The following is a 71,442-nucleotide window of genomic DNA, read 5'->3' on the forward strand; positions in this document are numbered from 1 at the left end:
TTGTGCATACATGGGCAAATGAATGCATGAGTTCAATAATTGATTATTTAATATATTAAATGATACGTTAACCCATCTGAATGAAGTATTAATTGTTGGAAGTTTGATAAAGTGGAGGAAGGCTTGAAATAAAATGTTCAAATTATTCGGTTGCTGGGCAGATTACTACATTCTCAACTCATAAATTGGCCTGTATAAAAACATTTGTTAACCTACTATCTTTATTTAAAACTATAATGTTTTCTGGCGGTAAAGCTAAAAATGAATGGAAGTTTCCCCTTGTCGCTTCTCTGTCACGTGATCTCCTCTGGGCGTCACGCGGGTCAGCTGATGATCGCAGGAAGAAGATGTCGCTGAGGAGCTCTGTAAGGATGGAAGCCATTCTCGCCGTAACGCTTATCCTCGTCACCGCTGGTAAAAATACAAATCCATTAAAGGATCTCGTATCTTAATGTGACATTGTGGTTGTAGGAGTGTGGCCCCACGAAGCGGAACTATGATGAAGGGGCGGAAATAAGTCGAGGGACTCATTGCTAGCATAGCAAGTTTAGCTTCTGGGAAGGTTCATTTCATCATCTTCCACAGGCTTAAAACATTCAGTCAGTATTATTGTCGTGTTTTAGTGTTGGATAATTTTTGGTTAACCACCGGGTTCATCATAAATGAAGCCTTTTGTCACCACACCAGAGCGTTATCGTTTAGCTAACGCTAAAGATGCTAGAACGAGACACAACACTGTACTTCAAAATTCCTAGAATGGTTTCGTCCGAAAAGTATAAACAGTTGAGACGTTTGGGTTTTTCTGGATTTCTCATTTTAACAAGCTGTCATGTGACAAACTCCGAGTTCCTCTTCATTCATCCTGCATGTCACGAGTGGAGTGGACCAGTGACCTCTGCTGAGTTATTGGGACAACATTCATAGATTTAAGGAGAAAAGTCACCGTTTATGTCCCTGCTGTAGCTGTGGATACCGTAGAATCAGTTACAGTTTAATAGCCTTACCATATGTTGTCTTAATCTTTTCTATTTGGTATATTTTTTATTCTATCTCTGTTTTTAAATCCTTGTTTGTTTGCTTTTTAAAATAGTTTTGTTCATTTGTCAATTGTTGTTGTGTCTAACGGTTTCTGCCCAGCCTTAAGAGTCAGTTTCTGATTTAAATAGAATAAAATAACATAAAAAAATAAATCTAGAGTTCAGTAACTGTGTTATCTTTGCCTTTCCTCTATCCAGTCAGGCTGTGTTAGTTGAAAAAAATCGGTTTGATTTAATAATGATTTAGCAAATCTAAAGATTCATTTTCTTTTACCATTACGCTTGAATTTATTTCCAGCTATGATAAATATTCAACTGTTTTTGCTATTAAGTAAATGTTAAATATAAGTACTTTTGGAGCCAAAGTGATTTGATTTGCATCAATAGACGTCAAGTGGTTGAGGAATTAATTTTTTTCTAGGAACAGGCTTTGGGTTAGTTTTTAGGTAGACATTTTAATCAAAGTTTCAATTTGGTATAGTAAAAATCATTTGTTTAGGACAACTGTTTTTTTTTTTTTTTCCTATGAAATTCATTTTGGAAAGAGATAGAAGGAGAAATAACTAGAGGAACCACTTTTAGTACTATTAGAACAGTGTGCTTAAATCCAAAATCAAATTATTTCCGTTTGGTGACACAGACCAAGTTCTGCTATTCAGGGGAGAAACCCCCCCCGCTTAGATCAGAGTATTCACTTTGATTCAGTCCTCAGTACACAGAACATTTGTCTTTCGGCTTCTCCTTTTTGGAGTCGCCACGGTGAATCATCCGCCTCCGTCTAACCCTCTGGATCCTCATCGAATGCTTCTAGATGGCTTTGGCAGCATTATTGAACAAAGTAAAGAGTGGTAGATACCTAGTTGGTATGCTCGACCAGGAAGAACGAAAACTTTTTTTTTTTGGAACAAAATTTCAGCCAGGAAAGAATGAATTTGACCGTTTTTGTAAGAAAAAACCAACAGTCGGTGTTCTGTGCAGCACCAACGGTTTCCAGGATATTCTAGGGATAAATATACTTCCAGCACACTTCTGAGAAATGCAGTCAGAACAATAATCAGAGGCTAGAAAAGTCATGCATCAATTCTCAGGAGATTTTAAAAACAGAGAAGAAAACCAAAAGGACTTCAGTTGTAAAATACATCCGATTTGAAAACCAGAGCTCTCAGGGATTTATTTAGCAGAGAATGGGTTCTGAACTGCTGATAGAAACGGTTCACAGTCTGTTTAAAGAACCAAATGTGTTTGTTTTTTTAGGCCAGTGTTTCTCGGAATCACACCTCCTCTTGTTTCCTTCAGGTGTCCAGGGGGACAGCTTGACAGTGCTGCAGGCTCCAGAGTTTTTGTCTTTTCAGAAAGGAGACTGGCCACTTTCTGGAGAGAAGATCCCAGACTTGGTGGCTCTAACCATGGGTTTCTCTGTGGAAGAGGCAATTGACAGTTTATAATCTTTCCCTGATATTTTTGCATTCATATTTGCCACAGCTGAGCTGCTTTTTCTGACAGAATGTTTTCTCTGCGCAGGATCTGTCCTGGCCGGGCCTCCAGGCTGGTCCGTTGTTCCAGCGACCTCGGGCTAACGTCCTGGTGGTCGTGAGAGGAGTTGACAGCCTGGATTTGCCTCAGAGTGTCGCTTCTTACCCCTTGGAGAACGTGAGCCAGACTGTTTTCTACATTGGAGTTTTGTCTACCAAAAAAATGTGGTATTTCATGGGAATTACTGAGGCTTTTTGTTTTGTTTCACACAGCCCGTGGCCTTCACTCTGGACAGTGTTGCAGAGATGGTACACTCCACGTTCGCTGAGTACACTCCTGTGGTGCTGCAGCTGGCTCCCAGCGAGGAGGTAGCCTCATGTCATAACAGATTTGGAAACCCCAGGAGGTCGTGCTTCCCTCCCATTGTTTGTTTTTCTTTTTTCTCAGAGACTTTACATGCTTGGCAAAGCCAATGCCGTGTTTGAAGACCTACCAGTCACCCTGCAGCAGATCCGGGCTCGTCTGTCTCAGGATGGCTCAGTGCTCACTTCTTTCCCCCTCAACTCCCTCAGCAGAAATGCAGAGGTCTGTTTCTAAAAGTCACATCACCGTGTCTTCTTAAAGACCCACTCCGATGAAAATCACGTTTTTGGCATCTTTAACATGTTTTTGTGGCGTTTTTCTCATGATAGAGGAAATATATAAAGAAAATGAAGCTTAAAATTGCTTTTCTGAGTGTTTCTTTATTCAGATTGTTGTGAATCGGTAGCAGACGAAAAAATGCTGTTTGAAGAAGCTTGTGGATGTGACACAGAAGCTACAGTTGGCGGGGCATAACCTCCCTGCTCTGCTCCATTTTGATGCATCAAATAGCAGACAAATAGATCCATGTTTGTCTGTGTTTTCCTAGTCTGAGCTGGTTTCTGGATCAAAACTGTGCAGCTGGATAGCTCCCATCTTGTTTGCCATGTTTGTTGCACTTGTAATGTTCGGTTTGGGGTGTGAGGGGCCGTAAGCTAGCAGGAGAGCGTGTAAACAAATGGATATCGGGATGGGGAGGGGGGCTTACTCTTCACCAACAGTCCCGCCCACAACTCAGAGGCAACATTTTTAATGAACCTTTGCCGCTTTGCAGAAATGATGTCCTAGAAAACAACACAGGTTTTGGATTTTAGTTAAATAATCATAATAAAAAGACCACTGTAGTACACAGTAGATCTAATGATGATCGGGGTGGGACTTTTACAATCTCATCTAACCAAAATCCTGCTGGGTGGAAAAGAAACCTTATCTTCTTTGATGATGCTTTTATTTTCTTAGGCAGATTTGCTCTTCCTGTCTGAGGTCCAAGTGCTGCATGATATCACAGCTCTGGTAAGAGGCTGGTCAGTCTTTTCTTCAGTCATGGAGAAAGTATTTCATTAGCTTTGAGTCAAATGTATTTTATCTCATCTTGCTGCAGCTGCAGAGACACCGACATTTGGCCAAGGACAACTCTCCTGACCTGTACTCACTGGAGCTGTCTGGGCTGGAGGAGCTGAGCCGCGTCTATGGCAAAGACTCTCCTCAGTACCGGGACGCCACATCCATCCTTGCTTCTGTCCTTCAGAAGGTACCGAGGAGGACCGGAGGGTAATGCAGAAGCCTTCAACAGGACCACATTTTAACCTCCTACGTTCTTTTCATTCTAGTTTGGAGAGGACATGTATCGTCTCTATGGCAACAGTGCTGCTGTGGAGGTTGTCACGGTGAAAACATTTGAAGCTCCTTTGACCAGGAAGTCTCGTTCAATCCTGGAATCTAAGCAGATTGTAAGTCTTGCGGGAAGAAAGGTGTCCAGAGAACTCAACAGCATTTCATTTAACAATGGATTAACACAGGGGCCTGCAACCTTCAACACTTAAAGACCCTTTCAGGTTGATTTCACACTGTCTCCAACCCAGTAGGAGCTTATATTTATGTTATTGTTACTTTTATGATAAATATGAATGAATTCTTGCCATGAAAAAAAAACGTAAAGAGAAAATTACATTTCTTATTCTTAATATGAAATCGTTTATAACTATTGGCAGTTTCCCAAGACTTCCTTTCAAAATAAAATAGACCCTGTATCACAAGGGATCCTTTCAATGCAGTAAATGTAGTAGGTTGTCTAATGTCAATTGGGATTAAAAAAAAATAAACCCTACACAATTACTTGAACTGTTTTTGCTATAAATTTGTAAACCTGACTAACTCAAATTAAATCAGAGCTAATTTAGTGACCCAGAAGGCGCTTAAAATCTTTTCATTTTCTCAAATATCAACAGTGCACCCTGAAACAGGCCTTTTGTGACACACGGTGCTCAAAAATGTGTTTTAGTACAACTTTGATAAGTTATGAAGCCGCAAAGATGAGTGAGTTGTACTGTACTTTCACTGTTTGTAAATGGATTGAATAAAGTTAAACTTATCTGTTTTGTTTTATAGTCCAAAAACTATGTTAATCCTCGTCTTTTTCTTTAATCAGAGAGCTACAATGGAGGCATAACAGAGCCACATGTGGCTCCAGAGCCTCAGGTTGCACACCCCTGGATTAACTTAATGTTTGTGTTCATCTCCAGAGTAACCCTGGCAGCCCGTACAACCTGGCCTACAAGTACAACTTTGAGTACGCAGTGATCTTTAACATAGTGCTGTGGATGATGATCGTGCTGGTCCTCGCCGTCATCGTCATTGCTTACAACCTGTGGAACATGGACCCAGGTTATGACAGCATCATCTATAGGATGACCAATCAGAAGATCAGGATGGATTAAATTCTCACAGTCATCATCGCTGTTTTCAGAGTAAATGTTTGTGTTTTGTGTCGGGCTTTCTTTTGCCAACAAAGAAAACAACAAAACAGGTAATGTAAAAAAAGAAGAGGCTGTGATTGATAGATTAAAAAAAAAACAGAATATTTGTTGGGTTTATTCCCTTTACTTTCACAGCTCACATGATTCCTTCATAACTTGAGCTCCTCATGTTTGCTTCACCTGATCGCCCTGCTGATTTCTGTGTTTTTTTATTATTTGTGCAGTAAAAGTGATGATAAATTTATGAAAGAAGACTTATTTGGCTAATATGTCGTGCTTGGTTTTTGTGTGATGCTGTTTAAGTTAAATACATATGTGTATATATTGAGTATACAGATACAAAAGTATGAGGACCTGCTGTAGTCTTATTGTGAAAAATGTGTAGAAGGTTGGTTTCACTGTAATTCCATTCCAAATGACTACATTTTGTTGCAAGGAAACTTGATCATAATGTTTGTTGTTATGGGTGTAAAATAAAAGAAGCTCTGTAAATCGCAATAAATATTGAATCCTTAATGAATACTTCGTTCACTTTACTGATGTTTTTTAAATGCGATTACAATCTCGCATTTGAAAAAATTGTAAAATCACTTGTGGATTTTAAAGGTAAATTGTTTAAAAGCTGTGTTCTGTTTTATGAATATTTATTTTCCAATAGCAACAGTTTAACAGGATGTCAACATTTGTAATCAGAAACTATAAATAATATAACTACATTAAAAATGCACAGTCATACTTGCTCATCTTAGACCTGCTTGTCATCCGCCTTTGTGCGTAAGCGTTCAGCCAATCAGAATTGAAATAAATTGTAAGCCCCGCCTTTAGCTTTCTATGCGACATATCATTTGTCGCGAGACTTTAAAGCGTCAGCCATAAATACACAGAATGAGGAAGTAAGGAAGACGACTGTCCCCAAGACAGTGGACTTAACGAGAGACAACAAACGATGGTGTGATTACTGATAAAAGGTAAAATACTTGGTTAGTAGATACATTATTAACTTATCTTCTAACAGTAGAATTCCATGCAGCTTCTATAAACGAGAATCTAAAGAGAAAAACAAACAAATTATATTTTACTTCCTGTTTGGACGGGAAACCACATAAGAGATGATTTCTCACTTAGCTATATTTATTATGTATTTATTACGTATAGTGCTATCTACATTACGTATTTAAGAACTTAATTTGTAGTGTATTCTACATAAATATCACGATTTATTTTCCAGAAAAAGGTGCAATTTGCTATATCCGTGTGTACAATGATACATAAACACAAAGTTAGGTTGTAAGTTTTGAATGTACAAATTTAACTTGGTTTTATACAGAGAAGTCTTTTATTTCATTATTTCTTACATTAAGGTAGTTCCTAAATTGTTTATTTAGCATATTTTGAATAAATACATAAATAAAATTGAGATATTATAGTCTTTACATAACTTAAAGAAGATAAGAGGAAAAAAAAAAGTCATGTAAACAGAATAAACAGGAATGAACAGACTCATTTTGCATCGTTGAATAGGAGATATATTTTCACAAGGGTCTTTGTACATAGTTGCTAAATACACTTAATTGATAATTTTTTTAAATGTTTGAAACATGTTTCTATTTTAAAACAACAATATCTGTTACCGTAAGTTTTTGTTTTTAGGACAAAGCTAAACGTTGTGTGTACACAGTGCACCGTTCAGAGTTTCATTTTGATAAAGAGAATCCAGCTTTTCTAAAGCTGAACTGTTCTGTTTTCGTCACAGCTGGGAGCTACGTGGTTCGCAAGATCCGGGCTGCCATCTCTGATGGAGAGTCAAAGGAGGAGCCCGTTCTAACACCATGTAGCTCTACAGGTGAGATACTACTGCATGGGTCTTAAGTAAACACGTTTTTAAACCTATAAAAAGCATCTTACCTTTGAACTCCAGGATCGCAGGTTAAGACCTCAGCAAAAACCTGACTTTTATAACCTGATAGGTCAGACTTTGAACAAAATTCCATTACTTATCTGAGGATTACATCTTGAAGCATCACTGTGAGAGTAGTCGTCTTGGAGATAAACATACAAGTTTCCTCACTGTAACCATAAACTATAAATGTTTTTCATTCAGCTAAAAGGGAGGGGAGGACGCGGGCGAGGAAATCTGCCTCAACTGCTGCACTGGTTCCTGAAGATGAGGTCGCAGGAACTGGAGTTGTAGCTGGAGCAGGAGTGGGAGCGGCAGCTGGAGTGGGAGTGGGAGTGGAAGCTGGAGCTGGAGCTGGAGCCTGTGACCTTGCAATGCCTCCACCCAGACGTGCAAAATGCTGACGCTAAAGATCTGGCTGGATGCTCCATCTACCTACTCAAAAAAAAAAAAGGTTGAAAAATATATTTAGATTTAAGGAAAAAAAATATTAAATTGCCAACAATTTGTTGCATTTTCTAGGCTTTGTAAACTAAAAACAACAGACATTACAAACACATTTTTAAGAGTAGAAGATTATTTCAGGCGTCCAGTCACAGCTGACAGATGTCCTTTCCCACCGCAGATGTTTTGATACTCAAAAGTTATAACTGCAGACACTCACTGAACAGTTTCTGGGTGTCTTGCTCTCTGCCATCTTTGTAACCAACAAATTTTGCGGTTAGCCAGCAGCATCTGTCAGTTAAAAGCCAAAGTTCATGCACTGCAGTGTTTGAAGGCTGACTCACAAACCTCTCTGTGCAGAGGCTGAGCAGGCCTGATGTTTCTGTAGTTGCAACTTTCAATAAAGAAATCAAAAATATGCTTTCATCTTTTTTTAAAATTTTTTATAAGATGTGTGTTGTTGTTTTTTCTGCCAGAAAAGGTAACCCTATTCATCTAACGCTAATATCTGTTAGAAGGAAAACACTTCCATCTATGCAATACAATAGTTGGATTTTATTTTACAAAATAAAAAAGCTAAAAGGGAAAAAAACATGGAGTTGAATAGGGTCTCAAAGTGAAGTTTCTGCTCAAGTTAATGCCATAGAAATGAAAGTGGAAAGCATGTTACAGCCGTTACAGGTTACAGCCGTCGGTGGTGTAATCCTCTGCTCTGTTTTCATATCCTGGTTCTCACACACCAGTCAGTTGGGATGTTGCTGCGGTATCACATGGGAACCACAATTTGAATGTTGAAAATTCCCTGTTTTGAATGTTGATAACCCTTGACATTGGAAATGTGCGCTGCAAAAAGAAAGTAAAGAGACTTTTTTTTTTGTTCAAGAAAAATTCCCATTTTTTTCTGTCTTGCGAGAAAAATAATCTTAAAGTTTTTCAGTAGCAACATAATTTTAGTTTGACAAAATGTATTTTTTTCTTAAAATAAGAATTTTCGGTAAGACCATATGGGGTAAGATTTTCTAACTTATTTTTATGGGGCCTGTTTTTACAGTGAATAGGACTAAGAAAGTACTGGACAATTTGGTTTTATATTTGCTGTATATAAAAATCTAAATTTTAAGTTTTTAGAACTTCAAAGTATTTCAAAGGAGAAACATTTTAGGTTGGTACTGAGTATTAGAACAAAACTGAGACAAAGTCTGCAAAAGACTTTTAATTTTTTTTTTTTTTTAGAATTTAGTATTACATTTGAATTTTAAACAGCACATATGACTAAAAGGTAGTTTGCAACATTTTATCTGTGTTCATGTCTGTGATCATGCAGTTTTCTGAAACTCCAGAACATCCCTCTTTACACACCTAATGAATTGCAAAGCAATAAATTGTTTATTAATACAGAAAATGTTTTGCAAAACAGAGAATTATTGAATCTTTCCAGATTACTGTGCAGCTGCATTCATGTTTGCCAGGTTTACAACACAACAGGAGACCGCAATGAGAGCATTCAGAACATGACAAACCCCAAAACCCGTTTGCAAGTAAAAATCTAATTTTACTTGCAAATCTGTTTTACCAGGTGATGTTTGTGTGGAACGGAGCACAAATAAACCTCATGTTGTGTACGAGCAAAACGAGGGGGGATGACTGCCAAAGTGTGGCTAACTGAAGAAATCCCAAGAATAAAAAAATCCAATGATTAAGATGTACACAAGAATAACACTGAAGACATGTGAATTCTTTAGTTTCCATAGCAAATTTTGTGTGCTGTAGTCTTTTGACATATATCACCTCTCATTTTGACTTACTGGAACACACAAATTATTCACAAACATTTACATGGTCAGCCTGCATGAACAAAGGCCGACTGTGTGGTGAAGCAGCACAAACATCCAAACTGAAGTCCAATGGTGCTGCAATATTTTCAGCATTTATGATGTTTCTTTCTCAAATCACTAATTAAATGTATACATTTAAAATTACCCCCCCCCCCCCATGTCTAAAGCAGCAAGAACCTGTGACTTTATTGAGATTGAGCATCATAACTAAGTAGAAAAGCTGCCATCACCTGCAGTTCATGGCAGCAAAGACTAGAGTGAAGGCTGCAAAACAAACCCAAAAAACCATTCAGGTCTTTCCTTTTTTTCTAGCGGGCCACCATTTAAATAAAAATAGAAATGCGCGTTGGGGCTTCTGTGAAAAATGCCCACAATGGGGTTAGTTTGTGGTTAGTCAACATCCCCAAAGCTCTGATGCTGTATGGTTTTTGACCGACTCACAAAACTCGGTGACGTCTCAGCAGGTCGGATGTGTTAAGATACGAGATAAAACGTTTTTTTTTTTTTTTTTTTTTTTTTCAGAAGTTGGACTTCTGTTTAAATTTCTTCTTGTTTCATACAGTTTTGCTAAATTTGTCCCACAATGTATGTCCACATGCAACATTTGCATTCTTAATTTAATCTGACATGATTCAGTCAGCTTGAATCTCAATACTGAGCTGTTTAATGTTTAATCTTTTAAATATTTGACTAAATGCATTTGACTTAGTAGGATTTAGAGTCGTTTTGTACTCTGTGTAAAAAATATTTTGATTTTTGCCGCCTCCAGTTTAGAGGCATGTATACAGTGAGATGAAAAAGTCTGCAAAAAACAAAACCAAGATTTACACATCAAAGACACCTTTAGACACAAGAGTCGTATACAATATAACCTTTCATAATAAACAATGTAAATGACAAGTAAGAATTAAAAAAAAATTTAAGAACAAAAATAGATTTAAAGCAATGCAAATTGTGATAAAGAATAAACGTAATTTAAAATATTCGGTAATTGTAACAAGACAAAAGAATAAACAAAAACATTTGGAAAAGGATAAATCCCGGTGACATGCAGTCAGGGGAGACAGCCTCACCTGCAAAATGTAGCTTAAAATATATAAATTGACTAAAATGAATATACTTTTTTGCTATTAAAAATACAAATCAATTCATAATTTTCAGACATGTCTATTCTATGTTTACGTTTTTCTGTCTGGGTTTTACAAATTTCCTGTTCATATGCCCAACATGATCTGGACTTAATTAAATATCTGGATTTAATTGGACTAAAACATCTGTAATTGTTTTAATGTTTTGGATGTTTATGTTGTGCTTTCAGATGACCTCCGTCATGAACTGAAAGGGGAAATATGAAATGATCCAAACGCAAATACAAGTACATCTCAACAACTGGTAATCCCATTACCAAGTAATCGGCAGGAGTTCAATTCAATTCAATTCAATTCAATTTTATTTGTATAGCCCAAAATCACAACAACAGTCGTCTCGATGGGCTTCGAAGTAAAACATGAAATCAAAAGGATCACGAATACTTTTTGGTAAAAGTTGGGCCAGGTTTCTGAAAAACAAGAAGGATCCGTCCCCCGAGGCGCGGAGTCTGACACTCCTGCTTCAAAGGAATGCACATCATATTCAGGCAGTGGAATTGTACTTAATTCCACAGGGTTGTAATGTTTCCAAGCTCCCTGTACCAGCTGGAAATGCCCTCTGAAGCTCCCTCCTTCATCATCCCACGTGTATTTCATAATTTTTTCAAGTTTATCTCTAAATTTTATTGTTCACATGTTTAATTTGGTTTTCTCTGCCTTTGCAATGCACTCATACTTTTTCTCAATGACAGTAAATTTACACTATATGTAGCATTTCATATACAGGGCCCTGCACAGGATCCTGACAAAGAAATTAATTGTTTTCTCAAGTTAGCGTTTTGTGCACACAAATTAGTGTCTTCATAGGTTACATGTTGTTGGAGTCACGCTGTTGACTATACTGTGTTGAAAAAAGCCAAAAAACTTTTATGGTTTGTGCAAATATGTGAAATTTGGTTATTTACTACACAATTTTACATGCTAACGTTTACAGTTCTATGGTTTACAGTAAGAGACACCCCCTCAAATATTTGAACGAATTTTTGACTGAAATCTGCATTTAAATGATTGCTAAAGCACAAACATAAGTGACAGAAAAAGACAACAGTTATACATGTAGCATATTACATCTATATCGAGAGCAGTTCATCCATTTGTCGAATCCTGCTCCTCCAGTCATCTGTTGTGTCCTTGGGCAAGACATGTCCTCCTCCCTGCCACCAGTGTGGACTTCCCTTATGTGTATGAATGTGTAGGAATATTCTAGAAATGGTCAAATGGCAGGTGTGTTTTTGGAGCCCCACCTCTGTCAGTCTGACCCAAGGCACCTGTGGCGACTCAAGTAGCCTCCCATCACCAAGTCTCTAAGAAATGAATGAAGAACACTTTGTAAGTGCTTTGAGCATCTGGAAAAGCACAATATGAATCACACAAAATACTCATTTTTGCGCACAAGATACCTGCACGTCATGTCCAGGGCTCTGTATTGATGTGACAAGACGGTAATAACTACAAGTAGATGTTGAGACAACCACAAGGCTACCTCATCACAATAAATAGTAGCATTTTCTGATGTTCTGTGAAGGGCAGGGATGCCAGTTTAGTTTAGTCTGTTTAGTTCAAGTTTTGTATTATCCTATTGAATTCTATGCATTTATGATCCTTTTTGCTTGTATGTTTACCTTACAATTACCAAGCCCACTGAGACGACTGTTGTTGTGAATTTGGGCTATACAAATAAAATGGAATTGAATTAAATTGTATCTGACCCCATTAGCTTTTGGAGAATTTCTGTTTCTTTTGGTTGAATATTTCTGCTATGGAGTCCTAACAGCAGAAAGGACTCTCTGCATGTACAGAGAGGAGACAGTTGATCAGCAATGAGAAAGAGGAAGTCAACTCTGACAGCTCGTCCCATAATGAAGTTGCTGGAAAAGCTTGCAGAATGTCTATGATCAAACTCAGCTGCTTTGCTCCCAGCTGGGGGTAGATTGACCACATTTAGAATCCAGAAGACAGTCAGGTGTAATGGTCTGCACCCCTACAGTTCACACACACCCACATGGTGTGAGTTTACCTAAAATGTATACAAGTCAGAACACCGCCAGAACATTATGGCCTTCACCGCTTAATTAAAAGGAAATAAACACTAACTATGGCAGTGAGCGACATTGCATGGCCCACGGGCGCTACCTGCCCCCCACCTTCGCCGCCTCCTTTTGACCCGCCCTCAATGGCTGAGCAGCTGCTACACGTCCTTTACTATTCCTGTCTGCCTCTGCCGCCCTGGTCAGAGCTGCATATGTCAAATTCATGAAGAAAAGACATTTTATTCAAATTTTTTCTGTTAGTTTGATCTCCATAGCAACTGCTTTATTTTTTGGTTGCATGGTGGTGATAATCAGGTCTACGTAATTTTTCGAAGAATAGCAAAAAGTATATTTTTGGATTTCCTTGGCGACTGAGGTATTTTATTTACCATGCCCACATTTCCTAATAAGTTGATATCGTAAATGTTAAACTTGTCCAAAATGAATTTTCACCAGGTTTTGCTAACTTTGGTGAGTTTTTGGGTATGTGGCAATGTGTAATGCTTTGTCAAAGGGACAGTGAGAAAGAACAATTGTGAAAACAGTATGGTATAAATGTGTCCAGGACTGCTGCAGGACATATTAACCCTTGTGCTATCTCAGATGACCCCACCCTTACATTGACATGTTCTCCCTACCATGACAAAAGTGGATAAAGGTGGAAAGATTTCATGTAATCCATGGAGACCAGTGAAGATCATAAGTCATTGAAGAGAAAAGGTTCAGTGCACTGTCTAGTGGGTCTAGATGACCCAACTCCCAATGATAAAATGCCTAGGATAGCACAAGGGTTAAGGACAAGCAATGACCTACTTTCCTTTCTGCCCCTCATCTAATTACTAATGAGCAGTTTGTGCTTCTCAAGCAGTTTAATGGAATATGAATAGAATATTAGAAATGGAATAAAAATTAGTGATTTTAAATAAAATTCTTTATCTCAGAGGCTGGTTCTACTCAGGTCATCAAACAATAAAAAAACAAAGCGTCTTCATCAACTTGCTTTAAAGTTATTCATGTAAAATACGAGAACTTAATTCTTCCTCAAAAGAGAATTACAATATAGGAACTGGACCGAGTGAGTATGACGTCACCCATAGAAAATGACTTGCTTCAGGCTTCAACCTGATGATGTCAATTCAGTCGCCATTTCTCCACGACACAACCGTCGCCATGTTGGGGCCAGACATAATCAGTGATTGGTCCGAGTTGTTCTGAGTCAACGGTTCTATGGTAATCACTCTCTCCAATCAGGAGTGAGCTTGTTAGAAGACCACACCCCCTACCACTGAGAGCGGGCTCGGAAAAATCTGTCAATCAAACATTTTGAACGTTCAACATGAAACCACCTACTTTTATTCAGGCATCTGATTGGTCAGTTTATAACTTGAATAACTTGCGCTACAGAAAACATATCATGAAAAAATAAGTAGGATTAGAAAGAACGTGTTTAAAAAAAGGTATCGGAGCAACAATGGTCATTTTGACAAATAGAATGACTAAGTAATACCTGTTCATTTTGCAGTATAAGTTTATGGGATTTTGTTTTTTTTAGGAACCAGCAGATACTTCCTGTTTGGAATGTTGGGGTGGAAGGGTCCCTCAGTCCAGTTTTCATTAGCAGTCAATAGGAATCACACAGACATGAAGGGAAATAAAAGTAAAGCTACAAGTAAAACATTTTGTTTGTCACCCAAGCTAAAAGGCTGGAAGCAACCTTTGGTCGTTTAGAGGGAGATGAGCTTTCAACTGATGAAACAAAAGTTTTACTCTACAATGCACAGATTGTTGTTGCTGCACTCTTCTGTTCAGCTTTAGATCAAGCAACTGTGTTTGTTTTCCCTGAAGTTGATTTTAAGCAAAAGAAAATATCTGATGATGTTAATGAAGGAAGTTTCCAAAGCCATCTATTCCTCCCCGGGAAGTGTGTTGTTACCAGCTGTGCCATGTTTTCTTATAGACAGATGAACTGAAACTGACCAAAATGGGTTTTATTTTTTTCAATGAAGACAGGATATGTGGCTGCTGGTAATTACAATGATTGACTCACAAATGACAGTGAGATAAGAAATGACATTCCTGCTGCTTTTAGTACCAGCATGCTCACTGTTGTTTGTACAAAAACACATTTTGCTGCTATAGATACACCCAAACAAGATACTGTTCCATGCACAATGGAATATTCCCCAGGCAGAACAAAGTGTTTACATGGTAAAGCCTCTCTGCATGCATGTGTCTAAAGACTTGGTCCTCAGCAAGGTTATTCTTTGAAAAGAGAATCTACGTCTTTGTTTTCCTCGTCTAAGATGGCATCTGGATCATTTTTGTTGCACCGATAATGTTAGGTTGGGGTTGTGAGAGGTTGTAAGCTAGTGGGAGAGGTGCATTTTTTCATCTGCTCCTGATTCTCAACAGTTTAAATAAAGACATACTCAGAAACGCTGTTTCAATCTTAATGTTCTTAATGTTCTTTATACGTGTCCTCCATCATCAGATAAAAAATGTTATTGTGTGTTTTATTAATGTTATTAATGTTTCTAACAATTTGCATTCATACATTTTTTATTCCTTTAACCCTTGTGCTATACTAATGGGGTCAAGATGACCATTGACGTGTTCTCCCTACCATGACAAAGGTGGATAAACGTGGAAAGATTTCATGTAATCCATGGACACCAGTGAAGATCACAAATCATTGAAGAAAAAAGGTTCAGAGCACTGTTTAGTGGGTCTAGATGACCCAACTCCCAACGTTACAGTGGCTCGGATAGCACAAGGGTTCAGAAACAAACAGCTTTTACTCAGTCATTATGTTTGTCAGAATAACCATTTTTGCGTTGATACCTTTTCTGAACATGTTGTTGCTAATCCCACTTTAAACAAACCGAAGTATTTCAATTTTTTTATTTTATTTATTTGAAATGGTTTATTTCAAGCAATCAAAGCAAGAATAATGCACAGAACATTACAATCAGTCATACAAAGATGTTTCAACTTAGGTTAATTAGACTTAAAATCGAAGATTGCTTGAAAGGGAGTGGAAGGAAGAGAATTTATATAATCCCACCCCTGTTCTACCCTAACCATTTTATTACAGGATTTATCATTATCTGGTTCATAACTTTGTATCAGATATCTATGCTTTACCAACACAGTTTCAGGTCATTTAGAATCCTTAAGTATCAATAAATCACATGACAACGATGAATTACTTAATAAGTATGTAAAACAGACATAACTCTATTATGTATATTAACATAGCACATACAGATAAGTTATCTAAAATATATTCAGAACATTTTAATTAGAAAAAATCATGACTATGATTTAAAATAACACTATATCAAAAAAATAGACATTAAAAAATAATTAAAAAGAGTTTTCCATGGAGCCGGAAGGAAGCCATTTTCTGTGAACGACGTCACATTTGTTCGGTCAAGTCTTTTTTTAAAAAGAATGTATTTATTTATTTATTTATTTATTTACTTATTTATTTATGTATTTATTTATTTATTTATGTATTTTATTGACAAAATCTCAAATTACACTACATTTTTTCCATTTGGAACATTCAAACCCCAAAACATAAAGCAACATAGGATTTTACAAATGAAAAACTAGAACAAAGTCTAAGCAGCACTTGATAACAATATAACAATATAATAAAATAGGGATAAGTTATAAAAATAAATATAAATAGACATATAAAACCAAACTAAAAGAAGCAATAAACAAAAATTATTAAAACAAAAAAAAAACAACAACAAAGGCATTAATCCAGATAAACCGATAAGCAGTTGAAGAGTTTTATAGCGTTCTTATTATTCATGCTTTTAAGGGATTTATAAAAAAGCAGGAGATCGTTTTGTAAATGCAAAAAAAAATTTTGCTTCTCTTTCATAAAACAACATTTATAAACACAAATGTTACCTAAAATAACAAAATTATTAAAAACAGACTGAATATCTTTTCTTTTTTAGATGTACCCAAATTGAATGTTAAAGTTTGAAAATGTAGGGACTGAGTTTTTTGTTGAAAGCCAATTATATAAATAATTCCAGAAAATGTTACCAAATTGCAAATCATAAAACAGGTGCTTTTGAGTTTCAATATCTTTTGTACATATGGGGCATAAATTATCTTGTATAATAAATCTGATACGTGAAAATTATTTTCTTGGATATATGCCATTAATTGTTTTTAAAATGGACCTCTTTCATTTTTGGAGGTAGAGGAAACGAAAGAAAACATGATCTGAGAGATGCGTCTGTTTTTGAAAAAGTTTTGGACAGACTTTTCCTTCTCGTTCGGTCCAGTTCTCTTTTACTGTCGATGGGTAAAATAGTTCGAGTCACACTCCAGACCAGGTGGTGGCAGTAATGCGCGATGACGGTGTTTGCCAACCACCAAACAACGAGACAAGACGAAGACGAAGAAGAAGAGTGGAGGACAGCAAAATGTGTTCTTTTTGTGCTTTCGAGGTGCAGGAGTAGAGATTCGCATGCAGGCGGGTGCTGTTGTACGTTTGTTTTAGCGTGCACATATCAAAAGAGGCTCTGACGCCGGGTAAGACGTGGCTTATTGTAACTATCGGAAAGATTTGCAGCAATAACGTGACTAGCAAAAACAGCTAGCGTTAGCCATTGAGAATAATCACTTTCAGTTTTCTTCCCACTTAAAAAAACAAAACAAAAGAAACCAACAAATAATATTGTTGCTTAAAGAAATCGGAAATATGGATATTTCTGGAGCTATGCACAATTATTTGACCAATTCTGCTAAAATTTACGTAAATCAAGCGATTAGTTCAGATTTTATTGAGGAATTTAGTGTTTGCTAATTTTGTGTTGTGTGTTTCTGACCGATCACATATAAGAGTAACACTCCGGCTAGTTAGCATGATTTGATTGCTCCATTATGGTTTTTATAAATTTATTAAAAATAATACAACACATGGTTTTGAATCAACTAGGAGGCCGTTAATAGCAGTTTAATAAAATAAGAAAAAAAAATCTTTTTTTTTTAAATAATTCATCAGCTGACCAAAACTAACCAATCTTAGTTTAATTTTTAGCCATGTTGGTTGTCAAAATGCTTGATATTCAACTTCTCAGTTTTCTTATTTTATTTCATAAGCGCCACCAACAGTTATCCTAAATGTTTTTGACATGGAGAGCTCCAGAATCTGCATGTTTGGATCACATCTTCGTTAAGTTTAAAGTACCTGTCTTTAAACCGACTGCGTTTGTTATTGTTATTGATTTTCAGCCACACAGTCTTAGAATTTGTCTCACAGAAAGCCTTCACAAAGCCGTCTTCTCTTTTCTTCTAGTGCTCTTGTGGTGCTTTCCCCCCATACCCCTGAACCATGATGCAGAGGAGAAGAGCCCTCACTATTCCATTTGTAGTTGACAAAGATAACTTGGTATATTTACAATTTTGTTGTTGAGTTTTCCATTGTTTGCATTGTGTGAATGCCCCCCCCCCCCCCCCCCCCCCACAAATACTAGTATTTATACACTTTTTCCTCCTCAAAATCTCTGATATTTGTTATAATGGTGCAGTGGATGGCACTCACAGCGAGGAAACCCTGGTTCAAATCACTGCTGGCACCTTTCTGTGTGCATGCGTGGGTTTTCTCTGGGTTCTCCGGTTTCCTTCCACTCTCCAAAAAAAAAAAATGCTTTATAGATTAATTGCTGACACTAAATTGTCCCTAGGTGTGCGTAAGAGTGTGCGTGATTGTGTGGCCCTGCAGACCTTTTCAGGTTGTACCCCGGTATTTTTCCAACAGGAGCTCTGATCAGCTCCAGCAGCTCTTAAAGGGATATAGCTGGTTTTAAAGATGGATGGGTAATTTTTCGGGTTATTTCTTCTGTAGAAAGTCAGATGATGGGGCATTAACAGCATTTATGAAAACCCCTTATCAGCAAATCAGATTATCTGATATTTTTTGTTGTTTTGTCCACAGCCTACAAATGAAATTTCCCTTTACAATTAAACTAAACAGAGCAGCTATATAGTTCTTTTGTGAAATGGAGAACAAGAAATGATGAAGCTTTTCTAAATTATAACCTTAGCAGTTCATGTGTTGATAATTTCTTCATCATCTGGTGGTTGATGAAGCTTTCAGCTGCTCCCTTAGACTTTTTACGTTGCTTGAAAACAAACTTTTTTTTTTGGACATCAGAATCTTTGCATTCTCCATTTGTTGCAGCTGCATGTTTGAAAATGTGTCATAAAACCTTAGTTCTAACCATTGACTGGATATGGAAACTGGACTGAGTGGCGAAACCCCACTCCGACATTTCAAACAGGAAGTACCCCCTGGTTTCAAGAAGCTGAAATCCCATGGACTTCTACTGAGAAATAAACAGATGTTACTGAGTCATTATATCTGTCAGGATAACCATTCTTACTGTGCTACCTTTTTTAACATATTCTTGTTAATCCTAATTTTTTCACTATATTCTTCATTTATCGCAAGTTGTTCTTCTTGTTTTATTTTTAATTTTTATTTGCTGTAAAATTTTCCCTGTATCTCGAAAAAATGGCGATTGAATTGACTGCATTTCTGTGGAAGTGGAAGCAGGTCATTTTCTGTGGGTGATGTCACACTTGTTTGTTAGTATTCATTTACAGTCAATGGTTCTTACCTGTAACGCGCTTGACTAACCACTCTGTGAATTCTAGATGGAAGACCCCCTCAAAATCCCAATGACGCGTCTTCCATCAGAGTGTGGAAAGTTAGCACAGGTACAGCAGGTCTGTGTTTCCTGTCTAACCTAAATAGAAAGCTCTGTTTTGAAGCTTTATTTTGGTCTTTCTTTCTTAAAAGGTTTCCTGGACCGCGTTTGCCGGTTGCCAAATAAGATCTCATCATTCCCAGCAGAAAAACGGATCCACGGTGTTTCATAACAGTCGTGCGACAATGATCATGGCCAGGTAGGAAGGAAAAGCGTGAGTCGTGGGTTTGTTCCATAGGTGAAACCCACACCTATCGCACAGAGGTTTTAAGGCTGCAAAACCCCTCACTGTACACTTTTCTAAGACAGACATGAACATTTTCACACTTTTCTTTCTTGTTTAAACTCTCAAAGTTCAAACCTTCTTAAAAAAAGAATCCAGTTTTTTGATCATGATAGAATATTTATGTAGATTTGGTGAGCCAAACGCACTCTGTGTAAGAGGTACAGCATGGAAGAGAATGATTGACAAGGTCCACGGCCAATTAAGATGCAGAACACTGTGTTGTTAAAAAAAGCAAAATTGCACTGAAAGAAATGAGCAAAAGAGCAAAGGGTGAACTGTGTTATAGTGAGGGAACATTGTATGTATTAGCAAGAAGACAAATGTTTACATTCAAATCAAAGTTTGTGAACTAATTAGCTTTTATTATAGAATGTATATATTATAGAAACTCCTTCCCCTCTCTAAACGAAGGAAAAATCAGCTCCACTGCAACAAGACAATAAAGATTTGTGTCTGCATTATCAGACTATCAAAAACTTTCCTAGAATAGTTGCTGTTTTTATCCTGGATGTGAAGTTTGGCCGAATTTCCTGCACAGACGCTGGATCCTGCAGTTTTCCAGACAGTTCCCTGCTTTCCTGTCTCTTCCACCGAACCTGACGGTGTCGCTCTGTCTGGATGTTGCTCTATAAACATGAACTGGTGTGGAGGGATCCTTCGCCATCTGTCATCAAATTTGTCTCCGATCTCCCTTCCCTTCACTTCCTCTCAATTTCTTTCTACAATCATTTTCTTTTACTGTCAACTCTTTTGCATTTTTGTCTTGAAAGTGTAGCAGAACCTCTCAAACGCATACGTTTTTCTGTGATATGAATAGGATGGAACAGAAAAAATCTTGATTAATCCCACAAAGAGGAAATGGCCTGTGTTAACCATAGCTCCATTAAAAGCAGCAGATAGATGATAAATTACACTAAATATACACTTAAAGATAGATTTGAAAGTTGTTTCTTTAAATTTTTTGTGGATAAAAGAAGCAACTTACCGTACTCTAAAAAAGGGACACTATAATTCTTGTAAAATGATGATTATAATGTTTATTTCATGTCAATAATTTGATGTAGTTCTCTCCTAAGCTGTAATATTTTCTCATTAAGAAATTATGGGATGTATTAGCCGCCTGAAAAGTTTTTTCCAAAACTTCCCGATGACTCTTCACTCCTGATTCCATTCTTTCACAGTCTAAGCCTTTGCTTTGCCTTAATATAAGGTACTCGCTTAAAACCCCCCCCAGATAAACAGCACATTTACTGACAAGTTAATGATTTCAGGTAATAATGTTCTTCTCCAACACATTTTTTTTTCATGCTTTATGTGAGGGAATTCATGCCTTCCAAAGCTTATCATGAAAGGACACAAGTCTTATCTGCAGGGCTCAGCTTGCCCCTGTTGATCAGCCTGTAAACAAGAAGTCTTATCTGCAGTGAGAAATAAGCTTCAAACGGGACTTTTCTGATGGGTCTTGACGTTTCAGTCAGAAGATTGTGAGCAAATACATTTTTTTTTTTTTTTGTGATTGTGTCCTGCAGGAGGAAGCCACTGTTGATCCTGACAGATGTCTTAAAGACAGACATGGGTAAAGCGCACATGGAAAGGATCAAGAAGAGTCTGAGGAAACAACTGTCTGGTCCTCAGAAGGCCAGCAGGCCAAACAGAGAGCAGCCAGCGACCTGCAGAGAGAAGTCCAGTCAGAGGGAAACCAGGAATAACGGGAGTTCAAGTCTTAAAAGCAACCAGAAGACGACGCCATCCTCATCTCAAAGGTGACAAAACTATCATTATTTCAACTGATTTATTCTTTTTTAAATAATCCTAATTGAATGAGAAGCCAACCAGAAACACTCTGCTTTAAAATAACACATTTATTTTGCATTCATGTCATCAGTCTTCTTCTTTTTCTTTCTTCAGGTCAAATTCCAGAAGAAAACTTCCAAATGTTGAGGACAATGAAGACCCCCACGACATTAAAGAGTTGATCATTGGGAAGGACGGCTCTTTTTCTGAGGTCGTAGGTGGGTGATCTTTCTGTTTGATTCAACATTCCGATCTGAAACGAGTCTAACGGGCGACGTCAGTTGCAGACGGTCGCTGCTATGCTTGTGTTGTTGAAAAGACCTTGGTTGGTGTTTGTGTGGTGCAGACTATGGACTGTCTTTGAGTTGGAAACCCAACAAGGAGGCAGGAGATTGTGATGAGCTGTCCTCGGCTCACATCAAGGTCAGACGGACGAACCCAGAAAAAGATTCACCACAGAGACTGGTAGGTGCTGCTCTTGCACATGACCACATCTCACACAAACACACACTCACGCACACACAGACTCCCATTTTTGTTCCTCTGCATTTCACTTTTCTATAAAAGTCACAAAGCTTTTCTTTTTTGACTCCATTTGTTTGGATCTTTCCAGTCCCACTCTGGTCATCTTTAGACCAATGGCCTTTTGATTTTAAATACTGTATTTTCACTATGGAAGCGATTCTGTAGCATAATTAAAAATAAAAGCCAAGGTCACTTCTGCTCTTTAACCCCTCAGTCATGGTGCAACAAAAAGAAACATCCATGCTTAGCCCTATTTTGGCTGCGTCCCACAATCCCTTGCTGCTATTAGACCCAACGTGCACGTGACCGCCACTACAATATGACGCAGCTTTCAAGTTAAAAAGCAATCGTTAAAAGCAGTGTGAAAAAATCCACCATTACCAATGGTTTTGGAAAAGCTGGTCTGCTGACGGAGAGAACAGTGCAAGCTCAGGAGTGAATTTGCCTTAGTGACACTGACAACTACAACGAAGGAGAGACGGAGAGTGTGTGGCGAAGAATATCTGACGCTATTCCAATCCGACACCGAGGAGGAAGACTTCCATAGTTTCAGTGCACAAGAGGAAGATGAAGAAAGCTCTCAGTGACTTTTACCGGTATATTTTTTTAACCAGCCCTGTTACTATCCTATTGCTGCTGTGTTACTGCTGTGTCACAGGCACTGTTTGGAAAGAAAAGCTCAGATCAAAGCTCAGAAACTCTTACTGTGTACCGTCGTTCTTTGTAAATATCATGTGTTGAACCTTTCCTGCAATTACTTTTTTTCTTTCTTTCCTCTCTGCCAAAGGCGGATATTCCTTCAGTTGTTCACTTCCCCGTTTAGACCCTCAGAGCCTCCAGAGTGGGTCTATAAAGAATCATTCATTTTTATTCTGGGGGAAAGCTTCTTTTATTACACATCTCTTTCACTCTGTATAACAAACATAAACACACACCCCCAACACACTTTCACTGCTCTTGCTCTCACTTGCTGCACGCGCTCCCTCCTCCTTCTTACACACCTGCACGCGGTTTCAGCACATCACATCCTCAATCTACAACACAGTGTGGCGACCTGGGGTTAACACCGCCTTCAGCCCCTAAGACTCATGGGAAGTGGGGAATCGTGGGTGTAAAGTTCCTCACCATGACTGAGGTGGCTGTGAGCAGAAGTGACATCCATGCTGTTTGGCTGGTTGTGAGTGTGTTCTAATAAACAAACTATAATACTGGGAAGGAGAAAATGTAATTAGCATTTATTTATCCCTCTCTAAGACTGGTGTAAACGTGCTGATCGTACGCTGCAACATGTTCAAACAATATGTTTAAACATGGGCGCATGCAGCCAATTTACAGGTGCAGCTTGTGTGTGTATAAAACCGGTAATAAAAATGTAAATGGTGCAGCTTGTTATCAGGTGTGCTCTATAGCCCGGAATTTATATTATTTATCTGTTGCACCTTAAAAGTCGAGCAAGACCTATGTTGACGTCTGATTTTGTAGCTTCCACTTTGACAGTTCTGGTTTAAGGAAATGTCTAGATCACTTTTTTATGGTTCCTAAAATGAAATCTAGTGTTCAAAGAAAACTCAAAAGGAGCTGCAGATATTTTACAGAGGATGAAGATAAACGTGAGCCTCAAATGTTGAGGGAAACTGGAGACTTCAGAAAAGAAGAAATTGGACAGCTATCTCGGCTTCCTGGGCGGGAACACTGGTGCAGAGCAACCCCAGATTTTCTGTCTATATGTCCTCCATCATCAGAAAAATGCCACGAGAACATGTTAGAAACACTGTTTTCATTTATAAAATGTAAAGTACTTCATCATAATTTTGACGTAAATAAAATGTTCTCATTGCTCTACTATTCAGTCACAGAAGAAAAACTCTAAATGAGCCAATTTATAATCCACAGAGTCTTTATTATTTTAAATTGTGTAACTGTTTGGAAACTTGAGTCCTTCCTGCCAAAACCAGCCCAAAGGGCGGCTTTCTTCTCACTAAAATCTATGTTTGTGTCTTGATAGAAGCGTAAAAGTCTGGAGACCAAAGCTCAGTGTAATGGAGTACGCAACTCCAAGCGCCACCGCCTGCTCAGCCCCACTGAGGAGAACCGGGGGGAGGGCGAGTCGTCCCCCGTGTCTGTCGGCCAGGACAAAATCGAGGAGGATTCAGATTTGGACAGCTGCATCATGAAGTTCACGGTCGGAGGCGACGGACAGAGGCAAACTCTGGTTCCATTTATGGAAGCCAGTTTGAGAGACAAAGACACGGCAGGCAGCCATGGAAGAAGATCTTCAGGGAGGCTGGACGGGTCTCAGACCAGCCCCTTCGAGCCCAGTAAGCACCACCAAGTCTGTCCGATCAAAGCAAAAAAAACAGGAAAAACTCGATGAATGGATGGAGTTACACTCAATAGAAAGACAAAAGACTTCAACTTTTCTTATATTTCCCAATATAGAACATTTATTTAAAAAAAACATTTGATCTCCGAAAGAAAAACATCTAACTGGCCAAAAAATTAATTGAAGTCAGAGCAACTTCTCCTGAACGCAGTCTAAACACAGAGATGGACTACTTTTACAAGTGAACACAGTCTAGTCTTTGAACAAATCATATCCTAAATAGACACAATTGTTTTTAACCGTTGTGTTGCAGTATACACTGGTGCGCCGTAAAGACTGATTTCCACTGGTCCGTCTGCGTTGCGTCTGTGTGGCGTTGACACAAAAAATTAGAACGCTGATTAATCAATTGGAATGTTTACATCACCGCTGTCATGTCTGCCTCTGACATCCGTCTCTCCCCAACGCAACCTTTACGCAGGAGTTCCACTTCTAGGCTGCGGATGTGTCAGTGTTGCGGCAAAAAGCCGGAGAACCGGAAACGGGTCCGGGTACTTTCAAAATAAAGCTTAACTTTATGTTTAATAACGCACGTGAACGCCGCAGATAACTCCATTGTCCATGATTGCCACGGAGGACAACAGTTCAATGTTGGAAGCACAAAACCCTAACATCGTTTATGATACCGAACATGCATTTTACAAAGCCTCAGTGAGAAAGAAGAGGGCATGGGGGCCGATGGCTTACGTTTGGGATGAGTGAAGACGGCAGGATGAACTACTTGACTCCTTGGCAGGACAAACCACTCCTCCGGGAGCTAGGAAGTCAGACCGGAGACGCAGCGGAGATGATGTAAACTGACGGTCGACTCGCCACGCAACTCGACAGAGATGCACCGCAAACTGATCAGTGTAAATCCGGGGTTAGAGATTGTCTGGTGTGCCGTAAAATAGGATTCAGTTTCACTTAATTGGTGTAAAAAACATTTACAGGATAGCAGCTCTGATTTCATCCAAACCATAATATGATGCCGGTCCCCTTTGTGTGAAATTCATCAAATGTGCTGTGATTACATAATTGCTCAAAGTTTATAGTTACTTTTCCACAAATGTGAAGAATATTATGGTTTTATTTAGCCTCCTGTGAGGTTACATCAAATTGCATTTTAATGAACTGGAGCAACTTTAACTGCTTTGAGATTTTACAGCATGCTCCTACAGCCTTTATCTTTGAAAACTACTACAACTTTTAAGAAAAACAGTCACATCTTCAAGCTTTTTGTGATACAACGATTACAGAAAATGGACTCGAGATCCTGGAGATACATCATTAAACTGCAGGTTTATTTATTTATTTTTGGTTGCTGATGTAGAAAAAGTTTACCTTGAATCAAAAAAAGGTTTAAAAAAATAGCTGTTGTATCAGACTATTACTGTTGCTAATATGCTGTTAATGCACTTAAAAATTGACTAAGAATCTAAACCAGAGACTTTTTTTCTGCAGCATTAAATCCAAACTGCTTTAAAGAACCGAAACGTCTTGTTTTTGGATCAGAACCAAAAGGGCTTTAGACTCAAAAACGGATCACTCGGACAACCAAAATAATAGTGAGCTGGAGCTGTGTTTATTTTTTCCTGCAACACTTTGCCCAAATTATCAGATTTTTTTTTAAAGATTGCATAATTAACTTTATTAATGTATAATTTTATAATTTAAGTCAATATAGTTAATGTCTCTGCAGCTTAGCTTGGTGACCCGTGCTGCCTCAAAGCTAATTGTTAGAAAATATAAGACTGTCAGAATAAGTCTTTGTGTGCCTCACTTTCTGTCACTTCTAAAGCTGTTTTATCACTTTTAAATTTTTACTTCTTTTTACTATGATTTAGTGGTTTTTGTTGGCTTGTTATTTTTCAATGAAGTGCTTGGAATTACCCCAAGTAGGAATCGGACAAATGGCTTATCAAAAGCAACAGGGCGCCATGGTTTTGATGAAAAAGTCCCACGTCGTTTGTCATGTTTCTGTTTTAGTCGTGCTGTCCAGTGATGACGAGGGCGGCAATGAAAGTGCAATAGGTCATGCGGAGGTCCATGCCAGGGTTCCAGACGTCCTCCAGAAAGCTGCATGTGAGGAGCAAGAGGATCCAGACTCCCAGGTTGGTGGGAAGTTGAGGTTTTTTCTTGTTTCTATCTCCAGAACATTGTATGATTAATGTACAAATCCCTTCACGCTGTCTCCAAAGATTTGTAAAGTAAAGATATTTTGTTTTTTCAATATAATTTTTTGAAAGTGTAGTCTATGCAATGACCACCAGATGGAGCCAAAGAGGACAGGCTCAAAATATTATTGCAGAAAATCATTTGACAGCTTGTTTCACCCCTTTCCTGCGTATGTTTTGTGCTGCAGATGACTGAATCAGCTGAAACCACTCATGGCTCCTTACTGGAATCTTTTGTCTTTAATGAGGACTGCGCTGGGATGAGCGTGGCCTTCTGGAGTCTGTGCTGTGGAGCTTACAGAGGAAATGCAAACGGAGCGTTCGTGGTAAATTCTACGAGCAGTGTATTTCCCGTGCCCTCCTGATCACACTTTGAATGTGCCGCATTTCTTCTTCTTTAACAGATAACAGAAGATCAAGTCATCATTCCACTGAAAGGTAAAGCCGGAAAAAGGTTCTGCTATGATCCTGTTGTAGTTTAGGAGCTTCTGTTCTGTCCTTACCTGGCTTAGTAGTCTATTTGCGTTTGTTTATGCGCTTGGATTAGGACTTCCAGACCCTGGTGCACTTTCACCTCTAAGGGTGTGATCCATCCTGTCCCTCTGGTTTGATGACAAATGAGGTTTAAATGGAGATTTTCCCTTTTAAGCCCTCAGAACCAATGGTGACACCAGTGTACCATCTTTGTGGATCTAATTATATAATTTTTCAAACTAAATGTTACATTTATGTAGAAAACAAATGAAGGAACAAAGGAATTCAGAAAATACAAAGACAGGGGGCATCTAAAACAGCACAACAAATTATCTGGGAGCACAGACTTGAATCAGTTTAAAAAGATGGAAAGTAAAAAATTTTGATGGATGCTGAGAAAAAAGAACATTCATACAGAAAATATAACTTTTTAATCATCCATTATTAGTTCATTTTTCGTTTTAAAACATTGTTAGTTTGATTTAGAAAGAAAAAAATGGAATGTGGTTGTTTTAAACACTGCGGTTACATGGACAAAAGTAAAAAGGAATGGACGTCCGATCAGAATAAAAATGCGTCATTTAAACACATCGTTTGGAATATTCTGCCCCGATCAGACTCATTCGGATCAAAATTTCTTTCCGGACCCAGGAGAACCGTGTCTAAGAGCAGAGGAGCAGATCTGGGACGGCCTGTGAGCTAACGGAGGCGGCTTTTCAAAGCAGAAATGCCACTTTATGCAGTCCTGAGAAACCGTTTAAACGAGCATGTGAATTCATGTTTCCAATCGTGTCCAGACGAAATAAAGGCTGATGTTATTGCAACATATTTCTGTTCAGCCAAGATGCAGATTGCGGCTTTAACGGCACAGATTTTTTAACTGCATCCACGGCTAAATGTTATTAGCACGTATTAGCCTGACCCTGACCCTTCTTCCATCTCCGTTCCGCCGAGAATAAAGCACTGGCCGCACTGATTAAAACAATTATGATTAAACAGCGCTTAATAATAATCATAACAATAATAAAAACACCTTTAAAAGATCATCTCACTCTATGCGGGAGTTTTTGTTTTGTTTACAATGAACTCGCTATTTCTTCTTTTACGGCCATTTCGGGTATTTTAGAGAGTTCTGCTTATGTCCAAATGATTTATTCCGATTGAATATGTGACGTATGTAAATGTTTGTTATAATCAGATTAAGTGTTTCTGGGCCCATGTACACAGTTCTATTCTAATCCTATCTTTCATCCGATCAAAGACATTTTGTAACTGCAGCTATTTAATGTCTCGCTCAAAGGTTTTTCTATCAACTTCCTGGTTAACTTCAGCATTGAATAAAACTTAAACATCACTGTTAGTTTGGATTATCTAACTACAAATCCTGAAAATGTTTCTCCATCTTTAAAGTTTTTCGGATTACAGGTTCAGTGGCTGAATGACCAGAAGATCATAAATGCAACACCTTAATCAAAATGGAACAACTAGAAATGTCTCACAGTCCTTTCATCTAAACTGACTACAGACATGTTTCCAACAGAAAACATGTTTTGGAAAGTGACTTTTTCCATATTTAGTCAACTTTGGGTAGAAATACCCCAAAAACATTTTACAGATGTGATTTCTCTATCGCGCTAGCAGACAGTCATGACATCACATAATTGATCTCAAGATTATTGTAATATGTTTAATTTTATTATAAACATGTTTTTTGAATTCAGAAATATGTTTTTTTGTTTGAAATTAAAGACTATATTTAAACTGAAATATGTTTTCAGAACTTATTTTAGTAAACTAAACTTAAGTCTGGTTGTATTTCCATCTACAAAAACCACTTTAAACTTTCATATTTCTTTTCCTGTGTTGACAGTAGTGAAAGCGCTTCGTTTAGTTTATTCTTGAAATCCCACATTTTAATGTAGTTTAGAGGAATAATTACATTATCTAAAGTATATTTGTAATACAGTCTGCTAGATTTATAGAAATCACGAATCAGTGATCTCAGACGTCACAAATATTCGTAATCTTTTTTCGTAAACAGATTGTGAATATTCAGCACCTTTGCTTCCTCAGCGATGGATTCTGACCTCTTGTTTCCAGATGCCAGCGGGGAGCGCCACGTGGTGTTGACGTTGGAGCGCAAAGACCTGCGGAGGTACAGCGTTTGGGAACAATCTGAGCTGGAGGAGCGGGGGCTGCACTTCGTCTGCGACGGCGCCGACTTCCCTGCCGTCCTGCTGATCTGCGTGTCACAAACCGCCGCCGCTGCTATCCAGCAGAGCCTTTGCCAGCTCCACAGTGCCGAGGATGGAGACATGAATACTGGTGGGTAATGGCACTTCCATGGTACGGCATGACAACGTTTCCTGTCTTTATATTTGTCTTGTTTTTTCCAGGAAAGGCCTGTCCTTTTCTTCTCCTGAGTCTCAAAGACCCTCTGTTGGGCATGGAAGGGGCTCTGCTGCGCTCCATCTTGGACATAGACTGCATCAAGAGTCTGACTCGTCAAAGAAGAAGTAAGAAGACAGATGAAAGCACAGACTTTGAAGACACCCCGGTTCTGTCCCTGGATGAAAGCTTAGAACTGATTCAGAGAAGCGGACTGGACTTGGACTTGCTGCTCACGCAGACCGTCACAAGAATCAGCCTGGACCTGAACGATGACCAGAGCAGCTTGCATTCAGATGCAGACGAACTCCCAACGGCTCACATCTGGCTGGACACTGGCTCCCAGAAAGAGTCCGAACCAGAGACGCCACCGGAAGATGAAGAGGAGGAGGAGGAGGAGGAGGTGCAGGCAGAACCAAAGGAGGACATGAAGGAGGAGGAGGAGGAGGAGCTCCAGAGTCCCCCTGACGTAAGCTGTGTCCAGAATTTATGAAAGAAAATCAACATTAAATAAAATTCAGAGAATGTGCTGTAGTTTTATTGTAGTTCTTCGGCCTCTCAGTTTGCTGTCAAACCTCCACTCATGTCTACAGGACTGCAAGAAGGACGCCGCTCCTGCGTACACGCTTCGCCATCAAAGAACCAAGGGGTCGTATTCTGTGTCTCTGTGTAAGCCCAGCTCCAACTGGATCCCTTATAAGCATCAGGGCGTGGCCCGCAGGTCAGTTCCCCCTCTGCCCAGATGTCGGCGTTCTCTTCACCCATCCCCTTAAGGCTGAGACAATCAAACGTTTTCCTGTTGTTCTCCGCTCAGGTTAATCCAGTTTCCTCCCCCGCCGATAAAGGGCGGCATCACCGTCACCATGGAGGACCTGCAGTGTCTCGACAGCGGAAAGTACCTGAATGACGTCATCATCGACTTTTACCTCAAGTAAGAAGCAGGTCCAGTCTTCCAGCCGTAAGTCGTGGCTGCTTCTTTGTGATGGATGCTGCTTTGTGAACCAGATACCTGCTCCTGAACACGCCCAGCGCTCTGAGCGAGCGCTGCCACGTCTTCAGCAGCTTCTTCTACAAGCAGCTGACGCGCAGAGACAACGCCAGCGAGGGAACCAACAGCGACGCGTGAGTGCACAAAGTTCAGGAGGGAAACGCCCAAGAGATGATGTTTCTCTACAAAAACGGTGCTTTTTGAGTTACGGAAAACGAAAGATGGGACATTTTTTGGAAACTAAAAACAACTCTACTTTTCCGAAGCAAACTCTGACAGAGCTGTCGCACAGGACAAGCAGAGAGAATTACTGTCACAAAGGAGTTTCATTTGAAGACACATAATTTACGGTCACTAAAAGTTGCCATTCTCCTACTATTCATGGTAGACTACAAACAGACAAGTTTAGTATCTCAGCTAACCTTTTTTTTTTTGTCATAAAAAAATAACGGTGCATTTCCTTTGAACCGAAAAATGTGCCGTGAATATTAGAGATTTTTAGGGGAAATGCAGGATCAGGTAATATTTTTGTAAAGACTTGCTTACAAACTGACATAATCTTTGTTCTTAGTTATATTTAATAACTATAGTTAAGCAAATTAAATTAGAAATAGCTATATAAGTATACGCCAAAATGACTGTAATGTCTAAAACGTATTCATTTAGTTTGGAAATTATTTATTTATTATTTATTATTATTTATTTGGGTGCAACGGATCTCAAAACTCACGGATCGGATGTGCTACAGTTATAGAGTCTTGGTTCGGATCATTTTTAAACTGTTTAAAAGTCTACAAAGTACTTGAAAACATATAAACACAGACACAAATGTTTTATAACTTCAGCATATTTGCTTATTGAGTCTTATTTATAAAACAATCTTTGTACTCTAGATAGTCCTTTATGGAAAAGGTGCCCATTTAAAGAAATGGGCTTTGTTACATTGCATCTTTAAAAAAGAGAAGAATAAAAAAAGGCAAAAAAAAAAGGTTAGAGTATCAGGGGATGTTAAACTGATTCATTCTTTCATTGTGCCCCCTGCTGCTACAAAGCCCCTCCCACTGGTGCCAGCAGCAGTGATTTCTGAAGGATTTCCTAGGGACGTACAGCAACGCTTTTGTTCAGTTCTTTAAATTAAATAAAACGGAAATCGGCATCCGCATCCTCCGTGACGAGGTCGAGCATAGCTTTTGACAGAAGCCCCTCCCACACGCGGCAGGAGCTGCAGGTGAACACACTTGTGGACAGACATCAAGCAGCAACTTTGATGCGTGTTAAAACCAAGACGGTGATCGGCTGTGATCCGTTGCACCATGTGTGTTTACAGATGCATAGAAGTACCGTACTAAATATTTAATTTTGAAAAAGCATTTATCTTTTTAAAGAATTTTTGCTGACATAAAAAAATAATACTGAAATTATTCACTATTATCCTTTTTAAAAACATTTTATTTACTTCTAATTTGACTTTAAATGGGGTTTTGTTCACTGTATTTACATTTTATCCTCACTTCCGGATTTTGCACATGCCCAGTTTGCTCAGAAAACAACGGTAAACTTAAGAGAGTTCAAATGTAACTCTTGATTTTGTCGAGTTATATCATTTTAGATCGAATCCCAGATTCACCGGATAATTTATAACTGTGTTTTTAGTTCCGCCTCCTTTTTGTCCTGATACACCTATTAGTTCAGATGCAATGCAAGTAGCTGGCTAATGTGTTGTCTTCCAGCTGTCAGAGACAGCGGCGCCATCAGCGGGTGAAGACTTGGACACGCCATGTGGACATCTTTGAAAAGGATTTCCTGTTCGTACCCGTCAACCAGGAGTAAGTGAACACATCATGGGGCCTCTTCAGTGCAGTTTCAGGTTCATCCCTACTGCTGAATGACGGCGTTTCTTTACCTCGGTTTAGAGCTCATTGGTATTTAGTCATCATCTGCTTTCCTGGACTGGATGAGCCGAAAGTGGAGTCCTGGACAGCAGGGTCCCCCAGTGAGGAGACGGTTGGGAGATCTGAAGCAGACGCTGAGATGATCTGCAGCAACAGCGTGGAGGCAGAAGCTGGTGGGACATGACTCTGCTACTGTTACACATTTGAAAGGTTTCAGCTCAAAAAAAAATGATCTTTTGCTTTCATTTCTTTTAGAAAATGTTCCAAAGGATCCCAGCAAAGACTCACCAACTTCTCCAGTAGTAAGAAAAATGACATTTTTTTCTTTTTCTGCATAATTTTCCTACAGGTTTCTGTGTTAACCCTTTTTTAAAAGTATTTTATAAAATTAGTTTTACTGTTTGTAATTTATTTATTTATCTATGCTTTTAATCTGTGTCTTTGTGTTGTCTCTTTCTTCCTGTGATTTAACTCATGCAAATGCCAAATAAATGGATTGATTGATTTGTTTCCAGAGCTGCACAGAGCAGACGTGCTGCAGACAGACAGTCCAGAGGAGGTCAGCTTTCCTTCAATGCAAACACAGTAGTTTTAACGAATGATATCAAATAAATGAAAAACATTCCAAAAATATCCCTTTTTTTCCATCCATATTGCTAAAGAGAAATATTTTGGTTTTGTTCAAAACATATTGAACATTTTGAAAAAGCAACCTTAAAGAGCTGCTCCATTCAAAATGGTTTGTTAACATGTTTACATGAGAGAAAATTAAGCTCAACGTTAGCTCACGTTAGGTTGGGGGTGTGAGTGGCTGTAAGCTAGTGGGAGAGAGTGTAAACTAAGTTGACAGAAAGGTCAGGTGCCACAACTCAGTTGAATTTTAATGAACTCCTGCGGTTCTGCAGAAACTATGTCCTAGAAAACAACACAGGTTTTTTTAAATTTTGACTGAAAACGTCATAATCATAATTAAAAGACCACTGGAAACGCTCTCACAATAGATCAAAAGATGATCGGAGCGGGTCTTTAAGATAAATCGGATTTATTAGCTGAAAGGTAACCTATTCTAATGAAAATACTGCTGACTCATGTTTTTCTCCCCTAAGGCCCTGCATTCTCCTCATGGATTCTCTCAAAATTTCTCTTCACGAGAGAGTCGTCAAACTTCTCAGAGAGTGAGTTTGGATTTCTTTTAGTTCTGATTGTTTCTAATTCCTCATTCTAAGATGGAGCATTTTCATCCTACAGCTATTTGCAGTCGGAGTGGGAGGTCCGTCGCGGCTCACTGAGAGATTTTGGTCCTGACCAGATGAAAAGCTCAAACTGCAAAGTTCCTCTTCAGGATAACAGCAGCGACTGCGGCCTTTACCTGCTTCAATACGTGGAGTGTTTTCTGAAGGTACTCGCCTCCTCGTTTCTGTGGGGTGAGGCGCTGACGTGGTTTAACGGAACCATGTCATTGTGTAAAAACTGTGGAACATGTGGGTTTATCTGTAGAAAAAAAAAGCCGGGATTAAAACGATAGACTTTTCTGTGGGATCAAATCAGGGTCAGCTTAAAGTGAATGAAAAACCAGATTATAATTTTGAAAAAAATAAGAAAATAAAATTTGAAAAGTTATAAAATATATGATATAAAACTTTAGTGAAATATAAAAATTTGAAAAATAAAATGTGAATAAATAAATTAAACTTGAAGAAATATGAAATTTGAAAAGTCAATTATAAATGTTGAAAAAAAAATCAAACTAAAAGAAATATCTTTAAAATAATTGTAGATTTAAAAAAATGTTGAAATTGAAAAAAGTATTTTTTAAAATTTAGATTAAAATTATAAACTTGAAAAAAATTAAACTATAATATCTAAGATTAATAAAGATGTAGATATGAAGAAAATGTTTAAACTAAAAAAATAAAATTGTAATTAAAAAATAATCTAAAACAAATACCTTAAATTAGAAATAAATTAAGAATTTAAGAAATTGTAGATTTGAAACTTAAATAAAAAAAACTATAAACCTAAAACTTCAGTTACTAAATGAAAAATAATATTTATTCGTAATTTGCTGCTTTTGTGCCGTCTGTGTCATCTCTCCCCCAAAGTTTGGTACTGCAGAGGAGGGATGAGGCAGGCGCCGCCAACAACAGACACTTTTCTGGAGCTGAAATCACATCACCTCAGCCTCTATTACTCGATGTCAATCATGTCCTGGTAACCAAGGGGATCAAAGCCACGCCCCCACTGAACTGAAACTGGGAATACAGAACTGAAAACACAAAACAAATGCTTTTTCATTAGGTGAAAGAATAAGATTTATAGTTATTTTATTTCAAGATTCAAAATTAAAACAATTTTTAAAAATTGTCAATAATTATTTCAAGTTTTAAATAAATATTTTTTCAAATTTAGGATTTTATTTTCCGATATTTCCTTCAAGTTTACGTGTACTGTCGGGTTAAAAACTGTTTTTAAATGTTTTTATTGTTTTCAAATTTGCGATCTGGTTGGCATTCTCTTTAAGCTGATCCAGATGTGACCACACATATATTTTGAAATGCTTTAAAATAATGCACATTGTGCTTTTTTTCTTTTCCTCAGGACCCCGTCGTACACTTTGATCTCCCTCTTCAGCTACAACAGTGGTTCCCAAGGCAACAGGTTCGGAGGAAACGAGATGAAATCAGAGATTTGATACTGAACCTTTATCGACATCAGCAGCTGGATAAAGAGAAGCCCTGAGTCCGTCACTGTGCTCACACTGAGCAGAAGACATTTATTTTGAAGGTTCCTCAACACAAAGCTGCTTCCTGTGGTTCCTAAGAGAGCAGAGGAGCATCAACCAGCAGGAACTGAAGAAACGACTCAAAGACTGAATGAAGACTCTTGTATTTTTAATCCTGTTTTTATGTAAGAGTTCAGAGTCTCACTTCAAGCCAGACGGCAATAAATGTTCTGGAAAGTCTAGTTCTGTTAAGACATTTCATGCTTTTGTTCTCCGTAGCATTATCATTAGCATTAGCATTCTCAGGATCTTCCTTTAAGATGATCTTATAGTGATAGAGACCCCCCTCCCCTCCCCTCCCCTCCCCTCCTCCATTTGTTTGTAACACGCCGCTCAGATTTTGGAGACTCCAAACACGTCACAAACCCAACATGCAAATCCATGAAATGTTTTTAAACTCTGAAATCCCAAGCCTTCACAATTTCAGATTCACTGAAAATGGATTAAAAAAAAGAAATGCCCAAAATGTGGTTGGTCTACAATTGGGAAAAGATGCTAGCTGGTTTTATTTAATGCAGAAGAAAGTAAGCAATTTTTTTTTTACAAACGACTTTAGATCCATCACCAGTGTAGAGACTTCAGACCCTAACTGCTGTCATAATATGTATATTTTTTTACTGAGAGAAATTTTGTAGTTCTTTTGCTTCTAAATATGATGCTATTTGTACAAAAATATTCATATTTGCCTTTTTTTTTTAGACATTGTGTTTGTGTCAAACAGAAGCTTAGTCCAAAAATGCATCTCAACTATTAAAACTTGTAGAATGTTGTAGTTGTGGTTTTGTTTTTTAATGTCAATGAGAGACAAAGTTGGATGCATTTGTCATCTACAGAGCCCCCCCCCCCCCCCCTTTTTTTTTCTTTTTGGCTTTGTTTTTGTGATTTTCTCTACATTGGAGAGCCTTCAGATGAAATCTGCGCAGTGTTTCGTGGTCAGCTTAGGTGTATTTACTGTCTCGGTCTCATCCCCTCACTGTAGCTCAATAATCCCACTGATCTGCTTAGCAGCTCGTTGCAGCCCCCCCACGCCAGCTAAAACTCTGTCAGTGACACCAAAGGTATATGAAGAGGAACCAGAGGACACAATGTTCTCTGGTTTTTCTTTGATCCTAGTTAACATTCTAGCTTAAAAAAAAATTATAAATTGTCCAGGTTAAGGATTCAGACCTTTAAAAAAACAGTTTTTACATTCATGAACCTACACATTTCTAAAATGGATATTTTACTATATAAATTATCCATCCATGTGGGGTTGTCTTGAACTTGAGTCATGGCATTTAGACTTAAGACAATTTCAAAAATGGAACTTTTTTTATGCTACAGGGACAAATTGATTTGACCGTTTTTTTTAGTTTTCAGTATCATGTCTGTTCTCATGGATCTTATCTAGATTTGGTGACACTGCTGTTTGGAACGACTAATGTGATTAACTGGAGGATTGTTGGCCCTCCAGTGGATTCACCGCTGAAACAGTATGGAATCTGCCTAAAATTGCAGAAAGTGATAAGGATGCAGCTCAAATAAAAATAATAAATGTGCTTTAACATGAAGAATTAAAAAACATATCACACAAAATATTAATAGATGAATAGTAAAAAACCAAAGTGACCCAAATGGGAAAAAGAAGGTAAAGATTTTATTTCTGTCCGTTTTTTTCCTACTTAGTTTTTTTAAACATGCTTTATGAAAAACTTTGTTTAAATAGCCTTTTTGTTCTTCAAAAAAGAGGAATAACATATAAGAATAGCAATCATAATTTAATAACACAATAAATGTTTTATATTAAGTTAAAATTTAATTAAGAGATAACATTTTTGTGTCAATGATTGAAATAAACCTGAGTAATATGTTCAAGAAGAAATACTGTATGTTAGACGTGCGTGTTCTAAAGTGCTTTGAATAAAATAAATAAAAGGTAGGTTAAAAATAACGGTTGAAGGTAGAAATCAAAACCAACCAGATCTCTGTTTTTGTGTCAGCCAAGTAAAATAATTCTCACCCTAATCCTAGCTTCTAAAAAACTATATAGTGCAGAACTATGTAGTGCCCTGGATTTTTAACCCTTGTGCTATCCTAGGCACTTTACCATTGGGGGTTGGGTCATCTTGACCCACTAGACAGTGCTCTGAACCTTTTTTCTTCAAGGATTTGTGATCCTCACTGGTGTCCATGGATTACATGAAATCTTTCCACCTTTGTCAAGGTAGGGAGAAAACGTCAATGTAAGGGTGGGGTCATCTAAGATAGCACAAGGGTTAAAGCAATTCGAATTTTTAAATGGCGAATATGACGTCATCGATTTGACGAAGGGGAGATCTCATTGATATAAGCATTTTGGGATGACCATTTATGAATCCACTGTGCTCTGAGGATGAAAATGTTATTTTAAAAAAACATTTTATTACATTTTCTCTTCTCCTATATAGTACATGACACATAGTGCACTATATATAGTGCTGGCTCCTCTCGTGTGTGTAGTGAGTAGTAAAAGGAATAAGGACGTAGCCAAAGACATAAATATATATTTGGAAGTGCTAGGGTCTGGTGACGTCATATCCGGTCAAGATGGGCCTTACTACAAAAACGGCTCCCATCCATTCATTCATTCATTCATTCATTCATTCATTCATTCATTCATTCATTCATTCATTCATTCATTCATTCATTCATCTATTCATACATTCATCCATCCATCCATCCATTCATTCATTCATCTATTCATTAATTCATTAATTCATTCATTCATTCATTCATTCATTCATTCATCCATCCATCCATCCATCCATCCATCCATCCATCCATCCATCCATCCATCCATCCATCCACCCATTCATTCATTCATCCATCCATCCATCCATCCATCATCCATCCATCCATTCATTCATCCATTCATTCATTCATTCATTCATTCATCCATTCATCCATCCATTCATTCATTCATTCATTCATTCATTCATTCATTCATTCATTCATTCATCCATCCATCATCCATCCATCCATTCATTCATCCATTCATTCATTCATTCATTCATTCATCCATTCATCCATCCATTCATTCATTCATTCATTCATTCATTCATTCATTCATCCATTCATCCATCCATTCATTCATCCATTCATTCATTCATTCATTCATCCATCCATTCATTCATTCATTCATTCATTCATTCATTCATTCATTCATTCATTCATTCATTCATTCATCCATCCATCCATCCATCCATCCACCCATTCATTCATCCATCCATCCATCCATCATCCATCCATCCATTCATTCATCTATTCATTCATTCATTCATTCATTCATTCATCCATTCATTCATCCATCCATCCATCCATCCATCCATCCATCCATCCATCCATCCATCCATCCATCCATCCATCCATCCATCCATCCATCCATCCATCCACCCATTCATTCATTCATTCATTCATTCATTCATTCATTCATTCATTCATTCATCCATCCATCCATCCATCCATCCATTCATTCATTCATTCATTCATTCATTCATTCATTCATTCATTCATTCATCCATCCATTCATCCATCTTTTCTGCTCATTTGGGACCGGGTTGTGGGGCAGCAGTCTAAGCAAAGATCCCCAGACTTCCCTTGCCCGCCCCAGCCACTTCCTTCAGATCTTTTGGGGGGACCCCCAGGCGTTCCCAGGCCAGCTGACAGACACAGTCTGTCCAGCGTGTCCTGGGTCTTCCTCGGGGCCTCCGCCCAGTGGGACATGCCCGGAACACCTCCCCAGGGAGGCGTCAAGGAGGCATCCGGACTAGTTGCCCGAGTCACCTAAAGATCGGCCAGTAAATTAGGAGCTTTGCATTCTGGTTCAGCTCTCTGTTTACCACAACGGACCGATACAGCGACCGCATAACTACAGATGCTGCACCAATCCAATCTTCCCTCACTCGTGAACAAGATCCCAAGATATTTATACTTTGTTCCTGGATCTGAGGTTTGACTATTAAGACCGACTCTCCTCCTCAGTACCCTGGCATAGACTTTCTCAGGGAGGCTGAGGAGTGTTTCTCCTGTAGTTGGTAGTTGGCTCCAATTCCCTAAACAATAAATCTTGTGGCATCTAGCTAACTGTTTTCACTTCTTCTGTTTTTGCTTCAGCACAAGGGCAGAAGAGTTTTAATGAAGGCGGTGATGTAAAGGTAAATGAAGTGTAAAGGTAAATGCCATTTTTAAACAAGATTGTCAACATCAGCTGTAGTTACACTCCTGGCCAGTAGGTGGCATGTGTTACCACCTCAGGTGGAAGTTGAAAATAAAAAAAATGACGTCACCAAGCAAAACAGAAAAAAAGGAGAAGAAAATAGTTCAAATTAAACACCTTTTTGTCTTTTTTAAGGGCTATAGCATTTCATTTTCCCCAACTTAAGCTTACTTTATTAAGTAAGAAAGTAAGAAAATATACTATAACAACCCAGCTGATACATCACTTACATGACCTGGAGTAGTGTCAGAGAGGGTGTGACAGAGAAATAAGCAGATTAAACATTCTCCTTTCTGCCATCAAAGCCCATTTATTAAAGTGTATTTACTAACAGCGTACAACATGAGCTTCCCTCAACAGCTTTCTCGCTCGTGCTACAGGATTTCACCCTACCGAGGAGTCTTAGTGGCCATAGGTGGGGCTAAACCCCAGGTCGCCACAACACCATAAACCATGTATGAATGATGTAGGAAGTATTCTTACTGAATACTTTTTCAGACTAAACTTTGAGCATTTTAAGTTTACAAAAGAGTAAACTTCAAGTATACAGCCTCACTTTTAATATAGATTATGTATATGTGTACTCAAATATACTACTTTTTGCTAAGGGCCTAGTTACAAACAACTAAAAGTTGGCACATTTTGAGACTTTGGGGATTAATCACTTTAATTTTAACCATAGATTACAGCTATTTAAAGATTAAATGAGGCAGATCTGCCTTATACAAGCAGGATAAAACTTGCAGGAAGAGTTTGGGGCTGAAGGTTGACTTTTAAGCCCATGACTCTCACTTAGACACAGTAGCGGTGAGAGGATTTCCATTGTTTTTACTCATCCAGAGCAGATTGCTGAAGGTGGGACGTCTTTCATTGTCAGATCATGCATATGCTTATTGTTCTGGAGCATTTGAGTGAATGCACTGTGGAATTTCAGAGTTTTAATTCCCTGACTATATGTGGTGCCTGTAAAGGGATAATGCTTCCTTTGAGGCAAAACAAACTCCTGGTCATCATGTGTTTATGCCCCTTGCCTTTGTCCCCGACCTTTCTTTTATTCCTCCTCGCTGCCTGCCCTCCCCTTGCATTGTTGCTCCACTAACTTCTTGACAGGCTCTTCCAAAAGGCTTAAAGCAAACAGGATTAGAGAGCATAAAAAAACGCCCCCACTCTTCAGAAACCATCTGCCTGTCTTCCTGAGCTCCCAGCACTCCTAGGGAGAGCGTATCATCAACTGTTTTCTCATTTCCATCCTTTTGGACAATTCTAAACTATGCAAACAACTAAGAAGCTGCTGCACTTCTTGAGAGGAAACAAATATTTCCTTGATCCCTTTCCGAGTCCACGGATTTAGACGGAGTCACGGATTTAACATGAGCGCCACATCCTGGAGGAGCATTTTCTTCTCTGTTCTGCTGAGCTCATTCATCACCTTTTTGGGCAGACCTACAGGTATGTTTGAGAGGTACCTGAGCCATCTCACTGCTCCTGAGAGACACGGCAAACCCTTCTGCTTCTGTTGCAGATGCAGCTCTGGAGGGATCCTCAATGGGCTTCATGGATCTGCCTCAGACAAAGGTTGGGTTTCCACGCATCACTCATGTGTCTGACGTGAAGGCGTTCGTTGAAGACCACGCAGCAGCTTCTCGACGGAAAAGGAACATTTTTTACCAGAATGGACTTAGGCTGTGTGGACAAGAAACTGCGGAGCAGGTCGTTTCCAACCACCTAAACTACTTTTATCTCCGAGGTAAAGTTCAGCACAGGAAGTGAAAAGAAAAGATCCTCACTGCGGAACAAAATAAACAAATATCACCACAGTGTTTTGGGAGATATTTAGGTGACAGATTAATCTGAATACAGACTATTCAACTAGTCAATTCAATTCAATTCAATATAATTTATTTAGCCCCAAATCACAACAGTCGTCTCAATGGGCCTCTTCTAAACTTAACTAACTAAACAGATCAAACTGGATATCCCTGCCCTCCAACCCCTCCTTGGCGGTAAGGAAAAACTCCTAAAAAAAATTGATTCCGGAAAAAAAAGAAGAAACCTGAGGGGTGTCCACATGAAGCAAGGATCCTCCCCAGGTCGGACAGGCGATGTACCAGAACTCTTAGAGAAGAATTAACGTCTCTAACTCTACAACTACATATTTAAGTAGTCCAGCAGATGGGCTTCATCCAATCAAACCACGATCCTTGAGAACAGTGGCTGTGGCTGAGATGTAGATTATTATAAATTGGAAATCAAAAATTAAGCACTTTACAGTTTTTTTTCTCATTGTTCAGCTCTGCTTGGAGCTGGCACGACTTCACTTGGACTAACCTGTTGTGCTACATTCACACCAGGCATTTGACGCACCTTCAAGAACGTGCTAAATGTAGGTTCTTGAACGCACATTTAGCATATGGCGTTCACACTGGACAAGCAGGGAAGGGCTTCTTCTTTTTCTTTTTTTTTTTTCTTTTCTTCTCTTTCTACTAGCACATGTCCACCACCTACATTAGGAGGAGGCTCGGTGTGAAATGTCAAAGTGATACAAATCTTTTACAAAGACTTTTCATAGAAAGTGGTGGCTTGAACGTGCGTTGTACAAGCATTCATGCAACAGTTCAACAATTCAGATTTTTTTAACAATTTGAAAAAATAATTTATGTATACCATATAAATGTATAGCTATTTGTTTTTTGATTATTTCTATATTCCATTTGAAAAATGGTAACACTATTCATAAAACAAATAGATACAAATTTTTCAAATAATTGTATGTCTTCTGTTTTTATTTTAGCCATAATACGTATTTATTAATTATTATTCTATAAACGACCCATAGTTTAAATACAATTTTCCTTAGTGAAGGCTGTTTTGCTTTCATCTCATTATTTCTGATCTGTTTAAAAAAATATTAATATGTAAATATACTTTCTTGCATTATCTTCAAACACTTGAACAAAATGTTGACTCTAAATATTGAATAATAACCTTTTACGTGTTTAAAGGAGGACAGTGTTGTAAAAGCAAACAAATGTTCTCCGAGCAGAACCAGTGAAGAGGGTGAAGCGACATAACCACTTTAATCTCTTTAATCTTTGCTGCCCTTACTGACTCCAAAAGTCTCCACTTTCTTTTCAAGCTGCTTTACTTTCACAGCAAAAACGGGCCTCTTAGAAAGTAGTCAAAAACTCAAACCTCATCGTATGGTTTTCTACGTAAAAGCAAAGAAATCTGACAATAGGGTAAGAAAAATGGTCTTACCAACCATTCTTATCTCAAGAAAAATATTTTATTCACTAAGAAGTTTTTTCTCAAACACTAATTTGTATTAAAATTGTATTAAAAATTGATTGTTTCATTTCTTGAAACAAGGAGCTTTAATTTTCGTAAGATTCAGTTTTTGCAGTATTCTCCTGCCAGTCTGAACCCAAAAGCAAACCTCTTTTTTATTTCTAAGAGCAGATGGTTAAACAACTGAGTCTAAACCTTGGGTCCAGAGAATATACTCCACAAACATCTGTAGCTTTGAAAAAATTTTCTTTATTAGTTTTTTGCTACAGAATTTGTCTGCATGTGCTTACAGAGAACTGAAGTTTGATGGACTGTTTCAAAGCTGACATATAGGTAAATTACTTTTAAAAAGAAGCAATGAGCTTCATCCAGTGTGGGTCCTTTGGCAAGACACTTCTTGCGACTGCATAAGTATGTAGCCAGAAGGGGGCATGAGTCTGGGTCTCCCTGTGCCGGCCCCCAGCTTGGATAAAATACAGGGTGTGTCAGGAAGAACATCTGACATAAACACCTCTGCCAAACCACCTGTGAGATTCAGTAAAATCCGATTCGTTGTGGCGACCCCAGATGGGATATGCCGAAAGGTGATCAATAACATATCCAATTGCCTAATGGGCCAATGAATCCTCCATGTCAATATTTACCTTTTTTCCTTTATCTTACGTTGACTGATCTCCAATCCTGCATTACTGCACATGCAGATGCTGCGGTAACATTTTTATTTTTTTAAATTAATTTCCATCTCACACAAATTAATTAGTGTTATTAGTCACCTATAATGGTTTCACTGCACTAAAAACGTGATGAAGAGGGTTTCTATAGTCTTGCAATTGTAATTTAATTACCAAAATTTGGACTGTAATTTGTTACATTCCTCAGTTACTGACAAAAATAATTAAATGACATTAATTTGTTACTTTACAACGTGTTACCCCTGAGACTGTGTACCACTGACCTTTGGCATCTATGGCTTTGCAAACAGCAATGAATTAGAAAGAGGATCAGAGCGTAGTGGCTCTGACTTTGGACCAGTTCCTGGTGGGCTGAGCTGTAACAGTGATGCCATGCCGACATTGTGGCTCTGGATGAACCTTTCAGACTCTCCTACGGATTTAGGATTAAAGTTAGTGTCCCTGACATGGTTTGTAAAAAAAAAAAGTTGCATTCATGCTCATGGTGGAGTCAATGAAAATATTTATATGAGAGAAAACTCTGATGATTTCATTTTTGTGGTATTTTTTCCCTTTTTTTTAACAGTCTGCCAGGAAACTGTTTGGGAGGCTTTCAAAATCTTCTGGGATCGTCTCCCTGAGCAAGAAGAGTATCAAAGCTGGATGAACCAATGCCGGGAAGGAACAGCCACCACACTGATCATTGGAAGCTTTTTTAGCCAATCAGAGGAGCATCAGGCTCTGGTTAAAGAGGTAACTCGCAGTTTGATTGAAAATGTTAACAGATGTATAATAAATTTCCCTGCATGTTTGCTGATGTGTTTGCTCTTTTGGTTAATAGCGATTGTCACACATGAATTTTAAAAGGTAAATTCAGAGTAGCTTAGTGGCGTATGATTCCAGAGACATACATGTTATGTGATCATGACGTCTGTTAATCTGTCCTTTTTCCTGCTGCCGGTAGTGAGCCCACCAGGTCGTGGCAGCATATGTGCAGGTAAGGTTGTTCAGGCCCCTCAACCTTACCTGTTCATATTACCAGTCTTTACTTTTCAACCACTTGGGATCTCACCTGTGCTCATATCTACTGGATGAATGTGTTTGTGCTGTTTTGAGAGTGTGTCTTTGACATTAACGAGAGTATCTCCAAAGTTTCCATTATAAGAGATAACATTTTGGGGACATTTTTCATTTTTGCAATTTTATGTACCTTTTTTTCAAATCAGAAAGTCTACACTGCAGTCAAAGTTATTAATTATGTGTCCACAGCCTGATTTATTTTGCTCAAAGAAAACACAAAATAATAAAAAAACCACTAGGTAAATAATATTGAATATAAGTTAAAGATTAATGAAGAAAACATTACAGCTTTTGCTAGTTTTTTTGCTGTTGCTGTTTTTGCAAACAATAGTGTTTTTAAATAAACTTTGAAAACAAAAAAGAAATAAAATAAAAAAAATCATAAAAAGTCTGTAATGAGATGATGTGGTATGTATGGAGCCCTGGACATGACATAAAAAATTATTCCTTCAAATAACCATTTTATTAGCATTTTGTGGACACAAATTAACATTTTATTAGCATTTTGTGCTCACAAATTAGCATTGTATGCACACAAATAAGCATTTTATTAGCATTTTTTGGACACAAATTAACATTTTATTAGCATTTTGTGCCCACAAATGAGCCTTTTAAATTAGCCTTTTTATTAGCTTTTTGTGCACACACAGTACTGTGCACACAAGCGAGCATTTTGTGTATCCAAATAAGTAATTTGTTTAAACTAAATAGTATTTTTTGCTTACAAGTATTGAAGAAGAAATCAAAAAGTGGATCGGTCTGTTGTCAATCTTAGTACAAGTTGGCTAATCTTAAAAAATCATCAAAGGGACTATTGCACTTATTCTTACAACATAAAATTGAAAATTTTGATTTCAAAATAAGGACAATGAAAGCAAGTCTAACTTAAAATTAAAAAAAATTAAAATTGAACCAAAAATTACAGTGTTTCTTATTACCTTTAGAAAATAAATAAAATATCAGCGCTGAATGAAAATAACGTTTTACGTTTCAAAAACTCCCATTCATGATCTATAAAACAACTGTGTTCAATGCTAAAAAAGGTCTGAGAGTTAATGTGGCTTCTCCATGTTATGCAGTAATTCTGTTTAATGAAATTTATTTAGATGTCTTACCAACATTTCTTAAATTAAGCAATTTTAGGTTTTTCTACTGGCAATAGTTCAGAGTAAAATGATTTTGAATCGTTTTAATAATAATTTCCTTTTTTCTAGATCCTAGCTTTCAGTAAGACAAAAAATAGTAGATTGTGCTGATTTTAAGAGAAAAAGCTTGTAAAAGTGAAGATCAATTAGGTTCAAACCACCTGGTAAAATATATTCAACGTCTAAAAACAAGAAATCTTAAATTTTGAAAGATTCAATGCAGAGAAAGTTTCCACATCTGGCTCACACAGGGAGCAATAAGCAATTTTTAATCATAGATGAGTTTTTTTTTTTTTTTTTGTAGAATTCCTTAGGAAATGTGAAAAAAAACCAATAAGTTATTTGTTATGTTTTATTTTCATCTCCACTGAGGGTGAAACTAAACTCATGGAGGCAGTAGTTTATTTATTCTATGTATTTATTCATTTCTGTGTTATGAAGTCAGTGTCATGTTAATAAAGTCTTTCCATTCCACACAGCACGCCCCCACCGCCGAGGTCAGAGGCCACCAAAGCTCCCGAGTTAGGTCAGTGTCCGTCCTGATCCAGAATCACGTTTTCATATGAAACAGAGCAGCACCTGTGCAGCAGGATTACTGTCATTACCTAGCATGTAGCTTCAGGGTCAGTCGTGTCCGAGCTTTGAGCTCCGTATGATGCATGTCAGCTGCAGGCCTCAATGAGGGTTCAGTCCGTAAGCTTGGCTTTAGTCCAGCTCATAAATAGATTTAGAGAGAATTCAGGGTCAGGGCAGCGTAATCCACACATCCATCTCATTATTTTTTTTTTAACCTCCAATAAGACAAAAGAAAAGAAGAAGAGGAGGAGGCAGCCACCACTTCAGGAAAAGTGGAGGAAAGTCCAGTAGGTATCCACAGATGGACTTATTAAGGATGCTTTAAAATAAAGGCTAATAAAGCAGCACTGTTTTGTGTTTTGTGATGCAGCTGCTGAATGAAATCACTGTGCAGCCTACTGCAGCTCCCACGCTGGAGCAGGTGGTGGAGCTGAGCATCCTCCTGACTGGAGAGATGTTCAGCGATGAGCTCAACGATCCAGCCAGCCTCCAGTTCCAGGCACTCAGCAGACATCTAGCTGAAAAGGTTAGTCTGCTTCTATCTGCACCAGCCTGGGCCTACATTACCTCATATTATTATTCTTAACTGTTAAGTAACAAAATGCAATCAGAGAAACATTATTAAAATGAGTTTATTGGGATGAAGTAAGACGATAATGATATACACTTTAAAAGGAAAGATAGGACAAAATGAAAAAAAAAATACAAGAAACATCCAAAAGGGAATGAGAAGACATGAAATCCTTCTCACCCCCATACCCTTGACCAGATTTATTGCTACATGAGTGCACCCGCCGTCTATTATGCTGCGTTCACACCGGGCATGTGAAGTGCATTCAAGAACGCTCTAAACACTAGTTTTTTAATGCACATATAGCACATGGTGTTCATACTAGACAACCAGAGAGGGACTTCTTCTTTTTCTACTATCCACCGCCTATGAGGCCAAAGGGCTTGGTCTGAAATGTTAAAGCGATGCAAATGTTGTGAATCTTGCTACAGGCTTTTTCTTTCACAGCTCTATTCCGATATGAAAGACTTGTTTTTATATAATTCCAGCCGGGCACAAACCAGAATTAAATCACTGTCAGTACAGATCTAGTACAGAGTAAAATGATTTTGAATCGTTTTAATAATAATTTCCTTATTTCTAGATCCTAGCTTTTAATGAGACAAAAAATAGTAAATTGTAGGGAGCCCGTGTCCTGACATTAAGATATAAAAATATATCTTGTTCCCACAGATTAATATCTTGTTCCCACAGGTTATTATGTCGTTCGCACGAAATACTATTCCGTTCCCACAAGATACTATTCCGTTCCCACAGATACTATTGCGTTCCCTCAAAATACTATTCCGTTCCCTCGAAATGATTAACTCGTGCGAATGCAATAATTAATCCGTTCGAACGCAATAATTATTCACGTCATAAGTCATTCACGCGGATATGCTCTCTGTACGCCGGCAAAAGCCGCTTTCAGCGGTAACTTCCGTGTTTCTGTGACCCATATTCGTTCAAAAAAGGAAGATGAAAAACAAAAATGATCACTTTATTACTGTCTCAATGAATATAAGAAAAATATCAAAAGATTTATGATAACTAGGCTGCTTTGTCATACGATAGCTCCTGCTAGGCTACTACTAGCGCCGCCGCAGAGCTCTTTGATGTATGCCGGCATTTGGCTGGTCTGTTGTCAGACAGCTGATATTGTAGTTTAGGGTCGAATAGGAATAATATTCAGGACTTGTCTTTTATTAACTTTAGCAGTCAGTCGCTTTACATTCGAAGGCTATAAGGATACATGCTAACTGACTAGCCGATCATTGATCCTGTTATTAATTTACGTCATAGATTTACAGCAGATACCTTCACATTTCTGTCTGTGTGTGTCTCATTACATTGCATTGAAGACACGGAGGATGTTTAGAGAACAGATTTATTTATTTCAAAAAGCACAAAAGCATCCATCGTATTCACGTTCATTCACATGGTGATGTACGCCCTCAGTCATCTTGCTGCAAAAGCCGCTTTCTGCCGCTACATCCGTGTCTCTGTGAGCTCGTAGCATAACAACAATAGCACTACGTCACGTTTCCCAGCGTGCTTTGCTGCAAATCACTGGCCAATCATTGGTCTTGTTGTTAGACCTTGGTCACAGGGACACGGTGATTGGCCAGTGATTGGCAGCAAAGCACGCTGGGAAACGTGACGTAGTGCTATTGTTGTTATGCTACGAGCTAAAGGTAAGTGCTTTTGGCGAAGCAGCCAGCTTAATATGATATTTTTCAGATTTTCATCGAGAAAATAACAGATCGACCATTCTTGCTTTTATTTTTACCCCTATTGAATGCTCACAGAGACACGGAAGTAGCGGCAGGAAGCGGCTTTTGCAGCAAGATGACTGAGGGCGTACATCACCATGTGAATAAACGTGAATACGATGGATGCTTTTGTGCTTTTTGAAATAAATAAATCTGTTCTCTAAACATCCTGCGTGTCTTCAATGCAATGTAATGAGACACACACAGACAGAAATGTGAAGGTATCTGCTGTAAATCTATGACGTAAATTAATAACAGGAAATGATCGGCTAGTCAGTTATCATGTAGCCTAATAGCCTTCGAATGTAAAGATACTGACTGCTAAAGTTAATAAAAGACAAGTCCTGAATATTATTATTCCTATTCGACCCTAAACTACAATATCAGCTGTCTGACAACAGACCAGCCAGTTGCCCAAATGCCGGCATACATCAAAGAGCTCTGCGGAGGAGCTAGTAGTAGCCTAGCAGGAGCTATCGTATGACAAAGCAGCCTAGTTATCATAAATCTTTTGATATTTTTCTTATATTCATTGAGACAGTAATAAAGTGATCATTTTTGTTTTTCATGTTCCTTTTTTGAACGAATATGGGTCACAGAGACACGGAAGTTACCGCTGAAAGCGGCTTTTGCCGGCGTACAGAGAGCATATCCGCGTGAATGACTTATGACGTGAATAATTATTGCGTTCGAACGGATTAATTATTGCGTTCGAACGACATAATTATTGCGTTCGAACGAGTTAATCATTTCAAGGGAACGGAATAGTATCTTGTGGGAACGGAATAGTATTTCGTGCGAACGACATAATAACCTGTGGGAACAAGATATTAATCTGTGGGAACAAGATATATTTTTATATCTTAATGTCAGGACACGGGCTCCGTAAAATTGTGCTGATTTTGAGAAAATTTTGTAAAAGTGAAGATCAATTAAGGGGGGGGCTTCTTCTTCTTTTTCTTCTTCAATTCTTCAATTTCTCCTCCATGGTCAATTTTAAACTTTTGGCACTTCCATGAATGAAAAGGAACGCCATCCATACGTCACTACCAAATTCCCAGATTGGTCAAATTCAAAATTCATAATACTTAACGTGCATTGAATGGTCGGGTGTTTTGTATGTAGAGCCCAAAGGAAACTAGCATCGTGACATGTGAATACGTAAGGTTGGAATGTAGAAGCCCAAAAAGTACCTTTACATAGACTTTTCAAGTTCGGTAAAGTTAGAAAGATATTCACAGATTCGGACTGATCAAGAGGTGAAAAAACGATCTTTTTTCTTTTGAAGTGAAATTGTAGTTCACTCTCTGGGTTAATACAAAAGGAATTAGATACTTGCTGGCACATTTGAACGTTTATCGGAAGAGTTATTGAGGCCGGAAGTCCGAATCTGTGAATATCTTTCTAACTTTACCGAACTGACTTTTCATTGGAAGTGGTCGGATGTTGCAGAGGTTGGTGTAGACGTAGCTTTTTTAGTCCTGTTTCTTCCCAAATTAGTACTTATTCAGTTCAGAAACCCATTTACACACATAAAACAACACACATATATATTAATAAAGACACGGAAACATCTGACTCACGTTTGTCATGTATAAACATAGTATATTGGGCGGCAGTTTAGCTCAGGCGGTAGAGCAGGTCATCTAACAACCAAAGGGTTGGCAGATCAATCCCCACCCTCCCCAGCCAGCCATCGCCCCCTGAGCACGGCCAGCCTGCAGCCCACTGCCCCCCCCCAGGGGATGGGCCAAATGTGGAGAGCAAATATCCCCATTGTGGGATAAATAAAAGTAAATTAAAAAACAAAAACAGTTTACTTATGGTTTGTATATTTACATATGTATCAATAATCACATTTCCATATTTGTTCCTAAAGTCCTTTATGTTTGGATATTGTCTTAAGTGTAAAATGGGTCTCTTCCACAGCCTTGCTCAAGATAGAGATACCCCAAATCATTTTTTTTGTTTCTTGCTTGCCATGTATACAACTTGAGGAGTTTTCTCTGTAACATGCATATTTTTGGCCTTATGTAGGTAACAACATAGGTTTATTCTAAACAATGTTAACATTTTTGCAGTTTGCTCAAAAACCAGTTTAAGAATGCAAACATGAAGTGATTTATGTCACAGCTAACAAAAAACACATTTTTCTACATATTCAAAATCTTTTGTGCAGTTGCGTATCTCAGATAATTAAAAAAGTGCAGCACTGTGACTGACCTCACATTTAAAGACTTGCTGTAGGGGATGAAGATAAATGGATGTAAGAAAAATCCTTCAAAACCTTCTATGCCATTAAACAGACATGAGTACTTTGTTCAGTTTCTTAAATGAAGAGCTCTGATCTTGTTCATAGATTGAAGAGGCTCTTGATATGCTGCCTGGATTTAAGAGTGTGTCTGTATTGGACTTTAGGTGAGTTTTTATCTATTTGTTTGTGCAAAAACAGCTACCAAAAAGGCAAAACTTACATTTTATTTTTGTTATATTAACAGCACTTCTTTCTTTCACGCAGACCTCAAAAGGACACCCAAGGGTGAGTCTTCAATGACAGTAGTGAACTCTTCAATCGTTCCCTCTTGATCGCTCCTGACGATCATTATCATCCCCTAGTCACGCCTCCAGGGCTGTGAAGTAGGGCACGTGTGGGAGCGTATCACTGGTTGTATGTGTTAATGGTTTTAGGGCAGTAGCTCACCTGTTAAGTGGGATCAAGATGGGTCAAACATATAAACAGGTGCTATTCAATAGAGACGATTATCAGAGCCTTACCACCTCACTGATCTGAATAGATAGTAAAGATGTAGGGAGTATGTCAGCATGCATGAGTTGATAAGTATTGTATTGCTTTCTAAGGCATATTTGAACTACCTTAAGTAAATTTACATCATTTAAAACTTTTATTTTAGGCATTGTCTGCAGCTTTCTACTCACCAGAGAAGCATTTCATTTATACTGACGTAAAAATGTATGCATTTAAATATGTAAATATTTGTCTGCGTGACATCATCTGCAGTATGGATGGTATCATCGTGGACTATGCGGTCACAGTGCTGGTGAATGGAGATGGAGTGAGCGCTGAACAGCTGAACTACCTGACCCAGCAGTCCAATCAGGTGGAGAGCTTGTACCACAAAACCGAGGAGCTCTCCACGGTGGTGTACAGCCAGAACAAGAACGACCAGCAGAGTGGTAAGATGAAGTTTGACGGATCGTTAGGTTTTCGTGTAGCTGTTTAGATGACCCTTACCTGATAAGGGATGTATAGTACAGCAAATTGAAAAATGCTCTTTAATAGGTTTCTTAAAGTGTTTCTGATTTCCTTTTTTAATTCAAAGGCTTTCATTTGTCCGGTCTTTGTATGACCAGAGCAGGAGGTTGGTTTGCATAGCTGGCAGTAAATCGGACCAGTTCCCGGTGGTTGTTGAACTCCGCCCTTTATCACTGGTTCTGTTCATTGTCTTTGGGGACAGAATTTCTAGGCGTTGCAAGGATCCAGAGGGGGTCTGGTTTGGGGACCACAGGATTTCCTCTCTGCTCTTTGCAGATGATGTTGTCCTGTTTGCTTCATCAAGCCAGGACCTCAAGCGTGCATAGGGGTGGTTTTGCGGCCGAGTGTGAAGCAGTTGGGCTCTTAGGGTCAGCACCGCTAAATCTGAGGCCATGGTTCTCTACTGGAGAATGGTAGTTTGCGCTCTCTGGGGTAGAGTGCATCTGCCCCATTTGGAGGAGTTTAAGTCTTTTGGAGTCTTGTTCACGAGTGAGGGAAGATCGGAGCGTTTGATTGACAGGCAGATTGGTGCAATGTTATTGGTGATGACATCCTGAAGTTTATTATAATTATATGGGGGACAATGATGAATGACAAACGCAAGAGACACTTATGAGTTACGTATATCATGCATGTATCATAAAAGACCGAAATTTCATACGTGGACAATGCGCAAAATGTCCTTAGTTGCAGCTCTAATATTAATTTGTTACAAGTGAAGAATTCACCTTTCTGAATGAACATGAGAAACCTGGAAGCAGCATGGGGCCACTGCGGTAAAATCAAAACAGTTTCCCAATGGAACGTAGAAAACTGGATCAATGTTGCTTGGTCTAACAAGCCCTAAAGTGGGTGAAGGTTCTCATTTATCCAGGTGACGCTGCTTTGAAATGGAATCATAGTGGCTTCATCAGTCAGATGACTAAACTCAGAGGCGGTCCTGGCTAGTTTGACGTCCTGGCCGAAACACTGGACGGCACCCTCCCCCCCCCCCCCCCCCCCCTCCCCAGCTTGCATACATATAAACAAACACAAGAACAAATTTCATCATTTATTTTACTTTATTATTAAACACAAGTAAAATATACATTTATAGTTGAATTCACAAGTAAGATATAGTATGTAAGTTAGTTCACACTTAACATGTATAAGTTTGTGTTTTCTTTTTGAAGGCTGGCTGGCTCTGGTAAAAATTGCCACATGTATTTGTTAGTATTTTCTTTCTTGAGGTGAACACAACCCTGACATGAATTATGAATGAACAAATTCCGGTCATTTCTGTTGGCTTCATGATTGAACATCAATGGAAACTAAAGGACATATTCTTCTGTTTCTGCTGCTTCCATGAAATCTCAAAAACACTTTTAACAGGAAAAGGTTTTGACATATTTAAAAAAAAATTGTGGTGAAAGTAACTCATCTACTGTTATTTACTTTCTTAAATGACTACTTGCCTTATTAAAAGAATGAAACATTTGTCGATAAATATTCTTGTTTAATACAGTTTCACCACTGTCTCAAATTTGAGATGGTAGATAGATAGGTGCTTTTGTCCTGAACTTTCATGTGAATATTTTTGCATCTTAAACTAACATTGTGGTGAACAAAAACTCAGCAAATCATGCAATGTTTTATAACTGTATTTCATAAAAAATTTGATTTCATCAAAGGGTTCAAAAAGGGTTAAAAAAATCTTGATTCCCCCACAAAATTGAATTTTCTGTCAATTCTTTGGTGTGGTGGGCTCTACAGAATTAACGATGTATTTTCATCAGCCTTTGGTCCCCTAGTGCCTCCAAAGCTAAGATTAACCCTTGTGCTATCCTAGGCACTTTATCGTTGGGAGTTGGGTCATCTAGACCCACAAGACAGTGCTCTGAACCTGAAAGGAAGTGCGAATAAACCATGCCAGGAGCACGTAAACTCTTCATTGAATTTCTTCATTCTGACATTCAGAGCACGGGGCAGAAATCACATCACGTCAACACCTGCCACGGGCCCTCGCTATGCTTTGTTTTAATGAAACAGTCGGATTCCTCTAGTCCACACAAGTCAGCTGCTAGGTGCCAGCTGAGGCAGCAACTGGGGAGATCTGCGGGACTGGCGAGTGTCCAGCGTCGCATCTGTGCCCGTCCATGCTAAAAAAAAACTTCAGTTTACCCAAATCAAGCAAGTCTCTTTCTTGAAATAGGACCACGCAGCATTCACAAATATTTTGCTTTAAAATATTATTTACGGTAAAAATATTTGTTTCATTAGAGATCTACTAAAATGAGATGTTTTCAAGATCAAATATCTCAATAACATATTCGCAATTCGTTCTCTTATTGTAAAAAGAGTCGTTAAATTTCACAAACCTACAATAATGTATTGGATTTATCTGCACTTTTCCAGACACTCAAGTGCTTACAATGTGTCCATAATTATTTTACTCCTCATTCATACTTGGTGATGGTAAGCTACTGATGTCACACAGAGGCAAGGCTGCCAGTTCGCCCCCCTCTGACCATCACTGAGACATTCATACGCATTGACACACCAGTGGAAACACAATGGAGGCAGGGAGGGTGAAGTGTCTTGCCCAAGGACAGTTGACTTGGGGGGAGCGGGGATTGAACCGCTGTCCCTTCGATCATTGCACAACCCGCTCCACTGCCTGAACTACTCCCACCCAAGTACTGTAACTAAATTGTTTATCAGTTTAGTCTGACCTGAAGTGTAATGGGATATTTAAACTAGAAACTAGACAAAGATACTTAAAATGTTGTGTTTTTTGGTGAGTATGACGTAAGAAATGCCGTTTAAAATGTGTTTTTAACCCTTGTGCTGTCTTAAATGACCCCACCCTTACTTTGACGTGTTCTCCCTACCATGACAAAGGTGGATACAGGTGGAAAGATTTCATGTAATCCATGGACACCAGTGAAGATCACAAATCATTGAGGAAAAAAGGTTTAGCGCACTGTCTAGTGCAGGGGTGTCAGACTCATTTTCACAGAGGGCCACATCAGCATAGTGGCTGTCCTCAAAGGGCCAGATATAATTTGATGAATTAATGAAAAATAAATGTAACTACTCCTTGATGTTAAATAACTCATTATTTATTTGCTATAACATTTTAAAGTGACAATTACAGTTGCATAGAAAACATATGTTTGCTTGTTACTCTAGCATAAATCATTTTAAATTTGATTCTGTCAAGTTATGTTATATGGACAGTGTTTAAGTCCTAATGTATAGTTGCCCAATTCGGTATTTGAAGTCCAATTCCCCCTAGATATGGATAAATACTCATACATTTTTATTTTTATTTTAATAAATGAAAAACTTTTATGTTCTTGCGGGCCACATAAAATGGCATGGAGGGCCACATTTGGCCCCCGGGCCTTGAGTTTGACACATGTGGTCTAGTGGGTCTAGATGACCCAACTCCCAATGGTAAAGTGCCTGGGATAGCACAAGGGTTACAAAAAAAACTAGCTTTTTCCAGCAGTTCTGAAATAAGTGATTTTTACTTAAAGGCAATTCCACTCTGGTTCCGCTTTTTTGTCTCACTGTGGCGTTCATGTGTCCAATCAGACATTTAGTAAGTAGGTTAACTGCATTTGAATGATCTATTTTCTCCAGGGAGATTTCCTCATGATCGTATTTTAGAGAAAGCACCATGTTCGTGTTCACTCCTGGAGATGGATGGGCTGTGATGCTGACAGTAGGTCGTGACGTTTAAAAATAACGGTGCTCATATGGCCGACATACGGGCTGAGAAACTCAAAGATCCAACCTGGTTTTGTTTCTCTGCGCTAAACGCTGTAACAGACGATTTGATTGCCAAATTTTACTCTTGATTTGCTGATTTTTGGTGACATAACGATGTGTGCTGACAGAGTCAGAGAAAATACTCATCTGCAGATTTCAGAGCCAAAAAAAGGTCAGAAGATTTATGTGACAGTGTGTGCTCACATTGTTTTTTCTGTCTCCTCCTGCTTTCAGAGTCAGAAATTCCTGCAGACAGACCCAAGGTGAGCAACACTCACAGCCATCCTGACAGTGTGCTGTGATCATCTGCAGTCCAGCTGTTTTTACCACACAAATCGTTCACGCTTAGCCGTCCTGGTCTTTTTGGCGTGACGGATGATAACCTGGAAACGTTATCCAGACTTTAGTCATGAAGATAGAAGATGAGCTCAACTGGGAGGATGAAGTGAAGCTTATAGGATTTCTGTGGCTCTTGCTGTTAATAATCCACTTCTATTCTAGGGCAAAGACAACCGGACAATGCATCCATCAGTGTGCCGCTGCATCAAACATGCATGCCGGATGATTTTTTTTATGTTGGATCTCCTGCAAAACCACTAAAAAAACTGCAATATTGATCACAAACAAAATCGTTTTAGGAATCATTCACAAAAAATAACAGGCACAAGTTGGAAGTAACTATCATTAAGTGCCCTCTCACCTTCAAGGTTATTTGGTGCAAAATCAGTCGCATTTGCATTTTTAGTGTTTGTGCTACCATTGTTTACTTTACAACCTTTCTAGAAAGTTACAGTTACTCAGATACATTTGCTTTGAAGACCCACTCTGATCATCTTTAGACCTATTTTCAAAGTGTTCCCAGTGGTCTTTTAATTATGATTATGTCGTTTTTAGCCAAAATCTATCCACCTGTGTTGCTTTCTAGTTTTTGCAGAGCAGCAGTAGTTCATTAAGAATTCCCCTCTGAGTTGTGGGTGGGACTGTTGAAGCAACCCCACCCCCTTTCCCCTTCCTGTTGCTGAGAGTTCTCTGTGTACATGCTCTCCTTCTAGCTTACAGCCCCTCACATCCCCAACCTAACGTCCAATGATTTAAACACAGAAATACTCAAAAATGCAATTTTAATCTTAATTTTCTTTCTATGTGTCCTCCAAATATACCAAGAACACATTTAAAATGCCAGAAACACAATTTTCATTGGAGTGGGTCTTTAATAAATTGAAAAAAAAAACTTTTTGTAAATTAGCTTTAGTTCAACAGATGCTTTACTTCTACCTGAGAATATTTCTGAGGAATCATCCAAACTCAATATTGGATGTGTTGACCTACCTTCATCTGATCACTTCTTTTCCTGCAGAAGTTGTGTTTGATTTTTCCTTTATTGTGGGATTGTATGAGATTTCACACAAACGTTTCTGCCTGATTCCATATTATCCTAAAAAATATTTGGTAAAGTACTTTTTCCTTTTTTTTGGGTAATATTATGTTGAACTATCACAATGTATTAGTAAACCTTTGGCTGCTCTCCCAATCTCTTTTTTCAACTAAAGATTCCTGCTTCAAGTTAATGGAAAGATCAAATTAAAAATACCTGGCCATTGTTTATTTATTCAAATGTTCAGCTGTTTGTATTACTTTTAGCTGTAAATCCTTAATTTTGTAGACTTTAAATTGTCAAGAATTCCTGTCTCCATTTTTCAAACATCTTTAAAAATCTTTTAGTATTGGATTTAATAGAAAGTCCAAATCATTTCCAAAGATCAAACAGTTTGGTGTGGACCTCATATTTTTCTTAAAGAGAAAAATATTGGATCTAATTGGGTCTTTCAAAACCAATAGTAGAAAAGAGGTGAATTGTGCAAGTGGGCCCACTAGGAGGCAGTAGTGCCAACTTCATGAATATTGTTTGGTGGGACTAAAAAAGAAACCACTGGGTTGTGAGACAGGGGGCTTAAAAAGAACAAAAAGTGAAAAACCTGATTGCAAACCAAAAAAAAACAGAATTAAATAACTCAAACAGGAGTTAAACTGAAAGCTGAATCAGAGCAGAAAGTTTTTATTTAAAAAAACAATTAAAAAAGTTTAAAGTTATCTAAATTGAGGTCTAAAGGAGCTGCAGGTAGGGGTGATGTGCATTTTGAATGCAGTTCTGTCCGGCCTTGTCTGTTGCACGGCTCAGCACAGGAGCAAAACTGGACACACGCGAGATTGAGTAGATAATAAAGCCAATTTGTGCTGCAGGTCAGTGCCGTCGATGACCTGCCAGAGGTCTTAACCTTGCAGGAAGAAGGCCTGCCTGAAGTCTCAGAAACCAACACTGTGGCCACAATGGAAAAGGACGTTGCTGTCCAGGAGGAAAGGGAAGTGCCTCCTGCTGTTGGGCTTGTCACCACGCCGCCTGAAACTAGCAGTATGAACCACGTTTGCCTTTGAGAGGTGTCCCTTTAGTCTGTGTTGACATTTGCGATTCCTTCAGTTCTCATTTGTCCGTCTCCTCTTCCTTTTAGAAGTTGGGGAGGAGAGTCTGGTGTTAGAAGAAACTGTACAGACTCCAGAGACCTCACATTCAGGGGTGGTCCTGCCTGAAGCAGCGTCCCCAGCACTGACGGAGAGTTCCACACTTCTAGAACCCCCAGAGGCCTCTGGTACAGGTCTGAAAGATCCGGCACCTGCAGAGAATGTGCAAGTGTCAAGGACAGAAGAAAGCAGCATCTGTACATATAACTGCACCAAAACAGAGCAAGTTGATGCTACTGCTGAGGAGGTGCAACATCCTCCTGCAGGTGATGAGGATCGGGATCTGGGTGAAGTTTTGGTAAATCAAGTTTCAGAAGATTTGGGCGTCCCTACAACTCTGCTTCCTGAATCTGCTGAACCTGTGGAGACCCCAGAAGAACCTCCACATACAGATGTGATGCCTGCAAATGAGGTAGTTACCCACATCCCTGAAGAAAATGAATCTGTGTCGGTCCATCTAGAACCGCCTACATTTGAAGAAGTAAACCTGGATGAGACGATAATCAGAGAGGAAGGGAACGTGATGGAGGACATGTTCTCTGAGGCCCCAACTGTGGAAGAAAGGGTGGCACAAGCAACAAAGATCTCAAATGAAGACCTTACTGAGGACGAAATTTTGCTGTTGGACAAAAATATTCCAGAGCCACCGGTGACAGATCATCCAGACCCTGAAAAACCAACCGTGTTGACTCCAGGGGGGGAATCAGCCTTCACCGTTGTCTCGATCATTCATCCTGATTCTGAGGACCTGCCTGTCCCAGCTGTCACTTCAGTGGTGGAGGTACAGCTGCTTTTCCTAAAATCTCACATACTTTTAACATGCTTTTGTATTCCCCAACATGTTTAGAAATGGCACTTTTTAGGTCTTAATCTAAAAATGGTGGAAGCATTGACTGTATATGAAAAGTTGACTGAGTAGCTCCCCCTCCCCCCACGTTCCAAACAGGAAGTAGCTGCTGCCTCCAAGAAGACGTCTGTAGAGAAAGAACCAGCTATTACTCAGTCATCCTATAGGTCAAAATAGTCTTTCTTGCTCGGATAATTTTTTTTGAACATGTTCTCTTGATAATTTTCTTTTTCGTTATATGTTTTTTCTGTAGAGCAAATTATTCTAGTTCTAAACTTGCTTCAGATTCTCCTGAGCCTGCTTTCGAGTGGTAGGGGTGTGAACTTCCAACAAGCTCACTCCTGATTGGTGAGGGTGGTTGTCATAGCAACGGAGACTCAAGCCAATCACTACTTACTAGTGTCGTCTGGCTGCCCATATTGATGCCCATATTGTGTTGTGTGAGTGTTTGCTATGACCTGTCGCCCACAGCATGCCCATAGAAAAAATGTACATGAACATTTTAGCTCTAAAAGCGAGCGGTCTACAATCTTAAAATTCCATGCAGGCCGCCTGGTTGCCCCATACAGTTCTGCCTATTTCTGTATCCACCCATAAAGACAGTTGTGCCTAAGGCCTAAGCAGGACAAAGAAACCTGACAGTAGATAGATGTAAAACCCAGATTAATCACTCTGATTGTATAATTTAATATATAAAAGCGTTTTTTTTTGGTATTTTTGTGACACTATTGTGGGTTCTTAACTGGCTTCTCCCCTAGATTTGTACAGGAGTTCTAAATAAACTGATGATATCAGATTGTAAAACCTGTGTTTCTATATACAGTTTTTCTTGTTATTATCAACTAATATTTTAATCTTCTTCTGGGTTACCTTTTTTTTTTTTAACCTATGAGTAAAATCGTTAACTCAAAGTGAACATACATCAGAAGAATAGTGAGAAATAATAGAATAATAGGAATCAGAATAATAAGAAAACTGGACACTGCCTAGCAAAGGTGCAATAAAAAACTCATAAAAAAGCTGATAGCTACTTAGTCCTTAAATTCAGTAACTGTTGTTGGAGATGTTCAATATTTTCAATTGTCTGGACAGGAACCTGCACCAAGAGTCTCCAGACAGATGATTATGGAAACAGAAAACTCTAAAAATACCTTGAAGGGGAAAAAGGTCCAATATCCATAAAAAGATTCACTCCATGAAATGCCTAGCGTACCTACCTAATTTCCCCTTGTGGGATTAATAAAGTATAATTGAATTGACTTGAATTGTAAGTTCTTCCAGTATAGAGATCAAAACGCTGTGCAGTCAAGATGCAGGCTTAGATCTATTGTTAGAGTGCAGAAAACATTGGGACAAACTGAGCCTTAGCTAAAGACCACGTGTCACACAGCCACTACATACTTTTCCATCTATGACATTTTGGTCTTTAGTAGTACATGCGAGATACACGTAATTCATCAGTGTTTCTTGCGCTCTATATTCGTCAACGTGCACAAATGTCCGTCGAGGGTCTCGGCTGTTTTGAGCTGTTCAAAGCTTTGGATCGGTTGAGAATTATGCAGTTTATGCGTATTTTATATAGTTTATACACAATTATTACATAAAATTGTCCACAATTGTGTGTGATTTTTGCACATGCATTCGCAAATTTGTGGCTTTCCACAAACATTCCGCGTATGTCTAACATACTTTTCAAGCATGTACCACAGACATGTAACTTTTACATTACGTACACGGCGCACATATCACGCTCAAATTACGTAGATGCATAATCACTGATGAACTGCACATAAACAGCAGAAAAATCATATATGATTTATGTTCTGTGTTTATTTACCTGTTCTTTTTTGGGACACATCTGTGAAAATTTCACATAAAGACCACAACCTTTCTCACATTTTCCACGTATAGTCACAGATCACCAATTTTCAATATGGATGTGCAATAGGTGCAAAATGTACGTAGTGGCTGTGTGACATGACCGAAAGGAGAAGATTCTCTGGCAAAGATCTGCAGCAGGTAAAGAGCAGGATGGGGATTACCTGAAAGTCCTGCAGGCAGTGAGTGATGCAGGATTTTAACAGAAAAAGCTAAATTCAAAAGCAGCAGAGAGACGTTGATCTACTTTAGGTTTGTTAGCTTGGCTGTAATAGGTTTAATTATGCTGAAGTAAAACTTGAACTTTTTCATTTTCTGTCTGTCCCAGATCAAGACCTCTGTGGTGGGTTTGGACGACGTCACCTCTGGAGATCACGGTGTGGTTTCCTTTGGTTATGGTTTAACTAACCAAACAGAGGAGGGCAGCACTGGCTTTCCATCGGGGGTGGAGCATGCCACAGACCAGGCCAGCATGGCCATGCCTGTGAATCCTGGACGAGCACTGATGGTATTTTTCAGCCTGAGAGTGACTAACATGATCTTTTCTGAAGATCTCTTCAATAAAAGTTCTCCCGAATACAAGGCTTTGGAGCAACGCTTCCTCGAGCTGGTAAACACCTGCATTTTACTACTATGGTTCCAAATTTCAGCACTGTTGTGTGGTTTTAACGTCTGCATTTACTCTTCAAGCTTGTACCTTATCTTCAGTCCAACCTAAGTAACTTTGAGAACCTGGAGATCCTGAACTTCAGGAATGGAAGCATTGTGGTAAACAGTCGGATGAAATTCGGGAAGCCTGTGGCTCGTGGCGTCACAACTACAGTTTACCTGATCCTGGAGGACTTCTGTAACACCGCTTACCAGACCATGAACCTGGCCATCGACAAATACTCGCTGGATGTGGAGTCAGGTTGGTTCTCACTGATGCAAAGTTCACTTCACAAGTAAATAAATTAAAATGAAACAGATGATTCCAATATTTTGATTATGAGAGCACAAAAGGGTGAAAGAAATTCTGCAGTTGGGTCACAAACGAGCAGAAGTGGGATATGTCCTGTCTATGCACTTTGATAGATATTCTCACAGAGCTGCAAAAGCTTTTGACAAATTACTCATAATGTTGCTCAAAAAGTTACCAAATGTTGAAAAAAAGTTTGCAGTAGTTGTTATTTCCTGGCTTTATCTGCAGCTCCTTGACTACAGGAAAAAAAACAAGACTTTTTTGCCAAGTAATCAAAGTTGTCAAAGTTATTTGTGAGTGACACAACTGTGAAAGATGGTGACATTTTAATTTTACCCAAATTGTGACTAACTGGCATTCAAGTATGCAGCAGCAGCCATTTACTCATTGATCTAAATCTGATGTAAGTTTGCATCCAAAATTGATTATGGTTTCAAATAAAAAACACAAAATCTAAAGAAAAGCCATGCATTTTTTTTCTCAGTAATTGCTTTTCCTTTTTCCCTTTTTATTGTCAGTTAAAAAAAAAAAATATCTATCTATCTATCTATCTATCTATCTATCTATCTATCTATCTATCTATCTATCTATCTATCTATCTATCTATCTATCTATCTATCTATCTATCTATCTATCTATCTATCTATCTATCTATCTATCTATCTATCTATCTATCTATCTATCTATCTATCTATCTATCTATCTATCTATCTATCTATATATATATATATATATATATATATATATATATATATATATATATATATATATTTAGTTTAACAAATTCACTTAAATGATGTATTGTTTTAAAAAACAAGTTATTTAACGTATTTTTATTGATTCTTATGTAAAATAAATTATCATTGTTATTGCTATACTTACTGTTGTTTTTATTGTTGTCACAAGAACAGGCAGATGACTGGTTCCAATTGCAGCAGGTTTTCTTAGCTCAGGTAAAAGTTCCCAAAGCTAAATCAGGGTCAGGTGGAGAAGGGTCAACAATGAACATGGGAGCACCAGAGAGAAAACGACAGTAATCAGTAGGGATAGCCCGTTTGACACGGACGCTCCGGCGCTTGTTTCACCTTCATGAAGCAGAGTGGTTCGACACAGTGTTTCGGGGCGTGTGTCAACTAGCGCAGATCACGTGGTTAATGACGTGAAGCGCCCAAATGCATTGTTTGGTGGAACCAGGGTTGAGATGTAACTTGTGTTTGAACAGTTGGGCGCGCTTTTCTCTATAGATGCAAAGAAATCCTGAACGTTTCCCGACCAGTTCTATTGTTTCCCCTGAATTGGATTCAGTGTCAGTTCACTGCTAACGCTGATGGCCATCGCTGATAGCCATACCATGACTCCTGGTAAAAAACGTACTGTGGCTCAGGATCATTTCAACTCAGTTTCTCCCAATAAGAGAATATACTATGAACGTTAATTATAAAGAAAATACTTCTGTTAATCTATAATGGCAAGATGTAACAGTGACAGTAGAGATAGTTCAGTGGAAACATCAATGGCATCTGCAGATAGTGGTCTTGGGTTCAAGACAAGTATTTAACAATTTTTTTGCTGTGCGTTTATTTTCTTCATGTGATGTGTGTTTTGTTGTGTCTAGTACTTCTCACAGAAAAACGTCACACGTTGTGTTGTTTTTTTTATCATCATTACCAACATCGTTTTGTTTTACGTTTTTTCATCATCATGGGAAAAAAAGTAAAACAAAACAACGTTGTTGTTGAATGGGCTGCACAGTGGCGCAGTGGTTAGCACTCTTGCCCGGTTCAAGTCCTGGCTGGGGAACAGTACATTGCTGTACTGTACCCCAGCAATGGGGGACCTCTCTGTGTGTTTGCAGGTTCTCCCCTTCCACTGTCCATAAACATGCAACTCTAAATTGTCCATTGGTGTGAGAGTGGATGTGTGATATGTGGCCCTGCGACAGACTGGCGACCTGTCCAGTGTGTCCCCTGCCTTCGCCCATAAGTGGCTGGGATTGGCTCCGGCAGCTCCATGACCCCGTAAGGGACAAAACGGAAGAAGATGAATGAATGAATGAATGAATGAATAAAATTTCCACATTGAAGTGTTACAAAGAGCTCAGTTGAAGCATATGATTAACGTTTAGTCCGCCACCAGATGCCGCTGTTCTGTGTGAACGGTTGATTCATTTTTTTATATTTCTGGCATAATTACATGAACCACGTGAAAGCTTCATTGGGCTTCTATTCCCATCCCTAGTAATCAGGATCCAGGCAAGATTCTGGCCAGGCAGTAGGCCAACAGATTCAGAGATAAAACAGGGTCAAGAAATCAGAAGATCAAATCCAGATATAACGCTCAGTAATGCAGGCAGAGTGGCACAAATAAAACTTCCCACCAAGTGAGGCTCAGTGCAGTGCTTGAGTATATACTGTGAGGGATTGCAAATGAAAGGCAGGTGTGTGGCATCGAGAAACTCTGTGCTGGGGTTTCTGGGAGATGTAGTGTCTTTAGAACTCCGGAGATGGTTCCCACTGATGACCAGAAGGGCAGACAGAGATCTGACATCTCACAATTATTATAATCATTATTTTATTTCAAAATAGGCTATTTGAAGCCATTTTTCCAGCATAAACCTACATGTTTAGGTTGTTTTTAATCTAGCATATGTACATATAACCCTTGTGCCATCTTAGATGACCCCACTCTTACTTTGACGTGTTATTCCTACCATGACAAAGGTGGATAAAGGTGGAAAGATTTCATGTAATCCATGGACACCAGTGAAGATCACAAATCATTGAAGAAAAAAGGTTCAGCGCACTGTCTAGTGGGTCTAGATGACCCAACTCCCAATGTTAAAGTGCCTAGGATAGCACAAGGGATAAACAGTTGGTTCACTACACAACTTAGGCATTATTAAAGAAAACTTGGAAGCAGCTTTTTGCAGTGATTCTCTATTTCTTCCGGTACAGATACAGAGAAAATAAAAAAGTATCTACACAGTTTTGCTCTGTAAAAACACAGAAAAACAGTGTGATAGTCCAAAAACAACCACAGTTTTATTTAAACGAATTAGTGATTTAGCATTTATTTCTTTATTCCTGTAAATGGATGAACGGACAAAAAAATGAACACTTGCACACATTTATTTTGAAATCTTGGATTATTGATGTAAATATTTAACATTATTGAAAGAAACTTGACAGAAAACAAATGATAATTACGACTTCCCTTTTCATATCTTAATTTATAGGTGATCAAGCAGACCCCTGTAAGTTCCAGGCATGCAACGAGTATGCAGAGTGCAAAGTCAACCGGTGGTCAGGGGAGGCGGAGTGCGTTTGTAACGCGGGGTACTTCAGTGTGGACGGCCTGCCCTGTCAGAGTATCTGTGAGCTGCAGACAGACTTCTGCCTCAACGATGGCAAGTGTGACATAATTCCTGGTCAGGGAGCCATCTGCAGGTGGGTCTGCATCCCAATGATTCACGTGTCTTGAAAGTTGGAACAAGATGGAATAAACCACATTGCTTTCTTTCTTTGAATTTCGCCTCACGTGCACTATTTTTGAAGCCCACACCATGTGATTGTAAAAAGGAAAAAAAAGAAACAGTAAAATCTTGTTTTCCCCTTCACTTACTGTTAAAAGCACTAACGAGGAAGGACACTGTACAGAGCATGTTTTCTGTTTACATATTGATACAGACGCACATCTGGTTGACTGTGGGTAGATCTTGGGAAGAATAGCAACAGTCTGCTCAAATCTCTGCATCTGGAGCCGTTTATGATGAGTTGAACCATCATGAAGGACTCTGTGTGCCAAGAGGAGTGCTAACCTTTGTTTCACACCCACCAGCACATCATAAAGCACACAGGCAGATCCAGATGCGTTTGGATTGTTATTTACATCATGCTGTCAAACTAAAGCTATTGTATGGCTCTATGGAGACAGAAAACAAACATGAAGACTTTGTTCCATAGTAAGGTAGAAATAATTGAACAACACTCGCTACGGGCATGTGACACGCGTTGTTGAGCGTACTAAACACGCTTTCTTGAATGTGCGTTTAGTCCAAGGTGTTCACGCTTGACTGTCGCTACCGTTTACCAGCGCATGTCCACCACCTACATTTGGAAGAGGCTTGGGACAAACGGCAAAATGTGAATTTCTCCCCCATGATCAATTTTCAAATGGTTCGCACTTCTGTGAATGAAAAGGGACGCTGTCCACATGTCACTACCAAAACCTGATTGGTCTAAGTTCAATCTGGTTTATCTTACAAGACGCATTCAATTGCCACGCATATTGTTTGTAGAACCCGAAAACGGTCGTAGAAACTTGCATAGCGACACATGAAATGCAAAAACTTTGAACATGAAAACCGGACACGCATTTACATAGATTTTTTATTGGAAGTGGCTGCTTGAAAGCGCTGAGGCTGTTGCGAGGATAGCTTCGGATTTGCAAAGAGGTTACAATTTTTGTCAAGAAGAAAATGCTGTTAATTAATTGCTAAGATAGTTAGCATCTTTTACATTATTGCTTTGAATATGTATTGATTTGATTTGTCTTAAGTCATCTTCATTTTGTCCTCTTCCTCGTCTGCAGGTGTCGTGTTGGGGAGAACTGGTGGTACAGGGGCGAACACTGTGAGGAGTACGTATCAGAGCCCCTAGTGGTCGGAATAGCGATTGCCTCAGTGGCTGGCTTCCTGTTTGTGGCATCAGGAGTCCTATTCTTCTTGGCCAGGACGTTGCGGGATCAGTACGACAAAGAGGAGTCGGAGGACCCCATAAGGTGCGGACTGCCAGGCAAAAAGGCATCATGTTTAAAACAAACTAATACCTTAACACCAGCGTTAGTTTATACGTGGTTTTAAAAGGAACATTTATTGTCAAAATGTTTGCTCTTTATTGCTTCGTCAGTCTAATACGAGCTGTTCTAAGTAATATTTTACCTGCCCTCAGCCCAGGTCTTATCTGATTGGTTAATGTAACTAAGGAAGGCCTTACTCACATACAACCATACAGAGGGTTAATCCGCACAAGTGCTGCAGGTTTTTGGGATGTCGATGCCTGTAGAAGGTCGTAAACAGAAGGATAAAGGGTGCAGGTGTGTCTTGCAGTTGAAGCTCATATGAAATGTCATGAACATGGAACCTACCATTGTTGTGTGCGTGGTAAACATATCGTGAAGTATTTGTAAAGATAATGCAAGTTACACGTACTGGTGATGCTGTTGTGCTGTGTCCTTACACCACTCTCATCGTTAGTAAAGTGTACTGGCTCCTTAACCCTTGTGCTATCCTAGGCACTGTAGCAGTGAGTGTTGGGTCATCTAGACCCACTAGACAGTGAGCTGAACCTTTTTTCTTCAATGATTTGTGATCTTCACTGGTGTCCATGGATTACATGAAATCTTTCCACCTTTATCCACCTTTGTCATGGTAGGGAGAACACGTCAATGTAAGGGTGGGGTCATCTAAGAGAGCGCAAGGGTTAATGACCATGCGCAAATGCTGCATGCACGGGGTGTGCACGTGATAGGTAAGAACTTGTAGGACAACAGTAGGATAAATGTAGAAAAAATGTGCATGAACATTTTCACTCTACTGGCTCACGGAGCGGTCTATAACCTTATCATTTTGTGTGACCCACCCGCAGACAGCCCATATCCACCGGTATAGACAGTTCTGACTAAAGCATTAAATAAAAACAACCGTCCAGCATATTCATTTTAATCAGCTTTTATTTAGCTCACTATATAGAGGTGGACTCTGCCATCTTCTCCATTCACAGAAACACCAGTGGTTGTAAACCTACATTATGAGTTTTCATTCGTTTAAACTTACCCTGAACTTTTTCACCACAATTACTGAAATTACACATTACACATAGACATCACTCAATTTTGTTTTTCTAATAATCTGTCTGTTTTCACTAATGTTGTTATTGATAAATCTGCTGCTTTGATTAATATCATGAACTAAAGCTGTTTCATCAAACTGGCTTCTCATCCAGCACAGCTGCAGGGTCATTGTTTTTGTTGGAGGTGAGACGCTGATATAAATGATGGTATTGGCTCAGGAAAATGTTTGTGTCATGGTGGGCTTAATCAGAGGCAGAGGTAGACAGGTATTTATGCACAACCTGAACCCACCAGGACAGCAGGATACACACAAACCCAAAGAATTTAAGATTCAGTAAAACACAAGAATCTAGGTGTGGGATGTAGGTCATCGTATTTATCTGTGTAATTGCATTATTTCCTGGATGTTTTGATGTCAACACTTCTCTAATAAACAACTCTGCTGAACAACAGCCAAAGAAAGCCGGGAGAGGCAAATTTGAACTCGGCTAACAGAGACATCAGATCTGTTTCTGCTCCACATGAACTTCTGAAATTCAGATAAACAAACTATTTAGAGAGCAGCATTGCGCTGTGATGCAGTTCAGTCCCATTTTGTGTTCATATTTATTGTAATGTACAATTCACTTCTCTGCAAACATTTTGGTAGTGATAAACTTCAGCCACTGATTTGGTTAGTTGTTTGGAAAAAAAACAACTTGGTAATTAAAATGATTACTTTTTAAACTAATGTGACAGCAGTAAGACTTCACACTGAATTTATTCCTGTTTGTCTTCATATATTTGTCCCTAATATTATACTTAGAGTAATAACAAAACTACACACACACCAGGACCACATTAATTTATTTATTTATGTCCCACAAAACAAAAGTTTTTTTTGTTTTTTGACAATGAAAGTGGAACAGAAAGAAAAATGTACTTAAATACTAAAGCCATTGATATAATTTTACCCCCTCTTTTAAAACAGTAAACAAAAACAAAACAAAAAAGAAATACAAAAGATAGCAAACACCAACAAATGTGAATTCCGTGGTTTAACCAAGGAATGTAACTATAAAATCTAAATATAACAACCAACAATTCACTGTTCAATTTCTTTATGCAACACACAAACCAACAATTTTTCAACAGACTCCTCCTTTGACCAATCAGTTAAAACGTTCCTAGTTTTAAGGTGGAGCAACATGGAACTTTTAGCTTTATAATGAATTGTGTCATCAAAGCTGTCTGTATGCAATGCAGCCAAACAAAACAGCAGTGTTGCTTCTTTGGAAAAATAAACTGCATCCACTGCAACTTGGTGTCCATATCCAATGGGAACAAGAAAACCTCATAATTACCAAATGTTCCATCCATCCATCCATCCATCCATCCATCCATCCATCCATCCATCCATCCATCCATCCATCCATCCATCCATCCATCCATCCATCCATCCATCCATCCATCCATCCATCTTCTTATCCCTTTTGGGGTCACTGGGTTGCTGGAGCCTGCCCTGGATGAAGGCGGGGTACACCCTGGACAGCTTACATGAAAACAGCATGAAAACTATCTAGAAATACTCCATTGATTTCCTAGTTTCTTTGTTAATTTTACAGGCGAGCAGAGAGCCTCCCATCTTTGGAGAGGGCGACCAAGTACAACCCCATGTATGAGAGCGAAGCCACAACTGGCTACAGCCACTACTATCGCCGCTACCCAGAACCTCCGGTGTACAGCAGCGCCAGCGCAGAGGCCTCCACTGACTTCAGCAGCGAGGAGATACGACACATTTATGACAACAGCGAATTGACCAAAGAGGTGTGTCCAAAACAGAACTGCAGCAAAGACTCGTGTAAAACCCTAAAGTTTGGAATTCAGCACAGTTATTGTAAAGGGGAACTTAGTACATTCGGTAATTTGTTTTGTTGGCACAGAATGCAAGAATTACAAAAATCATTTAGACACATGGATAAAAAAGTGTCTTAAACTGTAACGAACCTGAGGAGATAAGAACATTTCAAAACTGTTAGCAAGGTGCAAGCTCATTTCAAGCATTGACTGACCATAGTTTTTCCTTATTGCAAAGTGTTTTTGACTCATCCACAGTTTATTCAGCTCTATTTTTCTGTGATATAACCTTCTTCTCCAACTGACATCATTTTTCTCTACAGGAAATTCAAGACAGGATACGCATCATTGAACTTTATGCTAAGGACCGCCAGTTTGCAGACTTTGTGCGGCAGCATCAATCGTGAGTTCTTCAGTCATTTGGGGACTAAGCTTGGATATATGCATGCTGGATGGAAAACAGAAAATAAAACGGTTGATCAAAGTAGAGGGAAATTAGTTTAACAGAAGAAAGAAGAGAAGAATCTGTGCAGTTGGCCAACAAAACAACAAACGCTGGGTTGACATAGCTGCACAGGAAACTATCATGAGGTGCAGATCTACATCTGCTTATTGGAAAACTGTCATCTTAAATCAAATAATCCCTCTTCCATGTTGCATAAAGTACAGTCCTCTTTTCAGGTTTGATCACATATGTTTGGTTTGTTGCAGTGTCCTGGATACCTGCAGAGAGAACTCATCGTCACAGACATGAAAATCTCGTGTGTACAACAAGGTACTTTACTCTCATTTGCTGAACACAAGTCAGGGATTACAACAGTGGTGGACCGTGCATTACACACCTGGGCCTTCAGTAGTGCTACGTCTGAATCACTCAACTGCTCATTAATCATTTTACGATGCAGAAACGAGCTTTGCATTGAATATTGAAAATTTCTGTAGCCAAAATAAATGCCTTTAAATAAACCGAATAAACAAAACAGTAAACAAATCACGTTATGGAACTACAGCCAGCAAAAAAAACCACTGAAGTAAAGTAAAACAGACACCATTAAGTGAAACAATAAAAAGAACCAAAATAAAGAGACGAATTAAAACCATCAAATTAAAACTAAAACGGCAACACTTTATATTAAGATTCCTTAACAAGCATTGTCAATGCATAAACAAGCATTATAATAGAATTTTTAGGGTGTTAGTAAGACATTTATTAGGACAAATCTAAATATAAAGTGTTACCACAAAAAAAAAAACAAAAGCAAAAACTACACAGTAAAATAGAATAAATTGAATTAGAGTCTATAAAAGTATTGTCAACTGTTATTTTACCTGAAAGCAGATGCCAGACATCAGTTCAAAGATTATTCAGACATTCGTTTAGCCTTTTAGCGAAACATTATTTTTTTGACATTCTTAAATTTTTAAGGTTCTTTTTTTGCCTCTTTTACAGTGTCATGCTTTGTCTCAAATTTTCAACAGAAAACACATTTTAAATTGACATAATAAAACTTAGAACAAGTTAATTCTAAGAAAAGCAGACAGACAGTTTAGGCTTTAGACTGCAGTGTCAAACTTCTGCTGGTTTTTTCAGACGTTCTGCCTTGTCTGCTGCTGATTACCTGGGTCAGGCGTGTTTAGCCAATAAGGAGCTTCAATGGCAGGACAGTTGTAAAAAGATGTAGGACACTGACCCTCGATGCGAGGGTCAGTGTCCTACATCTTTTTACAACTGACCTGCCATTGAAGCTCCTTATTGGCTAAACAGTGACACCCGTGCGTAGAGTGAAGGTTGTATTAAAACTAAAAATGTCTACCTCTGCTTCACAGAAACACACCTGTCCTGTCCAAACTGAGGCTTTTTTTCAGGATGCTCCTCAAAGCCTGGACTCCTAGCTCCTAGCTGATGGTCCTTAAATTCTTCCACTTAACCTTCTACTGACTGTTCCTTCAGTTTTCTACGTGCCTTCTCTCATCGGAGCTTCAGTCTAATTTCCCACTAGGAAAAGCTGAACTGCTTTTCATGACTTGAACTGTTAGCACATACTTATACCAGGTTTGTATTGAAATGATATAGAGGAAGTGTTCCTATCTTTTA

At 38.7% G+C, this 71,442-nt stretch overlaps 3 protein-coding genes across 5 annotated transcripts in view; all 3 read left to right on the forward strand.

Moving 5' to 3' along the window:
• The first annotated feature begins 288 nt into the window (after window positions 1–288).
• Window positions 289–5,867, forward strand: atp6ap2 (ATPase H+ transporting accessory protein 2). The gene is made up of 9 exons (XM_004081466.3): window positions 289–414; window positions 2,334–2,464; window positions 2,559–2,687; window positions 2,783–2,878; window positions 2,958–3,095; window positions 3,831–3,884; window positions 3,973–4,122; window positions 4,202–4,321; window positions 5,114–5,867. Exons 1-9 carry the CDS (start codon window positions 348–350, stop codon window positions 5,306–5,308), a joined length of 1,080 nt encoding a protein of 359 aa, XP_004081514.1. The 5' UTR covers window positions 289–347; the 3' UTR covers window positions 5,309–5,867.
• An 11,238-nt stretch (window positions 5,868–17,105) lies between these two features.
• Window positions 17,106–35,884, forward strand: LOC101170552. 2 transcript variants are annotated; one of them, XM_011489325.3, is made up of 23 exons: window positions 17,106–17,264; window positions 18,031–18,123; window positions 19,392–19,463; window positions 19,537–19,643; window positions 21,260–21,493; window positions 21,639–21,742; window positions 21,871–21,989; window positions 24,055–24,367; window positions 26,401–26,525; window positions 26,777–26,914; window positions 26,993–27,026; window positions 29,163–29,387; window positions 29,459–29,919; window positions 30,044–30,171; window positions 30,265–30,381; window positions 30,456–30,572; window positions 32,169–32,264; window positions 32,352–32,503; window positions 32,586–32,632; window positions 32,846–32,889; window positions 33,437–33,505; window positions 33,579–33,729; window positions 34,929–35,884. In XM_011489325.3, exons 2-23 carry the CDS (start codon window positions 18,067–18,069, stop codon window positions 35,067–35,069), a joined length of 3,051 nt encoding a protein of 1,016 aa, XP_011487627.1. In that variant the 5' UTR covers window positions 17,106–17,264; window positions 18,031–18,066; the 3' UTR covers window positions 35,070–35,884. The 2 variants fall into 2 exon arrangements, with proteins under 2 accessions (XP_011487627.1, XP_011487628.1); XM_011489326.3 differs by having other exon boundaries at window positions 17,107–17,264; window positions 19,392–19,454.
• A 4,642-nt stretch (window positions 35,885–40,526) lies between these two features.
• Window positions 40,527–71,442, forward strand: part of impg2 (interphotoreceptor matrix proteoglycan 2) — a 31,798-nt gene continuing 882 nt past the window's right edge. Inside the window, exons 1-22 of one of the 2 annotated variants that reach the window (XM_023951132.1) lie at window positions 40,527–40,795; window positions 40,869–41,093; window positions 43,892–44,058; window positions 44,147–44,172; window positions 44,270–44,302; window positions 46,010–46,056; window positions 46,332–46,393; window positions 46,477–46,632; window positions 50,788–50,846; window positions 50,947–50,967; window positions 51,448–51,623; window positions 55,693–55,721; window positions 57,700–57,868; window positions 57,966–58,756; window positions 61,029–61,310; window positions 61,391–61,610; window positions 64,897–65,107; window positions 66,252–66,440; window positions 69,116–69,317; window positions 69,671–69,750; window positions 70,059–70,122; window positions 71,175–71,442. The exon at window positions 71,175–71,442 is cut by the window's right edge and continues 882 nt beyond it. In XM_023951132.1, the coding sequence (XP_023806900.1) occupies window positions 40,717–40,795; window positions 40,869–41,093; window positions 43,892–44,058; window positions 44,147–44,172; window positions 44,270–44,302; window positions 46,010–46,056; window positions 46,332–46,393; window positions 46,477–46,632; window positions 50,788–50,846; window positions 50,947–50,967; window positions 51,448–51,623; window positions 55,693–55,721; window positions 57,700–57,868; window positions 57,966–58,756; window positions 61,029–61,310; window positions 61,391–61,610; window positions 64,897–65,107; window positions 66,252–66,440; window positions 69,116–69,317; window positions 69,671–69,750; window positions 70,059–70,101 (3,267 nt within the window). In that variant the 5' untranslated portion in view covers window positions 40,527–40,716 and the 3' untranslated portion in view covers window positions 70,102–70,122; window positions 71,175–71,442. Of the gene's footprint in view, window positions 40,796–40,868; window positions 41,094–43,891; window positions 44,059–44,146; window positions 44,173–44,269; window positions 44,303–46,009; window positions 46,057–46,331; window positions 46,394–46,476; window positions 46,633–50,787; window positions 50,847–50,946; window positions 50,968–51,447; window positions 51,624–55,692; window positions 55,722–57,699; window positions 57,869–57,965; window positions 58,757–61,028; window positions 61,311–61,390; window positions 61,611–64,896; window positions 65,108–66,251; window positions 66,441–69,115; window positions 69,318–69,670; window positions 69,751–70,058; window positions 70,361–71,174 lie in introns of those variants that run through there. The other variant, XM_023951133.1, reaches the window with a different exon arrangement.

Source organism: Oryzias latipes, chromosome 21 (assembly GCF_002234675.1).
Source record: "Oryzias latipes chromosome 21, ASM223467v1".
Taxonomy (NCBI): Eukaryota; Metazoa; Chordata; class Actinopteri; order Beloniformes; family Adrianichthyidae; genus Oryzias; species Oryzias latipes.

Bases quoted from the DNA above. Each gene is read 5' to 3' on its own strand.
- atp6ap2 (XM_004081466.3), top strand. From the start codon at position 348: ATGTCGCTGAGGAGCTCTGTAAGGATGGAAGCCATTCTCGCCGTAACG. The intron at 415-2,333 runs GTAAAAATACAA...TGTTTCCTTCAG, and splicing joins GCTTATCCTCGTCACCGCTG to GTGTCCAGGGGGACAGCTTG. The intron at 3,096-3,830 runs GTCTGTTTCTAA...TTATTTTCTTAG, and splicing joins CCCTCAGCAGAAATGCAGAG to GCAGATTTGCTCTTCCTGTC.
- LOC101170552 (XM_011489325.3), top strand. From the start codon at position 18,067: ATGATGCAGAGGAGAAGAGCCCTCACTATTCCATTTGTAGTTGACAAA. The intron at 19,464-19,536 runs GTCTGTGTTTCC...CTTTCTTAAAAG, and splicing joins AGTTAGCACAGGTACAGCAG to GTTTCCTGGACCGCGTTTGC. The intron at 30,573-32,168 runs GTGAGTGCACAA...GTTGTCTTCCAG, and splicing joins GAGGGAACCAACAGCGACGC to CTGTCAGAGACAGCGGCGCC.